Source organism: Conger conger, chromosome 3 (assembly GCF_963514075.1).
Source record: "Conger conger chromosome 3, fConCon1.1, whole genome shotgun sequence".
NCBI classification, from domain to species: Eukaryota; Metazoa; Chordata; class Actinopteri; order Anguilliformes; family Congridae; genus Conger; species Conger conger.
In genome coordinates this window covers 17,365,907-17,436,035 of record NC_083762.1, presented here as the reverse complement: position 1 = coordinate 17,436,035, position 70,129 = coordinate 17,365,907, and the positions used below count along the sequence as shown (strand labels likewise).

The 70,129-nt window shown below is 41.5% G+C and overlaps 7 protein-coding genes across 11 annotated transcripts in view; 5 read left to right on the top strand and 2 right to left on the bottom strand.

Annotated features, from left to right (window-relative positions):
• Positions 1–2,750, bottom strand: part of fibpa (fibroblast growth factor (acidic) intracellular binding protein a) — a 9,340-nt gene extending 6,590 nt beyond the window's left edge. Inside the window, exons 1-4 of one of the 2 annotated variants that reach the window (XM_061235467.1) lie at positions 2,685–2,750; positions 1,814–1,898; positions 1,457–1,655; positions 214–340 (exon numbers count right to left, since the gene is read on the bottom strand). In XM_061235467.1, coding sequence (XP_061091451.1) covers positions 214–340; positions 1,457–1,655; positions 1,814–1,898; positions 2,685–2,687 — 414 coding nt within the window. In that variant the 5' untranslated portion in view covers positions 2,688–2,750. The other variant, XM_061235468.1, reaches the window with a different exon arrangement.
• Positions 2,751–4,547: 1,797 nt separating this feature from the next.
• On the top strand, positions 4,548–6,852 carry ccdc85b (coiled-coil domain containing 85B). Its single transcript, XM_061236275.1, has one exon. The coding sequence runs from the start codon at positions 5,850–5,852 to the stop codon at positions 6,450–6,452; it is 603 nt and encodes a 200-aa protein (XP_061092259.1). The 5' UTR covers positions 4,548–5,849; the 3' UTR covers positions 6,453–6,852.
• A 3,508-nt stretch (positions 6,853–10,360) lies between these two features.
• On the bottom strand, positions 10,361–15,056 carry fosl1a (FOS like 1, AP-1 transcription factor subunit a). Of its 2 annotated transcripts, none has more exons than XM_061233366.1 (4): positions 14,599–15,056; positions 13,807–14,070; positions 12,270–12,377; positions 10,361–11,951 (listed from the first exon to the last, which is right to left on the bottom strand). In XM_061233366.1, the coding sequence occupies exons 1-4, from the start codon at positions 14,719–14,721 to the stop codon at positions 11,394–11,396; spliced, it is 1,053 nt and encodes a 350-aa protein (XP_061089350.1). In that variant the 5' UTR covers positions 14,722–15,056; the 3' UTR covers positions 10,361–11,393. The 2 variants fall into 2 exon arrangements, with proteins under 2 accessions (XP_061089350.1, XP_061089351.1); XM_061233367.1 differs by having other exon boundaries at positions 13,807–14,067.
• Positions 15,057–19,107: 4,051 nt separating this feature from the next.
• On the top strand, positions 19,108–25,396 carry yif1a (Yip1 interacting factor homolog A (S. cerevisiae)). Of its 2 annotated transcripts, none has more exons than XM_061236729.1 (9): positions 19,108–19,192; positions 19,482–19,518; positions 21,409–21,647; positions 21,891–21,995; positions 22,188–22,266; positions 22,379–22,436; positions 23,032–23,187; positions 23,577–23,670; positions 24,415–25,396. In XM_061236729.1, the coding sequence occupies exons 2-9, from the start codon at positions 19,491–19,493 to the stop codon at positions 24,571–24,573; spliced, it is 918 nt and encodes a 305-aa protein (XP_061092713.1). In that variant the 5' UTR covers positions 19,108–19,192; positions 19,482–19,490; the 3' UTR covers positions 24,574–25,396. The 2 variants fall into 2 exon arrangements, with proteins under 2 accessions (XP_061092713.1, XP_061092714.1); XM_061236730.1 differs by having other exon boundaries at positions 19,140–19,192; positions 21,412–21,647.
• Positions 25,397–26,636: 1,240 nt separating this feature from the next.
• On the top strand, positions 26,637–33,324 carry si:ch211-145o7.3 (forkhead box protein N2). Its single transcript, XM_061234830.1, has 5 exons — positions 26,637–26,768; positions 27,374–28,064; positions 28,486–28,607; positions 29,794–29,849; positions 32,311–33,324. The coding sequence occupies exons 2-5, from the start codon at positions 27,420–27,422 to the stop codon at positions 32,664–32,666; spliced, it is 1,179 nt and encodes a 392-aa protein (XP_061090814.1). The 5' UTR covers positions 26,637–26,768; positions 27,374–27,419; the 3' UTR covers positions 32,667–33,324.
• A 1,315-nt stretch (positions 33,325–34,639) lies between these two features.
• On the top strand, positions 34,640–49,218 carry atl3 (atlastin 3). Of its 2 annotated transcripts, none has more exons than XM_061234829.1 (14): positions 34,640–34,777; positions 36,869–37,096; positions 37,391–37,525; positions 38,196–38,300; positions 40,914–40,964; positions 41,414–41,470; positions 42,190–42,282; positions 43,029–43,167; positions 43,496–43,623; positions 44,963–45,019; positions 45,969–46,040; positions 46,272–46,463; positions 46,848–47,087; positions 47,576–49,218. In XM_061234829.1, exons 2-14 carry the CDS (start codon positions 36,890–36,892, stop codon positions 47,636–47,638), a joined length of 1,539 nt encoding a protein of 512 aa, XP_061090813.1. In that variant the 5' UTR covers positions 34,640–34,777; positions 36,869–36,889; the 3' UTR covers positions 47,639–49,218. The 2 variants fall into 2 exon arrangements, with proteins under 2 accessions (XP_061090813.1, XP_061090812.1); XM_061234828.1 differs by having other exon boundaries at positions 34,676–34,777; positions 36,834–37,096.
• A 1,893-nt stretch (positions 49,219–51,111) lies between these two features.
• On the top strand, positions 51,112–58,442 carry cfl1 (cofilin 1). The gene is made up of 4 exons (XM_061235961.1): positions 51,112–51,256; positions 56,117–56,427; positions 57,161–57,237; positions 57,524–58,442. Exons 1-4 carry the CDS (start codon positions 51,254–51,256, stop codon positions 57,631–57,633), a joined length of 501 nt encoding a protein of 166 aa, XP_061091945.1. The 5' UTR covers positions 51,112–51,253; the 3' UTR covers positions 57,634–58,442.
• The last annotated feature ends 11,687 nt before the right edge of the window (positions 58,443–70,129 follow it).

The window sequence follows — 70,129 nt, the reverse complement described above, 5'->3', positions numbered from 1 at the left end:
TTCATTCATTTCCTATTGAAACTCCGCCAAACTTTCCCCCTCGGGGGTAAGCCTGGAGAGATTATGGCGATTTTGTTGGCGTGTCCGCTGTTGCCAACTGGATCCATTACCAGTAGTGATTGTTACATCAGCAGTAGAATGTGCAGCTAAGACCATTCGGAGGGCATATTTGTAATCTCACACCCGCTGTCCTTGGATGGCCTCTCCTCTCACCTGGCGTCTGCAGCTCTTCAGTGCGATGCCTGTCTTTGCGCTGACATCATCCAGGTCTTTCTTTGTTCCCTTTGACAGTTTCTTCCCCAGGACTTCTCGCACGAAGGCGCTATCAAAAGCGTAGTACCTACGCAGAGAAATACAGATGTTTTGGTATTTATGGACCCATCATGTAAAAACCCAGTGATCATGTCGGTATCTTCAGTACCTGAGGATTTCAGATAACAGTAGGTGGGCTAATCACTGAAGTCTATTTAGACAGCGAGGTGACGGTCTCTGTTAAGGATCGATGTAAACACGTAGCTTGGCCCAGGTTCACACATTTTTGTGGTACACGTCCAGATACACAGCGGCTGAAGGCAGATATTTGGCTGAGGAGTCCAGCTGCTGTTGAAGGGTTTGTCCTGAGCCTGATAATGTTATATTCTCCATATCTCCTCCAACAACAGACCATTGGAGGAGCATTGGAGGCCCCGGTCCAGTCCCACCCTTTATATTCAGTACTACGCCTGCAGAAGCTGCAGAGTTACACACTCAAAATGGGAAGACAAACACAGGCTCAGGTGTAGGCTGCCAATGTGCCTAGGCCTGCTTCTGGACCACTCAGCAGGTGGCCAGAGAAGTATTGGTCCTGGTGATGGTGGAGGTCAGCACAATGACACATGCATCCCAAGGACAGACTGATAGACAGACACACAAGCACTGGGCCAGGGCGATCTTCCCTCCACTCAAATTAAACCCCATGCCAAGCGCTGTGATGGGGACACTGTGCTGTAGGAGATGTGGTCTTTCAGATGAGATGTTAAGGCTCACAGTGGTCATTAAAGATACATAGGTAGGGGGTTACCAGTGTGCTGTCTAAATTTCCAGCCTGGCTCCTTCAACCTGCCACCTAATTGTCCCGATTTAATGGACTAAATAATTACTCTCTCCCTCTCCACCTCGGCTGTTGTTCTTCACCCGGGTGGGTGCTACACATTGCAGGTGGTTGAGGCTAGTTTCCCCCTCATCACTGTGAAGTGCTTTGAGACTGAGAAAAGCACTATATAAATGCAATGTTCCACTTATCTATGCCTCATTAGCACTGCCTGTTCCTGTGCATGCACAAAGACATCACAGATGTAAATGATGATTTTGTGTAATGCCAGATGGAGCGCAACAGAGGCAGGACAATTGTGTGCGCACCAAAGCCCACGCATTCTGTCAGACGGATGAACAGACAGCAGGAGGTCTGAACACCCACCTCTCAATGAGCATGGCCTGTCTGTGTGGAGGGATCTGGAACAGAAGCTGATTGGCCAGCTTGGCTGGGCTGTGAAGAAGACGCTCGCACATCTGGAAGGTACGGAACTGATCCATGGTGTCACTGTGGAGCACCTCCGAACTGGCTTCCCACTCCTCCAGCACCCCTCCCTCCATCCGTACCCGCACCGCCTCGTTCACTGAGGAAGGGAGGACAGCAAAGAGACACAGGAGAACCCAGAGGGAATAGGATATTTGTAACTGTAAATTTGTATTTTACGTGTGTTTGGCAACTCGTCTTGAATAAACATGTAGCGGGTACACAATTAAATGATACCAATAAAAAAATGTGCCATACCTGTATAACCGTCCAGCCATAACTGATAGACCTCCTCATCCATGATGGTGGTGTTTCCCACAAACACATCGAGTTCCACAGACATCTTTGAGAAAATATATTTTAAAGTGATATGCCAGCGCAACCAAACTGGCTTTCCTTAGGAGAGGAGTGCTTGTCAAAAATCCAGATAACATGTGGATCCCACTTAGTGAGGACAGCAACACAAAAGAATGTACTGCAACGCTATTTCTTCAAATATGCTAAGTTGTTACAAACTGACGCTTTGTCAAAAGTTTATACCGTTTCAGTTTCAGTACACTCATTCCTTTTGCTTTTTCAGGAAAATCACTGGCTGACAAGGACTTGTAAATTACATAGGCTAACGTTAGTTATGAAGCATTAGCTACCTCTATAGAAGTAGTAACAGATAATGCAAATAACAGACTTCACTTACCTTATACTTCTTAGAGATCGTTAATCTGTATTAACAAAAGTAGCACGCTACTGCCCACCTAGCCTAGCCCAGCCCAGTTCGGTAACTAACGGCTAATTAGGCCATAGAAACAGTCTATAACACGGAATTCACGGCATATTCCATAAAGTCATCAGTGAAGGCTAGCTAGCTAACACGTTAACAAGCTTATAGCGAATTATTCCTATCTAGCCGGCCAGCTAATGCTGTTAGCTGCCTAGCATACTGACTGGACAGCTAACAAAACATTTGCTAACCGTTAACTGATGAGAGGAAAAACTGTTTTGTACTAATACTAAAATTATAGCATTGTGTGTCTAATGTTAGCTATAAACCACAAACTGCTACTTAGACAAGTATCGCTGTCAAAAACATGCACGGCCCATCTGTTTGGGTTTTTTTCCTGAGAATCCTTACCATTCTATCCCTTCCGGTGTTCTGGCAAGTTTTTTTTAGCGATACATTAGAGCAGTTGCAGCTGACGTCACAAACGACAAAGGGTCTGTTTCCTGTATGTGCGCTTGAGTCCTTGTATGTGAGTTTCAATATGTAAATATGACATTACCTTGGATTATTTAGTTTATTCTGATGATATACTGTAATCATGGGTATAATTACATGTATGTGTTATGGACCCAAGTATATGCATGTATATGGAATTAATGAAGCATACAAATTGTACGTCTACCTTCCTAAAAAATCACACATTTGACATTAATACTAGCAATCACTTTGGTAATTGCTCAGCTTGTCGCAGATACCTTGTCAGCCATATATCAAACATATCAAACTTGAACAGACAAAATCGTCTGTTCAAGTTTGATATGTGCCACAATTGTCTGTGGGTATTGAGGTGCCACATCTTTTATCTGCCTTACACGTGGGTCTCATAACATGAGTAGGTAATCGGCATTAAATACCAAAACTTGAATATATACAGTACTTAGCACTGTGCTGTCTGCCGCAGGTGACTATTGCCATTTCTGGAGTTCTGCTCACTAAATTTCAATGTATCTCTAAAATTATCAGTAGGAAATGGTTGCACCAATACATTTTCTCAGATTTAATGGGGCTAGCCTTATGGGGTAGGGGGTAGCGTCAGGACGACGTGGCAGAAGGAAGTGTGTCATGTCTTCCACTTTTTGCATTGTCCCACTTCCTCTCCCCTGTCGCTGTTTGCTGTATAGTTACTCGCCATTTCCCTGTCGCCAGATTCTGTCCTGATCCTGACAAATGATTTTCCCAATCATTTTTTATACACTGTGATCTAATTATGAATACGACTGAATTACTATTTATGTTTTATCAAATTGCTGTAGCCTGTTGTATTGTATGGATTTGTCTGTAACTGTATAAACATGTACTGTATAATATATTATATACACACTTTCCCCCGTTCCCTATCTTGAATAGATTAAGCCGCATAAACCCTCCCAAATCCCTCTCTTCACCCAACCCCCTTCACATTCACTGTCTCATTCTGTCTTTCAAATACAAAAGGGGAAAATGGCATCGTCAACTTTCTTTTTGTTCAGCACCTCTTTCTCCCTCTCTAATTCCCTCTGTCCTACCCTGATGTTTCCCCTCCCCCTTTATCTAATTCCACAGTGCCCTATTTAGACCATCAAAAATCCAAACAGCTCAAAGCTCAATTTTTCCTCAATCTCCTTTCCCTGTGCATGCCCTACAACTATCAGTGTTACATACATACCTCTCTCTCCCTCCTCTCTCTCTCTCTCTCTCTCTGTGGTTAACACCCTTCATTGTTATGGGCTTACTATGACAATACAGTTGGAATCATGGGCGGAAGGATGTGGTCAAACTCCATGGCTTAAACAGGGGAATAGCCTATTGTCACACTTTCCGTTTGTGTGTGTGTGTGTGTGTGCGCGCGTGCGCGCGTGACTGCTAATATGAAGTTTATCACACAAAAAATAAATCCTCCAAAAGGTCATGTAGGGATGTATGACACAACTACATAATATTGTTTATGGCAAAAATATATGTTGTGTAGAAACGTTTGCATATATACCAGAACAGCAAATATTATTGTTGAATGTATCTATGGCTATATTTTATATCGTTTACCATTTTACATAAATTGTATTATCATTTCCGGCATAATTGTGATCTCTCTGAATTCGATCTGACCCGAACACATAGTAAACGCGATTGTGACTATGACAATATGATGTCATTTTTTCCCCCATGTGGTACAATACGGATTCTTGCCGTAAAGGAAGACCACAACGGGGAAGAGAGAGGGAGGGGGAGGGAGAGTGAGCCAGAGAAAGAGGACGACATTACTGATGCCGCCTCTACCACTAACAACACGGGCGGAAATTCTGCAATACTCTCCAAATAATCATATTTTCACTACATGTTCAAGTAGTAAATAGCGACCATTTTTGAAGGACGCGCAAGGCTTGCTGGATATAATTGTTTTTCCTCCAGGATCCCCCGCATTTCAGAGAAAAGGAGAGGGGGCATACCGATTCTGCCTGTCCTACATTTTTCTATTTATTTATTTAATTAATTTATGTACAGTAGCGGCGACTATTTCTCTACTTCATGTTTTAATTTGATCTGGAAAGATCGTTTTTATATATCATCAAATGTAACAAACGGATATTTTTTCTGAAATTATGGAATGAGGAGTGGGACCAAGGCGCAGAGGGAGACGCATCCGCCAGAAGTGAGTGCGAAGCGGACATTGTTATCGTTGAGGAAAGGGAAATTGCTTTATGCTTTGGAATGATTCTGTGCTTTTCTTAGACCAACATATTTCTTGTTTTATTGGACTGTGTGGATGCATAGGCTACTCGACCTCGTAGTGCATCTCTACCACAGAGGGGCATCCCGTTCTTAAGCACATTTTTTCACCCGTTGTTAATACACCATCACTCGGGAAGGAAGGAACACATGCCTCGGATTTGCTTCGTGTCACCCTTTGTGATAACAAGACATTGATGTCATATCATCATCATCATCATCATCATCATCACTGTGCTCAAGGTTTTCCAAGACAGACAAACAACACGGAGGAAAGTATCAACTGTCGCTTGATAAACCAACATAACTGTGCCGCCCCTACCCGCGCCGGAGACAGAAGATAGTAGGCTAGAGTTTTTGTAGCCTACTTTGCCACAGGCCTTGGAAAACAATGCCCAGCGAGAATATTGAAAATATACTCTTTGAAACAGTGTGGGGCAGTGACTTGTCATAGGAGTTGTTTTGCCTAGTATCAATTCATCGCATGCATGTCAGATAGCAGCGCTGAGTGAGTTTTCACACCAGGTAAATCCAATACCGAAGAATAATCATATAAAACCTAATGTGTTTTAAATTATCACGTTCCGTGCTGGATTAACGTATGCTTGAACCCATTTACAAAAAGGAAAGATTTAGTTGTAGTCCTAAGTAGACAACAACTGTGACACACGGAAAACCCAGGCCTATCTTCTGCCGCACAGCTGGTAACGTGCATTGCCACAGTGAAGGCAACTGCTGAACAGTTGTTGGCAGTCCAAAAGGACTCATCAGACCTCCTGATTAATAGCCTAAATAACCTACCGTAACAAAATGGGAAGTGACAGTGAGATTTACAACCGGGAGCTGTCCAAGATGTCAGACGAGGACTTGCTTGCCTGCACAAAGGAGGAGCTGGTGGGAAGACTTCGTAAAGAGGAGTCCGACAAGATATCGGCCCTAATTCAGCGAGGCCGTCTAATCAAAGAAGTCAACAAACAATTACAAGGACACCTGCTTGAAATCAGGGAGCTAAAAGTCATAAATCAACGACTTCAGGAGGAAAACCAAGAACTGCGCGACTTGTGTTGTTTTCTGGACGATGACCGACTGAAAGTTAAAAAGTTGTCTCGGGAATGGCAGCTCTTTGGCCACCACGCTGCGAAAGTGATGCGCGAAGACCTGGGCGGTTACCTGAAGAAGTTGGCTGACTTGGAGAGGCTACAGGACGGGTTGGTGAAGGAGAATTTGGACTTGAAGGAGCTTTGCTTGGTGCTAGAAGAGGAATGTGTCAGCAGAAGCGACTCCAGCCCCGGCGGTTCGACGGAGCTCAGCTTGCCCTGTATGGTGGTTCGCGACTTAGGTGATGGCAGTTCTAGCACTGGGAGTGTCGGTAGTCCGGATCAACTCCACTTGGTTTGCTCACCTGATGATTGAAGCCGGGCGCACTGCCATCCCATACTCCGGTTCAGAAACCGAAGCAGAGGCTGAGAAAGATGGAGTAATAGCCTACCAACATTCTCAGAGGGGAAATAGTTTACAATGATAACTTTAGAACACGACTTGGAATGAATGTCCCCTATGGAAAGTGGGACACGTGTTTAGTTAGCACGTTTGGACTTATGCAAAAGAATAAAAGCCGAAATGTTTGCAATTAATAGCCATTACGTCTCCTCAGATATAAGCCTATAGTACAAAGTGAATGGATTATGTCATGACTGGGGAAACAGTTACGAGTAGTGGGGTTTTAGGGTTTGGGGCCTCCATTTTACGACAATTATAATGTGAATAATTAGTTAAGGCTGTTTTATTTAAAGATGTATTTTATATTCGTCTTTTCTGGGGTTTTTTTTTGGGGGGGGGGTCTTTTAAATGGAGTTGCATAATGAAGTGTGCAAAAATTGGTGTGTGTATGTGTGTGTGTGTGTGTGTGTATGCGCGTGTGTATTCAGGGGAGGGGGGTCAAATTGATTTACAGTATGGGGACAGAAATGACTTTATTAGAGGAGTGAATAACCCAAATGAAATTGAACTGGAATAGGTTTGATTTGTGCACTGGACTGATCACTTTATGCTGACATGTAGTGGACCAGGCTAAACTGTGTTCAGCTGAATCAATTCTTTCTAAGCCTGACAGAATCAAAATGGTCCCAAGAGCCTGACCAAATATGAGCAAAAACATTTCTCATATATGGCATTGGTGTGTGTATTGGAAAGTCATGACAGCTCACACCAATATGCATGGTGAAAAATAAGATTTTATTTGTGAATGGCTCATTTGGTAAATCAAGGTCTGCACACCATTGATCGGTTAATGGAATAGTTCCTATGATGTCCAAAATGGTTTTGCCAAAAGCGAAATATTGAAAATAATTTTTTTCTGAAACACCATCTGATTATTCTCTGAATTTGTAGACGGATCAAGAATGTACCATAGTAATCCAGACTGCACCGTGGTAGACTGTCTTTTGCACTGGACTGGGTGACATGTAACAGTGACGCACTGGTCTGTGTTGTACTGTGTATACTCACATTGCACTGAATCGGGACAGTTCACAGATCTGTACACCTAGACCTTTCTGAATTATCATATATTGTGCTGTAGAGAGAGCTATATGGCACATAGCTGCACTATATCAAGCTTTGTTCTCCTGAACTGGAATTGAAAGACTAGCTTGTACAGTACACTGGATTTATATACTGGGGGGCCCATCCACGGTGTTTAATTTAATAAGTGCTTATTTGGTATTACAAAGAAATGTTTTAATTACAGTATTTACATGTTACTATTATAATTATATTATTAATGATATTTACTTCATTGTAGTTATTTCTATATCATCATTTTACTTATTTGCCATTTAAAATACGTTTGCTTTGTGTTTATTTTGTTTGACTGTTGGGCTATTATTACCATCATCATCATCACCATCATCAGTATTGCTTTAAATGATTATGATTTGTGTTTTCAATATATAAATTGTGCTCCCTGATTGGCTGCTGTTGGCTGTGTTGCTGGCTGTGATTGGTGGGCTATGCTGTTAGTGAATGGGAGAGCTTTAAATACACTGAGACACACAACTTTGTCTTGGACTCCTTTGTTGTCATTGAATACACACAAAACAGTCGTTCTTATTTTGATGATCAAGCAGTGTTATTTATCCCCAGAGCAAGAAGTGTACAGTCCCCTTGTACCCAATAAACTTTTAAAACTAAAACTTATGGACAGAATTATCCCACCCCTCTCTGGCCAGTGAAAGTACCATTAGGACTGTTTGATAGATTGACAAACTATCCTATTCGACAGTAATACTCATCTACTCAGATTCACAGTCATGTTTTGATAAAGGCGCACACTTACATTTTGTTCCCGTGTCTTACACTAATATTTCTCACATGCACTCCATGTTAATGCAAGTCTTGTGCAATGAAGTCACTCTTTAATTGAGAGGGAGGGAGAGAGCAACAGAGACCCCTGTGTGTGAGGGTCACAGAGTGGATAAACCCGTACACCTCCTCCCTACACTCTCTCCTTCTTGCCCCTGAACCCTCTGTGTATCCGCGTCTAGCCCCAGCCCCCCGTTGACACGTTTTACCTTCCCTACATCTTCTCCCTGTCTTTAGATCTCGTTCTAACTGAGGTCCCTTTCCACATTCTTCATATTTGGGCAGAGGCATACTCACTAACATGGCTTATATTATGCAATATTACCCTTTCATGTATTTGGATATGTATCATGGCAAGAAGATGAAATTATGGCACGTTGCTGTAGCACAAACCCGAGATGAACATCCAGAGCCGCGTGTCGATCAAAAGCCCTTTTTCCTCCCTGCTAATCTATGCAGCTGATCAGGCATGGAGTCTGTTCCCCATTGCCAATCTCGCCTCCTGTCCATCCCTTTAGCCCCAGCCCACACGAAGCCAGCGGGCAGTGTGTTCTGCAGCAACATGGAGGAGGATTTCCTCTGTCCAACAGATGGGCAAGGATTGGATAAAGACGAACCGCACTGACTATGTGATTTGTGCTACTTTAGGAGCTGAGAAAGAGAAAGGCTGTTATACCATTCACTCTGTGTGTTTGTGTGTGCGTGTGTGGGTGTGTGTCCTTGTGTGTGTTTGTGTCTGTGTTAGTCTGTTAGTGGTGTGTTGCTATGTGTCTGTACTCAGGACATCCTAACAGGAAATGGCAGGCTGACTCCTCCCTTCCCCCTCCCCCTCCCCCTGCCTTTCCTAATGGTCTCCAGGGCTAACAGCATCACTCCACAGGATATAGAGTATTTGAAAGAGACCAGGAATAGGACAGATTCAACAGACCATTGGGATGGCATCCAATGAAGAACCTGAATACAGCCTGTTTTCTTTTAAAATCGCTTCCTCCACCACTGTAGTGGTGGGCATGCCCCTGTCTCCACACTCTAAAAGTAATTTGTGTGAACATTGAAGAAAATTGACCTCATTATTTGATCAATAGCCATAGACCTGTGATATATAACTGAAGCTTTTTAAAATATAATTTAAATAAAACTATTCATATTGCTCATAATAATGATAAGTCTTACTTCGGCAAAGTATATTACATGTAATTTAGCTGACGCTTTCTATCCAAAGTGACTTACAGTTGATTAGACTTAACGTAGGGCGGCTTGTAGCGTAGTGGTTAAGGTAAATGACTGGGAGACGCAAGGTCGGTGGTTCTAATCCCGGTGTAGCCACAATAAGATCTGCACAGCTGTTGGGCCCTTGGGCAAGTCCCGCATTGCTCCAGGGGAGGATTGTCTCCTGCTTAGTCTAATCAACTGTCGCTCTGGATAAGACCGTCTGCCAAATGCCAATAATGTAATGTAATGTAATGTAATATCCCCTGGAGCAATGTGGGGTCAAGGGCCCGATAGCTGAGCAGGTCCTCTCGTGGCTACAGCTGGGCTCAAACTAGTGGCTGGGCTCAAACTGGGGTCCTAGTCATGCACCTTAACCACTATGCTACAGGCTGTCTCCAACTACAACTACAGTATATAAGATTTTTTACTTTTTGATCCATGAATGCATGCATGGTGAAATGATACAGGATGCTTTTCAGCTACTTTTTATTAAAATAATATTTTTTTAATGGATTTAAAATGTATTTAAAGAGCAATTACTCACCTATCATACAAAACCTACCTAGCCAAGGCAATAGCAGTCACACTCAGACTGTATCTTTAACTTGTATTTCATAGCAAACAGTTGAAATACAACTAACTTGTATTTAATGCAGACCTGCTAGTTAGGCAAATCTCAGATCTGGCGAGTGTTGTAAGCACGCACTAACACTTCCTCATAAAGCATATGCAATTTGTATACAAAGTCAGTTTCAGTCCTTTATTTTTTCCCCATTCAGACAAGAAACAGTTTGCTAATACATTTGTGTGAAAAATAAATAAAACTTTCTCTCATCAATAAATATGTAGTTCTCTATGGCCATGCCTAAATTTTTAAATCATTTTATATTTAACTTATATATTAGGCTACTCTTATGATTTGATTACTCTAATTTGATTATATATATTACATATTATGTAATATTTGTATACTACTGATATACATTGTATATAGTTCTCATATAATCTTATAAGATAATGCATAGCATATAAACATGAAATACAAAGATTGCAGTACTGAATACCAAACAGTATAGCATTGCCTTTAAATTATGTAACATTATGTTTGTATCTATTTTGTAACCTACCTATTCCAATAAATGAGTACCAGGCACTCTAATCACTGTAATGAATCCCATGGATGAACTGTTTCAACTTTCATCTACCAACCTTTCTCTAGAAAAGGCCTAAAATAATGTCATGTTAAATATAAAGGCTATGTAGAGCTTTTACAGCCCAGGGGTGATCCCAGTTTTTCAGGGGAAAGCTTTGGGTTGTTTCTGGATCAACATGGAGCTGGATCAGTGGGGAATACCAGGGGTTTACCAGTGATGGCAACAGTGAAAATGAGTGCTTTAGGTTTCTTTCTTTTTCCAACTCAATATTATACTTGTATTTCAAGATTTCCAGTGCAGTGTTTCAAAGCTTCTATGACTATTGTGCCAAAATGCAGGGCGACATTTCATGATTGTACTTTGTTTATAATATGTATTTATAAAATATCTCTTTATATAATGCATATTTGTTAACACTCACAGTTAACAGTTTATATATGTCACTAGCAAACCGTTTTTTTGTCATCACATTAGAATGATCTCTTTCAGAGTCTATGGAATATGTCTTGTCAAAAACTGCTTGATTGATAAACATTCTAGATGTGTCCATCATCTTCATCATCATCATGGACTTGGCATTGCATCTGTACCATTTGCCGTTGCATCTTCTCTCCTCAGACAGGTGTCACAGGGTGAGAATAGTGGGGGAGTTGAGGGAGTGGTCCGATGACAGGTCCCCGCTGCTGCTGCTACGGCGATGGGCTACACCACAGGGCTGGGGGTGCAGGGCCTGCTCGGCTGTACCAAGTGTAGGGTTAGATGAGGTGGAGGGGGAGCTGAAAGGGGCAGAGGGATAGGTGAAGACCAGACTGGTGGTGAAGGGGGTCAGAGAGGGGGTGGAGATGAAGATTGGAGTGTGGAGGGATTCGCACTCGGGTGACTGGACGGATGGAGCAGACGAGGTGGACGTTGCAGGGGGGAGGGTAATCTTTGGTGTGGGCTTCCTGGTCCTGGGATGAAACTTTGATGAAGGGCCAGGCTGGTTAGGATTCTTGGTGTGTTTGGAAGCTCTTAGGGTAGGCAGCCCCAGTCCTGGGTCAGACTCAGAGTCTGAATCGGAGTCGGGGATTTTGCAAATGGGACGGTGGGCCTCCAGGACCAGCTCCAGCTTCTCCTTCTCCTTCTGCAGCTCAGCGATCTCCTTCTGCAGGCGCGATTTGTCACCCTCCAGCTCGTCCGTCTCCTGGGAAAAGCCAAAAAAGAGGAACAGGTGTCACTCATAGGCATCGGCATTGTCTATGCTGGGGGAGGGGGGTATAGCATGTCCTTCTCACTTTTCGCTGACTCACTCATCCCATGTCAGTTCCCCCTAACTGAGACATGAACTGTGTGCTGCTAACTGGTAGTTCCTAATGAATTCATTACTTTTTTTGTAATTGTACAGATAATGATAGTTATATTGTAATTAGTTTCAATTGTCTTTATTTCAAACGTAGGATTGTCTGTGGGTGACATGGGTGCCGCCTGTGTTATATACAAGAGTAATTGTTAATTAACTTACTTTCTGCAGTGTGTCTGTCAACTCACGCCGGCGGTTCCGACACTTGGCAGCGGCCATTTTGTTTCGCTCTCTTCGAATCCTCCGCTTTTCAAGATCATCTTGGGACAACTTGAGGGAAAAACGGATAGAGGAATAGGGAATACAGAAGAGTAAACATTATGTTGTTGTCAAAATTATCATAAAAGTTATTTTACCTATAATTCTGCTAAATGTAAATAAAGATAAAGGAAAAAGTATTGGTTTATTTTGCTCTTATTATAGGCAAGGACAGGAGAGAATACTTGAGTGTGCGACTTTCATGCTTTTTAAAGGCCTGGACATGCCCAAACAAATACCCTATCGACTGAAGGGACGAGTATGACAGCATCATTAATGCAACACTGCCACCTTGAGGAAGCCTTTGTTATTTCATCATTAAATATTTGGTGTACGTGACCTGTTTCCTTATTCTCTATACGTGTTTCTTCATCTGTTGAAATCTGTCCTTAATTTAATATGATACGTGATCCCCATCTCCTTCTCTATTCGTCCCTATAGCTCTTGTCTGCTGTGATGACTCATGCCCAGACCCCCTTCGGTGACTCAGATATGAGTCATATGACCAACCCTATGAGTCACATGACAACCAACTTCCTGTCCCATCATTTTCACACCTTCAACACACACCTTTCTGGCTGAACTTGGATTATTACACACTTTAAATGTCATTTCAACTTTTTCCTCAGGCTCATTAGAAGGTATTGTTGGCATTTTGCTACTTTTTCTCTTTAAACTTGTTACACTTGTTATGCTGGTAATCTTCTTCTTTTTTACATATATAGTAATTAGAAATTGTACAGCACTTTGGTTGATGGTAGACATTTTAAATGTGCTTTATAAATAAATATGACTTGACTTGACTAATGATATTGAATGTTAAAATACCAGACAGACACTCTCAGTATCTTCTTGTGCTGATGGAGAAAGTTAAAAAATAACTTTTTAAATTATATTAAGTATTATTATTATTAAAATAATATCACCACAAGCCAATTCTGTAAATGTGAAAGATTTGTAGAAAATCCCCAGCCATAGGTCAGTTCACTCAAAGCACCAGAAAAGAGTTTTCCCCTCCCATTAACTCCAACAAACATCATCATTTCTCATAAAGGCCCCTCCCTGTCTGGGACCCCCCCCATCACCACATTGTCAACACTGGTATACATACATACATACATGTCCCCCTGAACCCAGTCACACTCCAGGATGTAACACTGACTCACAGTCTCCTCCAAGGCTGTTACCTCCATTTTATAAAAAAATAATTCAAAGTAGCACTATTTGCTCTAGCTGTATTTGAATTGCAGTTGAACAAGCCATAGCAGTGACAGTTTCATTGCCATTTCTACAGGTCTTTCCTGAATATCCCTTGCTGACCTTTGGTAAACAATCTCTATGTGTTTATTTTTAGTCTCTCACTTTATCGATTTTCTGTGTCAGTTTAACTGACACAGCACATTCTGTTACATGGCTATTTGCACAGATCAACAGAACTTACAAATTCATCATTCCTTCTCCTGGATGGCAGCCTTGTCTCTCCCACTGCCCTTATGACCCCTGGCTGGACCAGGTGTGCATGGGATGGATGGGGGGGCAGGAGGCGGGGTCCGGCTGTTTGTGGGAAGGGAGGTCGGGGTGGTCTGCCAGCTGAACCAGGTGTGGACAAGAGAGAGGGCTGGACCAGCCATTGTAAGTCCTGGCTGGAGGTGATGGCATCAAGGCTTGGAACAAACTGGCCTGTTCTTGCCCCAGTGAACTTCTGCTTAGAAACAAGAGGTCAGAGAGAGGACATGATGAAGATAATCAGACAGAAGAACAGTGCTGTTTCTTTGAGAAACCGTTTGAAAAAATGTCTTTCAAGTGCTGCCATTTCTGAATTAAAATGAGGAATTTGCATTTCAGAGAATTTGTAAAAACTGTTTTAAGACAAGACAACAACAATTATTATTACTAGTTGTAACTGTGTTAACCTTTGTGTTTATCCCATGTGTGTCTAGGTGGATATTATAACGTATACAGTGAAGGATATTATATATTATGTAGTGAAGGTGCTCAATAGCAGGCTATGCAAGAACAAACTGACAGATGGACACTAAATGTTTCTTTTTAAGCAGAGTCCACGCCAAAAGTACCTAACAAACCGACAGGCCTATCTCTCAGTGGTAAAGCAAAATAAGACATGACAGAAACAGATATTGAGTTCCAGTGCCAGTCTTCCAGGGCTAATCACTAATGTCATAATCATTGCGAATTAACAGTCAATTATTATATAGGCTACATGTTTACTTACCGGTGGCTGCTGTACAGAGCTACTCGAGTTCAGTGTTGCGGAGACCGTCACGGCGTGTGGGGAACCAGCACCGGAGAAGGGTTGCTGTCTATCTCCGCTCAAGTTCCCGTAGTTTCGAAACATGTTTCCACAAAATCAGTGGAAAAGTACCAAAAAGGTCCAGTAAATATCAATAATCCAGTTACGTTTTACGGAATAATCTTCTCTTGTGTCACTTGTGGCGTTCAGTCGAAAATGAGTTTGAAACTTGGAGAAACCCGCTTTGTCGAGGGAGTGATCCAACTAGCACGGGGGATAACGAAACAATACTCTAAAAATATCTTTCTTGATCCAGCAAAGTAATCCAAAAATCACGGAAAAGTACGATTGTATGTCATATAACGTAACTCCAGTCTTTAGTCTGGACTGAATTCATGGAATGAACATGGGATATAAACTCTCCTAACCGATACCAGACTACTGACACGCCCCTCTAAAATTCCGGGAAATGGTGCCGCCGGACATTTGTCAATAGAAATATCACGTGCAAGTGACGTAGATGACCAAATATGGAGAGTTTCCTCCCTGACGTTTTCCCGGGATTCCTGTAAGAACGCACGTTGAGTTGCTATTTCCATGGCTACCTTTGACATGTCCTCTCGTGGTCGACCTGCCATCTTAACATATTGCTTATTAACTTTAAACGTTACATGCTAAATGTCCAAAATTACAATTCCACCTGTTTGGCAACACAATACGCATATAATATTTTTTGTTCATCTTTTTATGTGTCCACTAGTCGCTCACTAGTTTTCTGGATTGTGCGTTTGGAATTAAATACCCCGCTTGCCAAACAGTATTCGGATCAGCTTCGCTATGCCATATAGCGTCGATTCGTATTGATTTTCTTTGAATGTGTTATGTCCTACTTTAATAATCTACACATTTCATGATGCTGCACAAGGGTAGGCTGTGAGCTTCAGAGAGAGAGATGCATCCATATAGATGGAATGGGCCTATGTATCATTGGCGTAAACAACAAATACAAATTGAAATAGGGCACAGTGTAGAATTTTTTCGTTTTATTTTATATATATATATATATATATATATATATATATATATATATATATATATATATATATATATTATTATTATTATTATTATTATTATTATTATTATTATTATTTATTTATTTTTTATTTTTTTGCTTTATAAACAAAAAGTGATTTCAGGTCAAAAAGGAAACGACAACATATGTAGTAAATGGCTTCATCGGTCATTGTTTCTGAGCCGACGCAATAATATGCTTAGAGGTTACATGTTAATGAGTAGGCTACTGTATAAAGAGAACGAAGATCTCCCTCATTGCTTCACAGGAATGACCGTCCAAACTACCACGCCCATTTCGTACCTTCAGGGAGAACCAAGAACAGAACGATACAGCCCTCCAGCGCGTTTGACGTCATTTCATAAACGAGCTCTGTGATGTTTGTAAATAATATGTGGCCTTATCATTATGTGAGATACATATAATCACATAGCTTTCGTAAGCATGTTCGCATATTTCGGTGCCATTCAGTGTAAGAGGTAGTAGGTGACGATGAAGGGCAGAAAACCTTTAGAAGACTATCGTTTGCATTGTAATGCAGTGATATATTTCACTAATTTTTTGTGTTAGCTAAAGAGTTGTGGTCCAATGAAATGCCAAGGTGTGTATGTGCATGTATGCATCCGTAATTCGTCATTTATCAAAGTAATTTTCACTACCTGTACCTCTTACTATACTTACTGCTTAAAACACTGCACTCTATTCTCTATGGTGGTAGGCTGCCTTTCGTAAGTATAGGGAAGTAGGCAATCATGACGTAAACCTATTGGAATGCAGTTCTGATGACACACCCTCTCTCACTTTCTCTCACTGACAAGCTCTGGCATGATGTCACATTGTCCATTCCCTTCAAGCTGTATACTGAGGTATCGTACTGATGCAGCGCTTCTGCATTTCTACCTCGGTGTTCTGAGCCGTTGCCCAGTTTTCATGCCCACAGCAACGCTTGAAATTGCAGACGCAGCAAAATGATTAGAGTAGACATGAATAATAGACTTGTGGGTTCTCCTGTCACATTTATCTTTAGCATTGTTTATACTATATATACAGTGAGCTCCATATGACTTGGAAAAAAGATTTGGCTCTGTACTCCACAACTTTAGATTTGTAATCAAATGATTAATGTGTAGTTAAAACATTCACAACTTGTATTACATGGTACTTTTAGACACTTTGGTTTCACCATGTAGAAATGTAAAACTTATTAAGGGAACTATAGTGCTTAAGACATATTAATGTTATATACATGAAAGTAGTCATTGACTGACTACTTTAAGTCTGTGATCCATTGACATAACCAGGTGCTGAGTATCTTCTCTGGTGACACTCTGCCAGGCCTGTCATTACAGTTATTGGCACTGACGCTTTTATCCAAAGCGACTTAGTTGATTTGACTAAGCAGCCAATCCCCCCTGAAGCAATGTGGGGTTAAGGCCCTTGCTCAAGGGCCCAACAGCTGCACTGATCTTATTGTGGTTACACTGGATTTTGAACTACCAACCTTTGGGTTCCCAGTGAAGCAGCTAAGCTACTAGGCTATAGTGGCACTGCAGGCTTCAGCCCCTGTTTATTTCAGGGGTTAGTTGCCTTAAGTTTTCTCGTGATCGTATGAAACACATGTTCAATTGGATTCAGATCGATCGGCTTGGCCAGTCAAAGAAATCTAAAGTTTTGTCTTGCTCTGCAAGAGCAACACCTTTGTTGCTCTTGCAGAATGTTTGAGATCATTGTCTTGCTGTCAGGTAAAGCACCATCTAATGAGTTTGGAGGCATATGCTTGAACCTGAGCAGATGAAATGCTTCTATACACTTCAGAATCCATTTTTCTGCATTCAGCATTACATTACATTTTAGGCATTTGGCAGATGCACTTATCCAGAGCAACGTACAACAAAGTGCATAGCCATAAGATGGGGGGGTTACACTTTTGGCCGTTCCTTTTGGTCTCCACATGTGACTCTTTTCCAGAACTCTGCAGATTCTTTTATGTACTACCTCTCATCAAGCTGTAACTTGGCCATCCTGCTTTTTGTGGCTAACTAGTGGTTTGCATCCTGCAGGCTAGCCTCTGTTGTTCTGTTCCTGAAGTCTGTGGCCAGTAGTCACTGACACAACCACACTTCACCTCCTGAAGAGTGTTTCTGATATCTTGACAGGTGTTCTTTTTTCTTTTTTCATTATGGTGGGGATCCTTCAGTCATCATCTGCAGAGGTCTTCCTTCCTACCAGGCCCTTTTTGATTACTGAGCTCAGCAGTGCTCTTAATCATGTTCCAAACAGTTGATTTGAGTAAGTCCAAGGTTTGGCTTCTTTGACTTGCATTGTCATAACTGCTGTCCCTCATGATGAAAAAGGCCAATAACAGACTCAAAATCAAAACAGACAGACAATCAAAAGACTAGATACTGGAAGCTTTATGCCTACATTAATGAAGCAATTAAGTTGAAGTATTAAGAAACTATGCAAAACCATTTGTCCCAAACATTATGGCACATGTGCATTACAATAATAAAATGATGGAGTACAGAATTAAATCGAGATAAAATATGTCTTTGTCCAAGCATTATGGAGCGTACTGTAGATATACAACAAAATATAATTGTGTCACTGCCCCAATACTAATATTTTCAGTGCTGACTGATTTGGAGTTCTTCAGTCCCAATCCAGTAGGTGTGTGTCTCTACCTCAATGCAGCAGCTCATTAAACTTATAAATGCATGACAATATTGTTACATCACTCACCAAACAAATAATGAGTACTGAAGTATACATTAATTTACATTAATGGCATTTGGCAGACGCTCTTATCCAGAGCGACTTACAGTTCATTAGACTAAGCAGGAGACAATCCTCCCCTGGAGCAATGCAGGGTTTAAGGGCCTTGCTCTGTATACTGAAATGGGACTTAAAAATATGTTGTGCAAATTTGATTGCATTGTGGATTTCGATTGTTTTTTTGCATAAAACATGTAATGGGAAACCCCGAAGTCTAAGTTTGTTTTAAATTAGATCTGTTTGCATCTGGAAGTCAGTCTGGAATTTACAATCACCATCAGGCCTTTATTGGGAAGTCCTCTTGCGTTGGAGAGCTGTTTCAAGAGATTTGACAAGTTTTTAGCTGCAAGAGAAGCGTGTAATCTTTCCAACGAGGAGCTCACGTCAAGCGCGACTCAGTCAGTCAGCCTGCGGTGAGTATACTGTGCGTGAATGGGAAAGAAACGTACAAACATATGTATCCATTGCAATCTATGTGATCCATCGATTAGTCAAATTCGATCATGAGAAAGTACAACCAGTCGAGTGCGCACAGTATTTGCCATAACCCCACAGAAATGGAGTGACTCGTTTTACAGCCAATCATTATGCACTGTAAAATTACGAAAGTCCTCTTGGACCAATACTATTTCCAAGATGAGCCACGCTGCCACGCAGGCACAAAACACTCAACGAATCCCTAAATAGCGGGGCGGGTGATCATTGCATATACCGACGCATACGTTTTTCGTGAGTTTCAACTAGTCAGCTTGCTAGTTAACTTTAGCAAAAAATAAATAGAGGTCAATGTTTATATTGCCAGTGTTACTCGTATTTAATTGTTTTACCATTTAGGAAAAGTATCATTTGGTTGTTATGAATACAATGTGATTAACTGCAAGTACCGATCACCTTCTTTAGCTAGTTAGCTAGCCTAGCTAGAGGAATGAGCAACTAGCGAACATTTAGCTCGCCATACCGTTATAGCTTCGCCGATAGCTAACGCTAAGTGGTAACGTTATTGATTTGTTTTCAACAGCAATAAACAATGGACGTCCCTCATGGCTACAGAGCTGGTAAGTATTTGGTATTTAGTATACTGATAACGTCAGCTTTTCGGATAGGTTTAGCTAGCTAGCTTGCTAACGTTAGTTGAGTTCAGAGCCACTAGCTAACTAACGCGAACAATTCAAACGTTACGTTAACCAAAACCTACCCACTTTTGTCTACATAGCCAGCTAGATTAGCCATACTTTTTGTGCTAGTTTCAGTCAAAATGCACATAGCCAGCAGCTCACAAGGTAAGTTAACTGTCATGCATAGTAATGTTGGCTACGTGGCTGCTTTCTGTCTCGCATTAGCGCCAGTCCTTTTTAACTTGCCACGTTGACAATTCATCTGAGTGTTTATTTAGCTAAACTATGTATTTTGATAACCTTTGTTTTAATTAAAGTTCTCCTGCCACGATAGTCATATGCGAGCAAATCGCTGTTTCGCATCTTTTGGCACATGCTAGCTAGCGGCTAAGCAGTGGCCCGCTTCATGGAATTGTCCAGTTCTGTTTCTACCCCTGTTCCATTCTGATGATCCATTGATGTTGGTTCCCAAATACTGTATGATGCTGTAAAATGTAGCGGTAAGCACGGCATACCCTTTTGTTTTCCAACATCCCCAAACATACATACCCAATTGCATACGCAACTCTATTTGAATTCCACTGCTTAAATGCGTTTATTTTCCCAAAACATAATGTTGCAATAATTTCCACAAATTCAATTTGAAGTGAATTGTTTGCGCCAGGTTCATATGTCGGTGCACTACAGCACTACAGAATTAAGTGTGCTTTAGTCGGTATAGCTTTATCATGGAGAATTTTGAGGTATCCACTATTTAAATCACCAATTTATTCAGACGGGTGCTACTGTCCAGTGTGACTTTTTACCTTTTACCTTTACCTTTATTTATGGAAAAAGCTTTTGCATAAGAACGTCGGTTTTGTCTGTAATGACAATAAAACCTCATTTTGCTAAATAGCCTACATTTAGTTTGGCAAAATGGAAGGTAATGATATTTATTGCCTTCATGGTGTTATGTGGTACATAAATCTGTTCATACTCAGGCCTGTCAGCTGGAGTGAATCCAATTTTTCCACATTCAATTTGATGGCTATCAGTCCACACACATTTTTCAATTTGCCTCCTATGTGGATGAGGGCAAAGAACGGTGTGCAGTCAGCATCTTGAAGAAAACTGCCAGGAATTGATATGCAAGAGATTACTGGGCTTTATAATATATATATACATTCACTGAAATGTAACAGACAGTTATCTTCAGCGGTAAAGGTTTACCAATCGGGAGATTGTCAACATGCACCTTGAAGTGTTTCACTGAATTGCTGTAGTACCCCCTTTCTAATGATGCTTGCACCCAGCTATTCTCTGACAATAAGACGAGACATTCCTTTTTCAGTTGCCGACAGCACACTGTTGCCAGGCACAGCACAATGGGATTATATGAGGCGGTGATATATGTGACACCGCAGAATTTGTTTGTATGAGATAGAGCATTCTGACTCGAGTCACGTGATGCTTACATTTACTGTCAGGGTGAAAATATTTTTTTCAGAATTGGCCTGTTCACACGGACCCACACCTGATCAAACAATTGCTATTAACATGTCCCAAGAAAGAAACATGTCCCATTTGAAACTGCATTCTAAGTTTCACCAAAGTATTCAGCTAAATTTATTGTGACCATGTCGGATTTGGTTAAGCACATCCAGGAGTTTCACCCACAAGTTTCCTGTTGTTGTCCACCTTCAGAACAAGGTGTCTGAATTGATCTAACTTAGTGAGCGTGACAAGTTTACAGCGGTCTGACTGAACCTACATTGAGCAGATTTTCCTGCTTGAATTCTCCTCTGTCCATACAACCTCTCACTTCTTCTCCTCTCCTTCATGCCCTAGCAGCGAAGCCTCGGGCCCGTGCAGCACCATCCACAGGTGACACTCTGTTGTTTGACGACACCAGTGCCTCAGCTCCCCCTGTGGCTCCTCAAGGCTACTACAACGTGGGGTACAACATGGGGGAGGGCGGGGCAGCCGGCGGAGGGCCAAATAACCTGTTTACTGACCCCATGGCCAGTGCGGCGGTAATGTACGGCTCATCCCTCGCAACGCAGGGGAAGGACATGGTCAACAAAGAGGTGAGAGAACTGGGGACTGGGAAGTAGAGGTGGCCTGTAGTGTAGTGGTTAAGGTACATGACTGGGACCCGAAGGTCAGTGGTTCAATCCCCAGTCTAGCCACGATAACATCTGCAGGGGGGATTTTCCCCTGCTTAGTCTAATGAACTGTAAGTCGCTTTGGATGAAAAGCATCAGCTGAATAACTAATGTTAAGTAGGTCTTTTTAGAAGTGAAGTGACTGTCTGACTCTCTACCTTTCAGATTAGCCGTTTTATGTCGGTGAACAAGCTGAAGCATTTCTTCGCCGTCGACACGAAATACGTCATGAAGAAACTGTTGCTTCTCATGTTCCCTTACACACATCAGGTATTTGAATCCACTACACCATGAAACCATCTATACTGATCTGTCTTTAAAATAAGCGTGTGTGGGTGTGTGGACTGAAAGCACAGAACACACTATGATGTGAAAATTGCCTGGTAAGGGAATTACTGCATGCACTGTGCTGTTATGTTATCTATGTTTGTACATGTGTGTGTTACATTGCGATGTCATCAGGACTGGGAGGTGCGATACCACAGAGACACTCCGCTCACACCCCGATATGATGTCAATGCACCTGACCTCTACATACCCAGTGAGTCGAGTTCAGCTTCAGGCTGAAATGTGTTATTTATTAGAAGTAGCGCCGTGCCTGTGTATACACATGGTATGCACTTATCTCTCTTTCCTTCTCCTTCCTCTTTCAGCAATGGCCTTCATCACCTACATCCTGCTGGCGGGCATGGCTCTCGGAATTCAGAAACGGTCAGAGTCTGCACTCACTCTTCATCGTCTCTGTATTCACTCTCTATTGCAGGGTTCATCGAGTCTTTTCGCCTGGGTGATTAACTGAACAATTAGTGCTACCGATAGGCCAGGCTGTCTTCACACCTGATTCCCTGGTGAAGGGAAGGGTCCCGTTCAGCCCTGACAACCTATCAAAATATGAATTTAAACAGTAACGGCAGCGCGTCGAACATCCTGTTGCAAACCGTGAGCGCACTGACTGACGTAGTACAGCTTGCTCCCATGGCATCTGAAGGCGTTCTCCAGGCTTTAAAGCAGAGGCCTACGTCATTATTGATTCAGGTTACACCCCGATACACCCACCAAACGGGAGCAAGCATATCTCAAAGCATCTTCCAAAATGTTGCACACCGCTGGGAGGGAACGTCTTTCAACACGGAAAATGTTGCAAAACGTTTCTCAATAGAACGTGCCCCACGTCTCCACACTCCGCACTGTGATTTGATGATGTAATGATTGAATCATCCACTCCAGAATTGTGCAGCTTGATTCTTAGAGCAGTCATTCTGTTTTTCTGAAGGGCCATGTTTTGCTCTCTTTCTCGCTGTGGCAGATTTAGCCCAGAAGTGCTGGGCTTGTGTGCCAGCACAGCCCTTGTCTGGATGATCATTGAGGTTCTGGCTCTGTTGCTGAGCCTGTACCTCCTCACTGTCCACTCAGACCTCTCAACGTTTGACCTCCTCGCCTACAGCGGATACAAATATGTGGGGTGAGTGTCCAGGAATTTACGCTTGTGTGTGTGTCCCTTGGGTAATTATTCCCATTTCACTCAGTAAGCTGAACACGCCCACTTTCAGAATTACATGGTCCCTGTTGATGCCCCATGTATATGCTTGAAACTGTGAGTAAATTGCTGTCATTTTCCCAGTAAAAGCTGGTTTATACTCTGTCCCTAGACTGAAATCACAGAATGTTCATGAACGTTGTAGCGTGGCTCTATTGACTGCGGTCCCTCTTTGATGTAAAATATATTTAATTTATGAAGTATAAACTGAATGTCACAATGTCACAGCGATGTTGCCCGACGGAGTATAAACCAGCCTTAAAACAGTGATTCTGGAGTTTCCTCTGTGCTTACCCATTATTTGTCTGTGGCAGGATGATCTTCACTGTGCTGTCTGGGCTACTGTTTGGCAGCGATGGGTATTATGTGGCTCTGGCCTGGTCCTCCTGTGCCCTCATGTTCTTCATTGTAAGTAATGGACTGCAAGTTTAAATGTGCCGCTTTTCCTTTTGAGGAATGGCACTAGAGTTCAGTGTGTTGTACAAAAATGCTGGTTTTGATGTTAACCAGATTTTCAGTTTAATTTATATACATACTCATCGAGCTATTTATTAACACCAGCTTGTTAATGCAAATATTTCTAAATGGATAAAACCGTGCAGGTTCAGCTGTTGTTCAGACAAAATGTCAGAATGGGGAAGAAAATGTGATCCAAGTGACTTTGACAGTGGAATGCCAGAGAGGGTGGTTTGAGTATCTCAGAAACGGCTGATCTCCTTTCATTTTCACGCACAACAATCTCTCAGAGTTTTCAGAGAATGGTGTGGAAAACAAAAAACCATCTCAGAATGAGAATCAGTTCTGTGGGCAAAAACGTCACATTAAATGACAGAGGTCAGAGGAGAATAGCTAGACTGGTCGAAGGTGATAGGAAGGTGTCAGTAATGCAAATAACCACGCATTACAACAGTGGTATGCAGGAGACCATCTCTGAACACACAGCATGCCAAATATGCTGTAGCCAAAGTGGATAGGCAGCAGCAGCAGAAGACTAATACGCCAAAAAAAAATATGTCTAATAAATACCTAAAAGTACGCACTGGGTCAATATGAAAATATGTAAACCTTTAAAGTTCTCTCTCTTAACTTCATTACTCCAATCAATCTTTTTTTATGACCTTTAACTGAGTTCTTCTGGCATCTCTCATTCAGGTCCGCTCTCTACGGATGAAGATTCTCTCTTCTCTCTCCACGGACTCCATGGGTCCTGGAGCCAGTGCCAAACCCCGTTTCCGGCTTTATATTACCGTGGCCACTGCTGCCTTCCAGCCAATCATAATCTACTGGCTTACCTCGCACCTGGTCAGGTGACCTGGTCGAGGTCTAGGCCTTGGATTCCTCAAACCCCTTGGCTGGGATTCATCAATGACTTGTCAAAGACTTGTTAATAATTGTGTCTGTTCCATGGCTGATAAAGGGAGCTAGTGAGCTGAGATCTTGGCTTGGACTGACCTACATATGGACTTTGTGACATACACAAGCATTTGCGTTGACAAATTGACCGAACGTAAGGAATCACTGACTTGGGTGTGATGTTTTCTGTACTATGACTCCCCCCGTTTGGAGCTCAAACCACAGAACTGTGTGCAAGCTTGTATAAGTATTGTATTGTGTTCTTTGGCTTTCCACCCACAGATGATGGTGGCATTTATTGAAGTGTCAATACATAATGGAACGAATCAGAATATTTGTTCAAATTATTTTTTTTATTATTCAAGGCAATATCATTGTAGAATTTCTAGATGGCTATGCCTTGCATTTATATTGATTCAAGAGCTTTCTGTGTGTTCCCTTTGATTATGCTATTATTCAAGGCTAACTAGCCCATAGGAAAGTTTTACAGTTTGCAGAAAAACATTACACCCATTTCTAGTCCTAATGAAAAATGGCTAAATGCATGGATGCATGCGTACAGACAGACAGACACACACACAGACACACAGATGGACACACAGCTTTTCAGAGACTTAAGTGAGCTTAAGTGTGCAATACTATGTTTTTGTCATTGTCCATTCCCCCTTTACATATTCCTCTTATTTCTATTTATCTGTGCTAACTTGGACCGCAGTTATATTGTTGGGCTTTTGTTTGTTTTTGAAGTAAAAATAAACAATGTCTTTGAATTTTACCTGAATTTATGGCATCAGCGTTTTTTTTATTTATTCCGAACTGTTTCTATACCATACCATGAGTAAGAGGAAACCCTGGAGTAAGTACTGCTTTTGGCTGTGGTTCACTGAGTTCTGTTTGTTGTTCTGGTTGAGGGTGTGGAACCTTCCTCAATTAAAAAAGGTCAATTTTCAAATGATAAAAATAGAAACATGTCTTACAATGTTGATCATGTTCAAATGGTAATTTTTAGGATAACTATAATGTGATATAATTAGAGGGTACACTGTGTTGTTTACGTAATACAGAAGAGTAACCATACACTGAATGTAGTTGAGGGTATTGACAGTTATGTCATGTAGTATTAGTAGGTTATGGTAGGTGTGGCATATAGGACTGCTCCAGTAATGTTACTGCAAAGGGTCATCTTGGAGCCCACCCAGATAATAGCTGGCATTTAAAATGCATTCTATACAGCTATATTGTGCGGTTTATGATTTGTTTCCCCTGGGAACCATGCTGTTTCAGATGCAGCAACGCAAGCAACTTTTAAGGGTGTGTGCATACCATGCGCATGTGAGTGAATAGCTCTATACAGCAAGAAGGGATTAGTTCAGCAACCTCATCCAGCACTGTGATCGAGACATGCATTGTGGCCACTTAATTGCCAATGCACTGAAGTCTACGGGCATATGTAATGTTAGAATGTGGCATTTGTTATAGTATTGTATGTTTGATTAAGTTGTGGATGAATAATTACACTGTAGGAAACAGTTTGCTACATATATCATGTGTATATGTGTATACACACCCAACATGTTGGCTCTGACCAGATTAATTATATTTCTACTCCAGTAAGCACAGTGCTATTGTTACAGGTCATAGTAGGTTAATGATCTACTATATGTGTGGGGCTGTGACATAAAAGAATATTTGAAGGAATTCAGTCCTGCTTTAAAAACTATATTCCATTTAGCTTCCTCTGAACTCTCCCTTTAATAAAAAATAGTGTTGCGACCATAGACCCCCAAAAAGTAGGCCCTAATTATTTGTTGATTTAGTTAAGCCAATTTTGACTTGCGTCGGCAGCGGTCGAACGTTATTTTAGGTAGGAAACAAATGTCTGTAAAATAAATCTAAACAAGGTTGTTGTCGATGTACCTGTCATCTGGGTTAGCGATGTTCTGTTCCTTTAAGACGGGGCCGCGCGAGAGGCGAGCAGGTTTCAAAGCGTCCTTTTGGTTTCCAAGGAAACGTGGCAAAGGACGGAACGCGGACAGACGAGCATATTCGACTGAAACTGTCCTCTGGCAGAAAGACAAATCCGCCTTATCATACTGTGCAACTTTTGTCTATTTCTATTCCCCTTCTAGCAACTCTTGTTTTCCGTAGTCAAGGTAAGCAATGCATGCCTTTTCATTTTTTTTTATCTCCTCTTTTCCTGCAAAACGAGGGAGAAGAGGTACAGACAAAAGACTGCTTGGCTAATTGTGCAAAGTGTAACTCAATATTCTAGCGCCATTTTCACGAAAATGAGCATGCTGCTTCATTTTAGTTTAGTTTTTGTTACGACAAGTAGAGTAGGTTCTTCACTTATCTCTTTGAAGCTAGCCAGGTAGACTAGGTGTCTGCACCTGTCTGCCCACACGTCTGTTGATCTGTTGATTAAATCATTTACAGATAAATGGTAGAGTGGAAATAAGAGGCAAGGACTTTGACTTATTTGCTTACTTTTGTCTTAATCTTTCACTCATTCTCTCAGGTGGGGGTGAGGGGCTGGACTGGGAACATTTTAACAAATCTTTAAGCAGAATTTATTCAAAATGGAATGTAGCCTATGCTTTGTGTTGTAACATTTAATTAGAACAAATATGTTTAAATTGTGGTTGTCAAAGTGTATTTGTGCCGGCATGTAATTGTGATTGGTGAACAGTGAAGAGTGCACATTTTGCTTTGTTTAATTTCCCCATTGGAATGAACTGATTACTCAATTCCCTAACAGGTGAACACGTGGATGAGAGTACTGAGAGCCTGCAGCCTGGAGAGAGATGGAAACTGACTCACTGCCACTCCTTCCCCCGTCCCTTGATTCTCCCCTCACTCTCTGCCAGGCTGTCTCCTCACTGCCATTCACACACCAGCCATCCCCTCCTCTCGCTACCTCGTTCCCCCTCTCCCCCCTGTCACCATCTCACTCGGTCCCCCCCTCCCCCAGCGCCTTCCCCTTTTCAGCCCCAGATTCTGCCTCTCAGTCAAACCCTCTCTCCCCTCCTCACCCCCCCAGGTCACCTGCCCCCCTCTCTCAGGTGTACGACTCTCACTGCCTCAGCCTTATTGCCCCCTCAGACCAAGATGACCTGACCTGCCTCAGCTGGTTACACCAAAGGGGCGACTTGCTCCCACTGCAGCCTCTGCCCAAAACGGCACCGTTGCCCCAGCTCATGCAGCAGGAGTCCTTGCCTGCCCAGCATCTTCCTCCCTCTCCCTCCAAGCCCCCCTACTCCTTCAGCAGCCTAATCTTCATGGCCATCGAGGATTCCATGGACAAGAGGCTGCCCGTGAAGGGAATCTACGAGTGGATAGTCAAGAGCTTCCCCTACTACAGAGCGGCCCCTGGTGGCTGGAGGAACTCGGTGCGACACAACCTGTCCCTGAATAAGAGCTTCCGCCGAATACACAGGGAAAAGGGTCAGGTGAGAACAGTGCGTACACACAAACACACACTATAGTGAATATTACTGTGTTTAACATGCACAGGACAGGAACAATATCAGGACAGCACATGAAGTTTATATTTTTTCACATGTCACATTATGTTACATTATGTTACATTCATTAAGCAGACACTTTTGTGTGTCGCTCTGGATCTAGAACGTATTATTAATTAGATGTTTTAGACAATTTACTGAACAAACATTTCCACTGCTACGCATCTTAACATTTAGCATAAGTTCTGATTTTGGTTAAATTATATTGATAGTGTGACGCCACCTTTCATAGCCTACCTCACATTGATTTGTTTTGCAATACAGGCAACACATAGGTGTTATATTCATATTGTAGTATATTGTTGTTGTATGAAATTTGCTGCTGTATTGTGTGATTGTTTTTCAGTCTGTGGGCAAGGGATCACTGTGGTATGTGTGCCCAGAGTACAGACCTGCTCTTTTGGAGGTGCTGAGAAAAAGCCACTATTGCCACAAGACTAACAACAACTTGTACAACAAACCTTTGTTGTGAGTATGAACACATTTAAAAATATATATAAAAGCAAGCCGTTTCTAATGAACCAACAGACTGCTACAGCAGAGTGTTTTGACTGCCATCTATTGACATGCACTGAAACACTTTTTTGTTAAATACATATTTGTTCCCTCCAAAAAAAAAGAAAATTTGCAGTCAAATGAAATAGATGACCAGCGATAGTTGGTGAGCTGAACATGGATGGGTCGGAAAACGTTTCTTAAATTGGTCTCGACCTGCTTTCATACATTTTTGTTGATTAACAAACATGTTAATAATTGGAATAATTACTTGACAAGTAACACACAGTTTTGTCACATTGTCTGGGAGATTAAATGATAAATTGCATTTGGAAAGATCTGTTTTAATCACCAAGTATACGTTTAATCACAAAGCGATACACCACCCTATTAACTGCAAAGTTAGCTTTCAGCATAACCAGTACCAAACCTGCCCAGTACCAAAGATTGTTTAACATCCGCACATTGTAGATCTCTCCCATGAATATTCTACAAGTCTAGATAAAGTGACGTGTATGCACAAATAATGTTAATAATTATTTTGCAGTCCAAATAAAAAGAATGACTTGCTAAATGGCCTAATTTAAATATTCGCGAAATTGCCTAATTGAAATTAGGTGCAGCTATCGGATGGTATTGAGTATTTTGTGAATTAGTCGCTGTATTGATATTTATGGAAGACAACACCAAGGGAGACCAATAATCAGTTTAATGGGAAGTTTTCTTGTCCAACATCCCTGTAGATGATTGCAGTGCAAAAGGGATTCATGCCTTTCCGAGGACAGAAAAAGAATGCTACAATGTTTTTGACCATTCAAAGAATTTTGCCATGTAGCGGAACTAATTGTGATTTTTGTAGTTTTGACAAATAATGTATTTATTTTACATGAACTATATAGTCCAGCATTGTTACATTAGACAGAAAACCATTTAAACTGTACAAAAAAATAGGCCGGTTATTATATGTACTACTTAATTGTTTGGATGTAATCTTTCAGTTACAGATGTTCCTTTCCTGTGAATATTTGTGATGAGATGGTGTTCTTGTAGTTTGAGGAACGCAATCCAGAACTACATTTCCCATCACCATCAAGCTGATCAGGGCATGCACTCCCTCTTTTGATTGTTTGTATTTATGTTGGGCATGTCTGTTGAACAGGCTGGAGGGAGGAGATCTGGGAGCAGCCATGGCGTGTGATACTATGGAAATCTCAGGTCAGTTGATTTCACCCACAGTGGAGATGAACATATTGGTATGAGCTATGTCTGTTCATGTGGTCAGTTTTAATTGCACAAAAACCTATTACTGAGCTAGCTGACCCTATTCTATTTTTCTCTTGATTCACTTTAAAGTCAGAGACTTTGTTTCCTGATTCCAGTACATCTACTCGTTTCCTTTCCCACTTTCCCCTTCTCCCTCTCCCCCAGCTGCCAAAGCACTCTTTCTGTTGCATGTCTTGTGTGTTTGTGTGGCGTTGCCTTGGCAACAACCAGCTGTTACCCTGGTAACTTAGCGCCACAGCAACAAGATGGCAGACTTCTGTGCCTCTCACTCTTCTAGTGCAGTTCTAATATGCAGTGGTTCCGTTCGTGCCAGTGAGTGTATACATTCTACATTAACCCCTTTCTATAACGTCGTGTTTCAGTGTCACTGCTCTGTCTAGTTCAGTCAGTGGGTTTATGGTGTACACTGCAATATGTTCATTATCAGTGTTAATTTTCTATATGCAGTGCTTTGTGTAAGTATTCGGACAATGACAGCACATTGGCTTTGAACTAAAACAATGAATGTGAGGTAACGTTGCATCTACACTACCATTCAAAAGTTTGGAATCACTGAGAAAGGAAAGAAAAACATTTTTTTTTCAATTACAATCATATTATATAGATCAGAAATACAGTCTAAACATTGTTAATGTTGTAAATGACAATTATAGCTGGAAAAGGCTATCTACATAGGCGTACAAAGGCCCATTCTCGTTAACAGTCGCTCCTGTGTTCCAATGGCACATTGCCTTAGCTAATCCAAAGTTACCATGTTAAAAGGCTTATTCATCATGAGAAAACCCTTGTGCAATTATGTTAACACGGCTGAAAGCTATTGTGCTGTTTTATGAAGCAATAAAACTACTACTGGAGTATCTGCAGCATCAGCATTTGTGATTATGGTCACTCTATAGTTTTGAGAAATGAAAGCTATCCCATGCGAGAAATTACCAAGAAACTGAAGATATTTTTGGCGTGAACTACTCCCCTCACAGAACAGTGTAAACTGGTTCTAACCAGGATGGAAAGAGAAGTGTGAGGCTGAGAGAACTGTGCAGGAGGTCCACAGGTCCTCAGCAGGCAGCTTTATTGGACAGTATCTGCACAACACCAGTCTCATCTTCAGCAGTGAAGAGGGGACTCTGGGATGCTGGCCTTCAAGGGCAGAGTTTTGAAGAAGAAGAAGAAGCCATATCTGAGAGTGGCCAATACAAGGAAAAGTTTAAAATGGGCTAAAGAACACAGACATTGGACAGAGGATGATTTGGAAAATTTTTTATGGACAGACAAATCTAAGTTTGAGGTGTCTGGACCACAGACAAGCACAAAAGAGAAGATGCTGGAGGAGTGCTTGGCGTATCTGTCAGGTGTGGTGGCGGAGGTGTGATGGTCTGGGGGTGCTTTAGAGCTGGTAAAGTGGGACATTTGTACAGGGTACAGGGAATCTTACACAAGGAAGATTCACTCCATTTTGCAACTCCATGCCATACCCTGTGGACAGCGCTTGATTGGAGCTAATTTCATCCTACAACAGGACGATGACCCAAAGCACTGCTCCAAATTATGCAAGACCTATTTAGGGAAGAATCAGTCAGCTGGTATTCTGTAGTCTGTAATCGACTGGCTAGCGCAGTCACCGGATGTCAACCCTGACATGCCTGCAGATGCCTACCTCAACAAATCAACAGCTAGAATGCCCTAAGGTCTGCAGGGCTGTAATTGCTGCAAATAGAGGATTCCTTGATGAGAGTTTGAAGCACACAATTGAGGAAATCATTATTTCTTTTCTTTTTTTTTAAGCCTTTTTCAGCTTTATTGGACAGTATATAGAGACAGGAAGAATGGGGGCGAGAGAGGGAAAGACATGCGACAAATTGTCAGACGGTCGGATTCGAACCGTTGACATCGCGGCTCACAATGAGCATGCGGTCAGTGCTCTGCAGGCTGCGCCACCGAGACACCCAGGAAATCATTATTTCTAACCTTGTCAATGTCTTGACTATAATTTCTATTCATTTTGCAACTTATTTGAAGGCTAAAAGTAGGAGTTTTCACGTGAGTTTTCTGAGTGATTCCAAACTTTTGAATGGGAATCGGAATGGTTTGAATACATTGGGAGAGGCATTTAGTGATTGCCGTTCCTACACCACCGAATATGGATGTAAATACCCTGAAACGGTCTGAACTTCAACCTCATATTCGTTGTTTTATTTCAAATTAAATGTGCAGGAGTACATAGCCAAAACAACAAAATTTGTGTCACTATCCAAATACTTACTCAAAGCACTGTATATTCTAATACCCCCTCTTCCCTATCACTGTCCATGTGCTGATGTATCAACTGTTTGTCAATGTATCCTGTTTGTAATTTTGTATATGCACTGTGATAACCAACCTCTCTCTCACACAGACTCCCTTTCCCAAACCCTCCTCCTCTCCTCACCCTCCCCCCCAATCCCAACCTTGGCTTGCGAGCACCCCAACCTGTCTTCTGACCCCCCGTGCCCCCTGACCCCTGACCACGAGGAGCTGGTTGCCATGGAGGCGGTAGAGCTCCAGGAAGAGATAGCCGAGGAGGTGGAGAAGGACCCGTTAGCCGACAGCGGCTACATCGAGTTCCACTGCTACCAGTACCACCAGTACCAGTACCTGGTTCTGCCGGGCGAGACGGAGCTGGACCTGGAGACTGTGGAGATCCTTCAGCTGGATGCGGAGGCTCAGGAAGCAGCCGGGTCTCTGTTGGACCTGGCAGGGGGTGGGCATTAACCTCCCCGGCAGGGACTGTGAGAGTTACAGCAGACTGACATACGCGAAGAAAGACTGACAACATGTCACCAGACTGATACCAAAACTGCCTGAAACAGTCAGATTTCACATGCTGACAGAGTGATATAGTGAAAGTACTTAACACCACACAGCCAGACGCACTTTTTAAACATGAGACCACACAAGCACTGACAAATCATGCGCGCCGAACAGCTGTTTTTGAGAAATCACATTTTTCTAGTGCAAATATGAGAAACGCAAATATGAAACAGAAAACTGACTTTGCAAAGTAATGAGACTTATGCGCAAGTGAACATTGTTTCATGTGACAGTGACTGTATTAAGTAAATGATTGAGAAATCAACTGCCAGTAAAATCTACACTGTGATTCAGGGGACAGAAACTTTTAAAGTTTAATGTTCAAATCCTTAGTGTGTGATTAACATAAATGTGAAATATTTTAATTTTGTAGTAGTTCATTCTTTCAAAATAAGTAAGTTGATTTTTTTCTTTTTTTCTAGATTTCTGTTATTGCTCACAATATATCTGCCAGAAATGATTTTGTATGTTGGCTATCTTGATGGAAAAAGAAAAGTTTTAATCTTTTTTTCTGCTTTCTTTCCCCGTAGACAATAAAGAGTCCTTGTTATTCTTGCAATATTGGGTAAAATAAGTTTTTGTGTGTGTGTGTGTGTGTGTGTGTGTGTGTGTGTATTTGAAACTGTTTCAGAGGGATCACTATTGAGTGATGAAGCGTTGAGTACCCTGCTGTCCGAAACACTCCTTCCCTGAACATAGCCATGACCAATTATGTGTTGCCCTGTAGTTCTACCCACCACAGGTAACAGCCCTGGCATTGTTTGAGAAATTAAATATCTGCCTGTCCAGACTTTGATGTTTCATAGAGAATGGAATGAAGGTTGGAGAGCCTTGTCAATTTTATAAAATTTAGAGGCACTTTTGTAACCCATGTACAATTATGATGATCAATAATAATAATAATGTATTATTTAGCTGACGCTTTTATCCAATGCAATTTAAAGTTGATTAAGCAGGCAATAACCCCCCCTGAAACAATGCAGGGCTAAGGGCCTTGCTCAAGGGCCCAACAGCTGTGCAGATCTTATCGTGCCTATACTGGGGCTACATGTATGTTTGTCTCATTCTATTTCATTGTAAAATGTTTTTTGTTTTTTTTGGATAATGCATGAGAACGCCATACAGTACATTGGTTCATTTGGACCAGCACCGTGACGGCCCTGCCCTCTAGTGGCAAAACGTGGTTACTACGGGACGCCTAATTACAGCTAGAGTATTACATTTCTTTGCCACAGCTTGCTGCTTCCTCCTGGCTCTGCCCAATGTACCGAAGCCACATGTTGTCGATGAAAGCATCGTACACTGGACAAAATCATAATGCCAGTCATTACGTACTGAGAATCGCGATCGAGGGCGGTGTCTGCCTCGCCCCAGAAGTCAGGGCACACCCTAGTAAAAAACAAAAAGCAAAGCTTTTTGCTGTAAATTGTATATCAGAAGAAGAAAAAAACGTAAATATGGCTCTAGATAAATACACGAATGCCTGTTTCCACAGGTAAGATAGCTAGATAGTTTGTGGTTTCAATGATTATTTTAGCAAGCTTTGTAACAAAATCACACATGCAAACATGGCGTCTAAGTCTAAGTCTAAGTCTACCAGTCATAATTTTTCAAATCAAATCAGATCTCTGCTTTCTTTGCCAAAGTGTGTCGTTGAGGCACGGAAAGAATGACGAACTCGGTCCCACCCGTAGAGTTCTGTGGTTCCACCTATGCACAATTTCCGCATTCGCAGCGATTGAAAGGGACTACACCTCCCATAATAAAGTTAGGGGCGCAATCCCTCTGACGCCAAGTGACCTGGGATCTGTAGTTCAACCGATATTATAGAGTTCTGGAATCAACGATGAATTTCAAAATACGAACTACATCCCCTATAGGGCAATTGATGCGGGAAGTGTCAATGGAATCGTAGTAGGTAGCCAAAAGTTTTGGATGGTGGTTTTGTTTTTTTTGCTCAAAGACCAAAAAAAGAAGCTCTCTCTATTGCTTCACTCCATCGGTTGATCAAGGTATGCACAACTTAAATCGCACCTTTCCTCATAATATTGTGCTGTATCGTAAATGCATGAATAGCGAACCATACAAATCCTACCGTGGTGTTAGTAATTCTGTGTGTTTTAACGAAGGGCTGACTGCGTGCTTGTGAAGAGCAGTAGCTAGCTAGCTTGTTCGCCTGCTTCACTCAATAACTAATGTGGTGATTGGTTGGTTATTGATGATGAATTCAGTTGATATTCCTATTTTGTCCGTATTCCAATTCTTTTTAGAAGGACGGTCTAAAACAAGCAAGTTGAAGCCCAGTTGCTTAAACCAACTACTTGTTGAAACTTGAAGTTTTCAAATGCATAGTTGTAATTTATTTTACCATCAATCATTTTTATAATTACAGTAACTTCCTAGGTTTTCTTCCTAGGTACTGTTTTTAGCAGGAACGTATCTGTAATGGACGAAACTGACTTCCAAATGTAGCTGTGCTCAATGTATTAGATATAATGTTGCGAAACGGACTGTTTCAGGATATGATTTATTTCAGTAACCACTGTTATGTTTGTCGATATTTTGCTTAAGCAGATATCGATGAAACGCCAGAATATGTCTTGTCAACTAATTATAAAGACATTATTAGGATTATCATTACAATCCCTCAATGTCACTTGACATTCTTCAAGTTCAAGAGTTTTGTTCCTAGTTGAAACGGCAATGGTTTGAGAGAACATGGATTCTCTTGAGGTTTTGGGTGGAACTGAATATTTCAAATTCTATTCCTCACGCTGAGGTGGTGTCCCACGTGGTGGTACATTCTCTTCCCTTTTATCGGCCATATATTTCAAGTCAGTCAGTGTTACTCGCACACCGCCTTGCCGGCTGTCAGACTCTTTTGTTCTTTGCCCAACTCTGGCATGTCACTTCTTGGGAGCACATGTGCCACGCCTCACAAATTAATTCCTGTCACACCTACTACCTTTGTCTTGTACTGGGGAAAGTTAAAGAACAAAATCTAGTTTAATTGCTTGTTTAACTCATCCTCGTAAATTCAGTCGAGGATCGTTCTCATGTTACACAAGGCCCTAGTGTTGCCATTTCAGGCTGCTAAGGGGACTGCCCCACCTTACATACAATCCCTGATCACTCCCTACTCCCCAGCTAGACCACTCCGGTCTGCCAGCTCTGGTCGCCTTATGGTTCCCTCTCTACGTGCACCTGGCGGTCGAGCTGCACGTTCACGCCTGTTTTCCGTTCTGGTTCCTCAGTGGTGGAATGACTTGCCTACCGCTGTCAGGACAGCAGAATCCCTCCCCCTATTTCGATGCAGACTCAAAACACACCTTTTCAAACTCTACCTTAGTCCTCCCTCCTGATTTCCCCCGCCCGCCCTTTCTGATACCCCTATCCTTGTCTAACCCCCCCAAAAAAATGCACTTATGATGATGACTATATGTTTAGAACAGCATTCCATGTGTATTTTCCTAGTTCTGGATGTGATGCTTTGACTTGTGGTAGAACCTATGCACTTGTAAGTCGCTTTGGATTAAAAGTGTCTGCCAAATGACTAAAATGTAAATGTAAATGTACACCATGGCGATGGAGATGGCTGCGAAAAGTGTTAACTATTTATCCATTAATAGTGAATATTGTTTTCTGGCTAGCTTTTCATTTGATCGCCTTGTGTTTTTGCCCGTGGGTGAGACTGGCTAGTGCTGCAGCAACAAAGAGCCTCATTCACAAAGCATTTGTGCCAGTGTGTGGTCGAGAAGCATATATGGGCCTCAGCTGGGTCACAGCATCACACATACGCACTTCAGCTGAGAAACGGTGCTGCTGTGAATAACCACCATGATCTGGCAGCTTAAGTGATTAGCTGTGTTTTCTACAGTGTGCTCAGATTAACAGGAAAAAACAGGGCTCTTCAGGCAGCTAAAGTATCTGAATTGTATGTGCATTTATAATGAACTTGTTCCCCATAAAAAATAAACCACATTTTATGTTTGAATGTACAAAATGTATGTGCTATTAAGTTAATAATCAGGTAAGGGGTTAACCTTTTCTCGTGGATGATTGTAATAGGTCATCAGCCCCAGTCAAAGCTTTGTCACTCACAGGCAGTCACAACCAGTGTGTGAATGATGGGTAAGGAGCCTGGTCCAGTCCAGATCGTGACTGTGAGCAAGGATGACCACTCCTACTCGCTTGACGTGGAGGCACTGGAACAGGTCCTGCTCGCTCCGGAGTTGCGGGAAAAGCATGTTGTGGTGCTGTCTGTCGCCGGAGCCTTCCGGAAGGGCAAAAGCTTCATCCTGGACTTCATGATCCGATACATGTATGGAAAGGTCAGTGCTTCACGGATTCTCTGTGCCCACATACTTTTGATTCCGTAGGTCAGAGCTCTCTACCTGTGGTTTTAACAGCATTAAACAGCGGCCTATAGGAAAAGGGGGGGCTTCATGTACCACCTCTTGGAATGGAGCTTTGTTAACCAATTATCCCTCAAAAGAAATGCCTGGTTCTCCACCCCATATTGATTGGTTCAGATCAGTTGAGTGGTGATTGGTGGTGCAAGAAAGGATACTGTGGCCATTGGTCACTGATGATAACAGACCCTGTCTCTTCTATTGGTCTGTCAGTCTAAGGAGGAGTGGCTGGGTGCGGAGGATGAGCCACTGACGGGCTTCTCCTGGAGGGGGGGCTCGGAGCCCGAGACCACGGGCATCCAGCTGTGGAGTGAGGTCTTCCTGGTGGAGAAGAGCGATGGCACTCAGGTACTGAGCCCTGCGCCTCCCCGTCTTTAATGTGTGTGATATTCCAGCTTCTCTCAGTGCGTTTAATGTTGATGGTGAAGGAGGGTGCTTTGACTGGGGTTTGGGCAAGGAAAGGAGTAGAGGCAGTGATCTGCGGGGTGTACATTTCCTGGCTTAATGCACGTTTGTAGGTAACTAGTGAGACGAGATGGGCCAAATGTCCTGTTTCCATCGTTATGTATTCTGATACTGTAATAGCACGGTTTTATTTTTTTATATAACAAGTCATTTTGTAACAAAGGCATTCATAACACTGATATTTAACTTTGTGTTACCTGAATATTACTGCTTTCTGTAAATTAATTTTGTAGTTGAAATAACTAAATGCATGACTTAAATAATTACTGTATGTATCTACAGCAATTACACACGGTATATACTGCAGTGTGCCCAGGACACAGGCCTCTTTGACTTGCCTAACATTAATCATAGGAGCCCTAATTAGATGACATTTTGGCTCTGTAAGGAAAACCTCTGTTTTTCATTCATACAGATGGCACTGATGGGGAAACATAATTATGACACCGGCTCACAGTGACAGTCTGATTGTGATAAGTGGATGACATTATCATTGACAGCATGATGGTGTGCTGTGTGCTGCATTAAGAGGCTCGGTATTGTGCTTTTGCAGGTGGCAGTGTTGCTGATGGACACCCAGGGTGCTTTTGATACGCAGTCCACCGTCAAAGACTGCGCCACTATCTTTGCCCTGAGCACCATGACCAGCTCCATACAGGTACTTTGTGTGGGGCTGTCTTTTGTCTTACCTGCGTCTCTGTGTCTTCTTGAAGTGGTTGCATCTCCCCTTTGCATGGCTGTGCTGTGTTGTGCAAGTCTGTGAATTTGCATTTAGTACAACGCATTGGTTTGTATGTCTTTGGATATGCTTGCCCGGGGATGGAAATAATGGTGTCGCATGAAAGCTCCCAAGTCAAATTGTGATGCAAACCATGCAATTAAACATTTCCCTTGTTGTATGTGCATCATTGTGCTATTCCTGTTTGTTGCAGTTCCACAAGCAAATATATCAGGAAAGCATAATCAAAGTAAATCTGAAGCCATTCTTTCACTCCAACAGCCATGTTCCCTGCACATTACTTGGGGAGTGGTGGCCTCCCAGATTCTTTGTAAAGGGCTGTAATAACAGGTTCAAGCGCATTAAATATGGGCATTGGTTCAGGTGAATTTGATACGAGTCAGACAGGTACAATGATGAACAGCATAGTGCTGTATCAGCCGAGCAAACTGGTGGTTAGCTAGCTGTAGCTGACTATATGTACAGCCACAAGTCATTTTAGCAAGCTAATGCTGTTATTAGGGGTTTACTCTTGTCATGCTCCAACTGTATAATGTTGGGTAAGATAACATGTTCCAGCTGCTCAGTTGCTCTTTAAAACTAAAAAGAGAGATAAATGCACTGTCAGTCTACCTTGAATATGGACTGAATGCTTGAATGATTCCCCAAAAAAATATTGGAATTAATATGAAGCATAAGGAATTGTCAAAAAGTACAGTGCTGTGAAAATGTATTTGCTCCCTTCCTAATTTCCTCTATTATTTTGGATTTTTCACACAGAATGGTTTATATTTTATAAAACATTAAACAGTAATGACTTTTTAATTTATTTAATGAAAAAAGTTATCAAACACCCAAATCAGCCCTGTGAGTACGTAACTGCTTAGCAGCAAGAACTGCAATCAAACACTTCCGATAATTTGATCTTAAACTTTCACATTGCTGTGGAGGTATTTTAGCCCTCTTTTATAAGCAGAACTGCCTGCATTCAGACAAATTAATAGGTTTGATATGCCATGATCAAAGGAAACTTCAGAAGTGTTGAGGAAAGAAGAGTTGAAATATATCTGGCAGGAAAGGGTTACAAAGCCCTTTCTAAGGCTGTGAGAGTCCACTGAACCACAGTGAGAGTCATTATCTCCAAATGGAGAACAATTGGAACAGTGGCGAATATTCCCAGGAGGGGCTAGCCTGCCAAGTCACCCAATCCCTCCAAAGGCACAGTGACAACTAATCCAGGAGGTCCAAAAGAACAGCCAAAGACCTGCAGGCCTCTCTAGCCTCAGCTATATCAGTGATCATGACTCTACAATAAGGAGGAGACTGGGCAAAGAAGGGATTCATAAGAGTAGCAAGGTGGAAACCACTGCTAACCATGATAAATATTAATCCTTATCTCACAATTGCAAAAAAGCAAGTGAATGATCCCCAAACCTTTCGGGATAATGTTCTATGGTCATATGAGTCAAAAGTGGAACCTTTTTATGTCTGGTGTAAAGCAAATACAGCATTTCACAGTAAGAACATCATACCAATAGTCAGACATGGTGATGTTAGTGTGATGGTGTCTGGATGTTTTGCTCAGGATCTGGAACCATGAATTCTGCTCTGTGCCAGAACATTCTTCAGGAGAATGTCCATGAGCTGAAGCTGAAGCATAATTGGGTTATGTTACAAGGCAATAATCCAATACACACACCGCTACCAAGTCCACATCTAATTGACTGAAAATAATCAAAACTATTGTTTTGGAGTGGTTTCGTCCAAGTCCTGACTTGACTTGAATAGAGAGGCTGTGACAGAACCTGAAAAGAGTTGTTAATGCTCAAAACCTACCAGTTTGTCTGTATTAAAGCAGAAGAGTGGGTTAAAATTCCTCCACAGCGATGTGAAAGATATCAAATTAACGGAAGTGTTTGCTTATTAACAGAATTATTGCTGCTAAAGATGGTGAAACCAGTTATTCAATTTGAGGGGGCAATTACTTTTTGAAACAATGAAACAATTTTTAAAAAATGTGTTTAGTATTTACTCAGGTTCCCTTTGTATACATAACATCTTGTTTAAAGATCTGAAACCATTCAGTGTGAAAAATATGCAATAATGGAGGAAATCAGGAAGGGACAAATACTTTTTCAGAGCACTGTAAATATGACAAATATGCATCATATCTGTATAAAAAATCTGATCTGTTATGAAGATACATTGTAAATAACTAACTTAAAAATATTAACTGTCTATTACATTTTTAAATTGGAAATTGATTTTACACTTCTGATGGAAACCATACATGCAGTACTTGGAAATATGTTTTCACAAAATAACAAATGGAAGGAGATAACAATTAAGTGTGATTTCAGGTCATTATCCTGCCTTATATAACACGATAATGTTGATCATTTTTATGATGTGTTGCATAAGGAAAAAAAGTGTTTATGGCTAATCTATTTTACTCTGCGCTGGAATGGAATGTGAGTGTTTAATGATGTTGATTTGTGTTGATTGTTTTCATTTGATGATGGCTGTTGTTTATTGTGATTTGCATCCATGCAGATCTATAACCTGTCTCAGAACATCCAAGAGGACGACCTGCAGCAGCTCCAGGTTAGTCTTCTGCCAGTCATGTCCTCTGCCCTTCCCCCTCTAACACATTACCGTATAGCCAAGGCAAACTTTATATATAGCACATTTTATGCACAGGCAACCCGATGTGCTTCACAGAATGATAAAAATACAGGAAAAAAAAAACAAATACACCACTATACCCACTAATTGCGCACTCCACAATACACTCACTGTTCCCTGTCTCACTATGTAGTGCAGCTGCACTGCTCCTGCCAAAATACTCTCCTGCCTACTCCCTCAGCTATAAACACACTCACTGCATATGGCACTGCACCTACCATTTATAGTGCCCCTTCTCATAGGTATACTGTGCCCACCCATCACTCCTCCGCAGCCTCACACCGATATAGACACTCATACACCTGCCAATCACACTGCAAACGAGTGCAACCAATCGTGGTAACCGTTCCGCTGCCTGTCTTCTTCAGCTGTTCACAGAGTATGGGCGACTCGCAATGGACGAGATCTTCCTGAAGCCCTTTCAGGTGGGAACCCGCATACCCGCATCAGCCTCTTCTAACTCTCACTGTGGTTGCTTTTTATGCCATCTGAAGCAATGCGAGGGCCACCCCAGGTTATTTTATAATATTTTATATGTACGTTTCCTGGAATTAACTATATTATTTGAAGATGGACTCCTGATGCACACTCCTATGTTAGCCTCTGCAAATGGGCACATCATTGTATCATCTCTCTCTCATATTACTCAGAATGCAGATTCGGTTCCATTGTGTCTTATCTACATTAATAGATTCCTCTATTAAAGAGCCAGCCAGGGCTTGGCACACATAAATATGCCTGGCAAGGCACAAAAAGTGCCTGCTTGGGTGTGCCAAGAATTCATAACATGGTCATAAAGGGCTGTTTATTTGGTGTGCACTAGATGGAGTAACACTTGTTTCCCTATGATTAATTTAAATTAGTGACCATCTCTAAAAACATTGTGTGTGTGTGTGTGTGTGTGTGTGTGTGTGTGTGTGTGTGTGTCGTACAAAAGCCACACTAGAGAGCATCTTAGGATATTACTGCATATTAGTAGTCTTCAGAAGTTGTGTTCTCCCTCTCTATACAGATTATACAGATTGCTATTAATCTAAAATGGCATTTGTTGTTTGTGGTCAGTAGGGTCATTGTTCTATTTCACTCATGTGTTCTTCAGATTTTAAAAGAATGAATTCTCTCTTTCTCCCCGTCTCTCCCTCAGTCACTGATGTTCCTCATTAGAGATTGGAGCTTTCCCTATGAGTATGGTTACGGGTTCAAAGGCGGCAGTGAATTCCTAGACAAACGCTTGCAGGTAATTACTGTGTCATGCCTTGTGCGATAGTGGTGAAATTCCATAAAATGACATTGTCAAGATGCAAATCATATCTCGCCCAGGGAACTGGTTATATTCTATGCTGTATATTTAATTAGCTTGTTTCTAAACAAAAAAAATCTAGTTTATTGCTCCTCATTTCAGTTTAGTTGTCATTCAGGAGTCGTAATACTACATAAGTGATGTGTACTGCGTATCAAAAAGAAATTATGTTTTAGAATTCATGTTTTTAGAGATTTACAGATTCATACATTCAATGTTTTCATTTATATTTATTGATAATTTATAACAGGCTGCAGTATGGTTAAGTTTGAGTTGAAAACCACTGAACATCACAGCCTTATGAGAGTGGTGTCTAGGACCAGCTGATCAAATAATTTATTCTGTTGAATCTGAAGCTTTGGGAAAAACACTGAAATTAATGGATATTTCCTAGTCATGAAGGGAACGGCCTTGTAACCTTAGGATGCTGGAGGCTTCTATAGACTAGGTAGTTGCTATTTGAAGTCAGTGGTTTATAACCTGCCAGGATCTTGCAGCCAAACAATCTGTCAAAGGGAGGCCAGTCAATAACAGACCGTGCGTAACCGCAATGGAACCAATCCCTTTTTAGTGATTCATGGTTCCGGTTGCTTGTCGCTCTGTCAAACTTTGATCATACAGTAGCATCACAGACTTGTTTGGCAGTGTGGAAGGGTGCTGTTCAACGGTTCTGTGATGTGCAGGTCAAGGAGGCTCAACATGAAGAGCTACAGACTGTGCGGGAGCACATCGATTCCTGCTTCAACTCCATTACCTGTTTCCTGCTGCCACACCCAGGGCTAAAGGTCGCCACCAGCCCAGCCTTCAACGGCCAGCTCAAGGGTATGGCCTGCTCTGTCCACCTGTGGTTGTGGCTCTGTCCTCCTGTGACTGTGGCTCTGTCCACCTGTGACTGTGGCCCTGTTGTTGGTTTTTTTTGTGCAGAAATGTTTGTGTGTCATGTATACTGTATGTATGCTGATTTTATTGGCCTGTTGTGTTTGTTTTTTGTTTTTTTGTGCCTGAATAATTCAAGATTTTGAAGTCTCTCAGAAAGGCTACTGCTGCAAATGTTTTTTGGTGTGTGATTGATCTGATTGGATTATTGACTAGCTGAATTATTGATTGACGGATCTGTTCCCTGATTGATGAATTTCTCCCTGCCTGCCAGATGTGGCTCAAGAGTTCAAGGACCAGCTCCGCGAGCTGATTCCCAATCTCCTAGACCCCGACAACATGGCAGAGAAGGAGATCAACGGCAACAAGGTCACCTGCCGCGGCCTGGTGGAGTATTTCAAGGTGAAGCTGCTCTGTCTGTCCCCTCCCTGCTCATCCTCCTGTCTCTCTCAGTACCCCTGTTTCTGTTTCTCTGTACCCCTGTTTCTGTCTCTCTGTGTGCCCCTGTTTCTGCCTCTCTCTGTACCCTGGTTTCTGCCTCTCTGTTCCCCTGTTTCTGTCTCTTTTTACCCCTGTTTCTGCCCCTCTGTTCCCCTGTTTCTGTCTCTCTGTTCCCCTGTTTCTGTCTCTCTCTACCCCCATTTCTACCTCTCTACTCTTTTCTGAGTTTGCCTGCATGTCTCTCTTTCTCTCTCTGTAACCCTGTTTCTGTGTCTCTATCTGGCCCGCTGGTTCTATGCCTCCAGTAGAGGACACTATAGTTGAGCTGCATTCCACCCATGCAGGCTTCAGTTTCCCAGCGAAGCCACTCCCATTTATCTGTACATCAGTGTTTGAAGTTTCTCTTCTTCTCTTCTTAGATTAGGGTATCTACCAAACAAAGATGCACAGTGAGGTCAGACATCAGGAGGGTTTTTTTCCCCTAATGCACCGATGGTTCTGCCCCTTGACATTTTGAAGGCCCGGCCCTTTTATATATTAATTTACGAAAAGAGCAGACACACATATTTGCTCATTGTTCTTACACATATAAAACAAATGTAGCCACATATTGAATTATCTGCTCAATGTTCCAAGCCTGCCATTTTATAATCCCACTTACTAGCCCTCACTGGTAGCAGTCCTCTTCAGACCTACAGTATTGTGCAGAAGTCTTAGGCACCCTAGACTTTATTTTATATATATATATATATATATATATATATTATGCTTATTTATTTGTGTGTGTTCGTATAAAAGAACACATTTGAGATTTCCAAATATTCATTTTCCAAAAGATTTCATTTTACAGAGACATTTTTGGATTTAATTTAAAAAGTAACATATTACTGAAAGCAATTGACTACTATTTAAATAAAAACTTGATCAAGGCTGTCTGACGTCAGAAGCAAGGAGCCAACCAAAGTCTGCAAAAGAACTGTGGCAAGTTCTCCTACATGCTTGGAATAATTTCCCTGCTGATTGTCTTATAGAACTGCAGGACAGTTTTTAACTATTCTGCCAAATTACTAAAATGTAATGTAAAATGTACAGTACGTTTATTGAAGATCTTTCATTGAATTATTTTTGAAAGAATCTTATCTGTACTGAATGTTATACAGGTGCCTGAGACTTTTGCACAGTACTGTATTTAGCAGGGAGGTGAGGGAATGATAGTGAGGTGTTCTGCAGTACTCATACTCCAGCACCTTTGGTTTCTGTTCTCGTAGTTATATCTTTGTGTTCATCGTTGTTGTTTCAGGCTTACATCAAGATCTACCAGGGAGAGGACCTACCCCATCCCAAGTCAATGCTACAGGTGCCTTCCCTTCAACAGCCTACGCAACACAATCAAGCTTTAGCGATGTCACACAAACCATTTTCACCGCTTCTACCATATCTCTGCCCAACCCTTTCATGCTCGTAGAACGCAAGATTCTAGACGTTAAATGCATGCTGTTTGGTCCTGACTCCAATTTCTCCAATGTGTAAAATTCGCTAGCTGTGATTGGTTCTGTATAAACGTTTGAATGTCCAGCGGCCATGTTTCATGTGTCCTTATGCTGCGCTCCATTCAAAGTGGGAGGTTGGAATTTCCCAGTTAAAATTTCCAACTTCGGACCGCCAAGCGTTCCAGGTGCACGATGCCAAATGTAAACAAACTACACACCGGTTTTTCCACAGTCATCCATGTTTTTCATGTGGCAAGTGTAAAAGCACTTGAATTGTCAGCATCCTTCACTAACCCAAGGACAGAAATATACCAGTAACTTTGTTTGTGAACTGTGCTCCCCCCTGCTACATTGTTAGCTAATTGGAAAAAGTCAAATTAGTAAATGTGCTATATTTCACAATGAGAAAAAAAAAAAAAAGGGAAATGTCTCATAACTACAGATAAGTTCACTTTCAGAGATTGTTTACCCATACCAGCTAACTATTAAGATTGGTGACATAATTGACACATAGTATGTTTTGTTTTAATGTCACGCAGGAAATAATACTTTACGTTGCCTTTTAGTTTATGGTTTGCCATTCACAATGTGTGCCTCCATGGTTACTGCCATTGTTGTGTGAGGCAACTGCTTCTCTGTGAAATTTAGGTAGATGGGTTTGCCCCGAGTTTACAAGTAGGAACTCTGACTGAGTTCCATTGTACTTTTGAATGCAGCATAAGTCTCAAAGCTGCATGCTGGGTAGGGTAGTTTCATGCACATCTAGCATCGTTTCCAACCAATCATTGACATGAAAATTGTCTGTCTCTTTCTCAGGCCACAGCAGAGGCCAACAACCTGGCAGCAGTGGCTGCAGCCAAAGACCAGTACTACAAGAATATGGAGAAGGTACGTACGCTGTTCTGGGATCAGTGAGTGAGCATCCACAGATCAAAGAAGGATAATTGAAATATGACTATGGTATACCTTCGGCTTAAACTACACATCAAAACTGAAGGGATGCCATAGTTTGCCTAGGAAATCAAATAAATATAACTTGTATTTTTCAGCATCTAAATATATGACTACAAAATATCCCTGGAATGTTATATGTTATTATGATATGTCACTTTCTTGCAGGTTTGTGGAGGAGACTTGCCTTATGTTGCCCCAGATTCCCTTGAAGAAAAACAGAACTTCATCCGTAGCGAGTCCCTTCGTCTCTTCGACTCCACCAAAAAAATGGGGGGACAGGAGTTCTGCGACCGCTACCACGCGGAGCTGGAAGAAGAGCTGAATGTAATGTGGCAGTCTTTCAGCAAGCACAACGAGGTGAGAAACGGACGCAGTGTCACTTCCTTTCTGCTGAAAGCGTTCGGCTGTGCGATAATCTCAGCTTCTCAAGAACAATGTGAGTGGAGGCACTGTGTGTGAAAATAAATTATTTCATATTCTTAACACTTCTTAAATGTTTTTCCACCACTTTTAAGTGCACCTTTTCAATGGCTTTGAATTGTAGTCAGTATAGTAAACAGCCTATGGGTGAGGATACAGGTAAGAAATATGCGTTGCCCATCTCTATGTAAAAGTGAGTTTTTCAAATCTATGTGTATGTTTTTTTTTTCTTTCTATTAAACCATCCTTATTCATTCATCCTTTGTAGAAATCACATTTTAACTGTCACCATTTCGATTGCTCCCTTTATCACATTCCCAGTCCAAGAACATCTTCAGTGCATTCCGGACGCCCGCAGTGCTTTTTGTCCTTGTCTGCTTCCTGTACGTGCTGTCGGGGGTGCTGCTCTTCATCGGCCTCGTCACGGTTTCCACGGCGTGCGACATCGTGCTGCTCCTGGCCATGATCGCCATGCTCACCTGGGCCTTCATCCGCTACTCGGGCAAATACCGGGGGGTGGGCACTGCAATAGACCAGGCAGCCGGCGTGGTTCTGGAGCAGGTAAAGAGAAGGGGGTGTGATAGTGAATGCATCCGTACCGCTGTGACCGTTTTTCTGTGTTTATAATAGATTCCAGTAATTTTTCTAAAGCCATATTGTATAACGGTGTGTGTTGAACATTTCAGGCCAAACCCAGTTCCTCCTTTTGACATTTCATCTCCAGAAACTGATCCCTTTTCATATGGTTTTGCTATTTTTGCGATATTTATTTTGTGTCATTCCCATTTATCAAACAACAGAATTGTATTTATTTAATTTAATTGCAAATTTTAGTCTGATCGTTCAGAATTCTAAAAGTTTCAGTATGGAGACCTATTAATGGTGACTGTTTTCTTTGGCTGTTATGAATGGCTGGAGTTATTTAAATCATCTCCATGGAAACCTGTCTTAGATCAGGGTGTAGTTGGTACTGCTTGGTTTGTGCCTTTCTGCGTTTCTTTCTTCTTCCTTCATTGGAAGATGATTATGGTTTGATGGTTATCTTTCAGGCCACAGTGGTGCTAAACAAGTCAAGAGGAACAGCAGTTGTCCCAAACAAGAAGTTCAGCTAGCTTCTCAACCTCCGGGAACGCAAGATGAGAAATCCTACAATGCAAAGTAGAGATGCAGTGCGACACTGGTCCAACATTCCAGCGTAACCATTCTCACAAGAAAACCCAATGCAACTTCAAGAAATTCACCAGCACACCACTTTCAAAAACACAAGCACTATATTACACAATGTTGCAGTGACACAGCATTATCGAGAAGAGCTCAACTGCATGGCACCATGGAGTGCAAACCAGCTTTAATCTTCAAGGTTGGGTGTGGCCTCTATCCCCCCCCAACCCCCCATCCCTCACCCCCTTACTTGCTTGTGCTTGTTCTACTGCCCCTCGTTCACATTGTGTCTCTAGATCTCCCACCCATGTAATGAGTTAAATTTAAAGCTTTGATCAACTGACCAAGCAAGGTCCCTCTACCGAGTCTGTCCTACATAACCAAACACGTCCCCTGGATTTTTATTTATATATATATATTTGTTTTTGAGGTTTTTTCCCCCCAAAGAACTGAGAAGTCAAGCTCATATTTGAAAACAGTGATCATTTTTTTCTCATATCACAGGGCAACCCTAATAATTGGCATAGTTTAGGTCCTCTGTATATGTCAACACCCTTTATTCTCTGCTGTGCCTTATATTAATCTACATGACGTGGTTATCATAAATGCCCCCAGGGGTGCTCTAGGGTGCAGTGGGCTTTTGCTATGTATCGCCATACCATTTAACAATGGCATATTATAATGTATCATTTCTTGAGCTCTGACATTCCTCCCCTCTATGTCCTATCCCCCTCATCTTCCTGTCTTGTGTGAACAATGTAGTTTATTATTATTAATTTGCTGAACACTTCTGCCAAGCATTAAACACCCTCGACTCATTGACTTGTCTCAATTAGTTGAAATCCATCCCATCCTGGTAAGTATTTTCATAACTGCTTCCTGATTGATGCTTGCTCCCATCTGACTATTTTCCCAAAGGAATATCCTGTATTGTGTTTAGAGATTTCCATCTATCCAATAATATTCCATGTCCTGTAAAACTAATTCCAGTTTCAGTTCTGCGTGGAGTGTCCTGAAACGACTTATTCAGGCAAATGTATTGTTTGGTCTGTGAAATATCTTCATTGTAAAAACTACTCCATTCTATTTTCAGTCACAGACAGATGACGGTTCAAAGATCATTTTCACCTGTCCTGTGATGTCTAAAATGAGTATATTGGTTATAATGTTTTTCTGGATGTTCTTTAATGGTGGCAAGTCCAGTTCTTCTCTTTGCCATACTGCCTCACATTCCATGTTCAATTGTATGCCATTGTATTGTGTGTAGAAGTGCCTGCTTAAATCATAATGTGTAAGACATAGATGTGGAATTTAGGTTCTGTGCATTTATTGCGCTCATTTCTCCCTACTGTTGCACTGCAAGCACACACTTCATTCCAGCAATAAAATATATATTGTATGCTTTAATTGTATGTCCTCATTGTTTACTTTTATTATTCTGTTGTATGCCTTTGTGTACTGGACATATATTACTGAAACAAGTAAAAAGCTTTTAAACCAAATAAAATTTAAATGTTTGAAATAAACAGTACTTTACCGTGGTTGGACTCTCTGTAAACTCCCTTTTGTTATCTGTTCTGTTGTTATGTGTATCTTGCCTAATACAGCTGAGTAGCATTTATTTTGGACTCCTAAGTTGCTTGTGTTGTCGTTTCCAATGTCGGATGTTTGGTGCAGTGTCTCCATCCGCCCACTGGATGACAGCACTCACCCATAAATACGGTCCTTCAAATGTATCAGTTTTATACCTTTTTTGTTGCTATGCCAAATATATTGCACGTTAGTAGCCAGTGATTTCTGTTTACCTCCGTTTCCTTGAAGATTATTCTAGTTTATTAATCCATGTTTGTATAAAATTGTAATTTCCAAGCCTATATTTTACAGATATCTTGATTGCGCATACAAATGATCTGAGCTAAAAAGTGTATACACAAGCAGCGCAATATAACGTGTTTAAAAATCCCCCAGCCTGAAATAAAGATTATTTGTCCACTCATTTTCTACAGCAACAGACTGTCCATGCTCCTCCCTCTTTATACTTTGTCTGCCTCTTTCACTGTTCCTCCTCCCCTTTCTCCTCTGTCTGAATTCTGTCTCGTTTCTCTTTTTTTCCGCTGTTCAATGCACCCTCTCGCGTTGAATGAATTTCGCTGTAGAAATGAAATACCCTTATTGCCTTATATGGCGATCGGCGCCGCCGAGCCTCCTGGTGTGCGCGGGGTTGTGTGAGGCGCGCGCATCGCCACCACCATTCGCTTCCTTATTTGGAAGTGAGTTCAGCTAACCTTAGAGAGGCAGCGAGAGAGAGATAGCCTACGATGACACAGTACAATGACGAACAGACGCCCAATCTGTGGCAACGTGTTGCCGTCTTTCTGAATAGAACATATTGTAGCAACACGAGGGAACGCTGCACCACCGCCGACACTGCGCAGAGGTGTGCAGTGCAAGACCCACAGAGGGTGATGATGCATCAGGACTTGCACAGTGCGTCCATTATTGATGCTCGTCTATTTGTGTCAGTTATTTCATGATAAAATATCGGAAATGTAGCTGTCCTTAGTTCTTGCATCACAAATACAATCAATGGCCAATGTCTGTATTTGTGGCAGCTCATACATTTATCAATAACAAGCTAATTAAGAATTGGCGCAACATCAGTGGCTGACAAGATGTTAAACCTTAAAGCAAAGTAAACCTAATTGTCTTGTTTTTTTGTAATCAGACTGTGATTTTAATTTTGCTACAAAGATCACAAATTCATATTAAACTAATTAACATATAATAAGGCTCAGCTCACTTTGACCAGCTAGTGCAAAGTCAGGAAACAAATAATGAACAGAAAAATTGGTTCAAGTCTACTCAGTTTCCTGGCAAATACATTTTCTCTCAGCCTTTCTTAGTAGCTGTCACATTTCCTAACATTTCCTTCCCCCTGCCTCTGCCATGGACACATTTCCTGAAACTTAAATTGTCTCAGTTGCTGTCTTCTGCAATATTTTAACGTGGTTAGGGCTTGCCATAATTGTATAGAATCTGTAGACTTTTGGTTTTTGTAGTCTTATGGTTCCTTAGAGCTGTGATCAGTACACTTAAAATGACTAAATCTTAGTGTCTGAGGTAAGTTTTTCCCAAAACTGATAAGTTGTTAGACAAATGAATGAGGAAACATAAAATCACTTTTCTTTCTTGAACAATATAATTGTTCTGTAGATCAATCTAAATATTAGGGCATAAAATTAAAAATGAATATACTCTTGTGTATGCCTAGTGCCCCAATTCAGACAGGTTTTAAAATTCCTAAAATTGCATTTGCACGGAATTTCAATATGTGTTGTAGAGCCCCAAATGTTGTCCTGTATGGACTACATAGTCTCAACAACCTCAGTTCCCGTTATCCCCTTGGTTAAGCGCGTGATCCTGTTCCCCGGATGCCCGCTCCACCCCATTATAATCGCGCGCAATGGGGCGCGTTCGTGTAGTGTATCTTGTGTGTGCACGAGGAAGACCTCATCACTGCTCATTCAATTCCGATCCAGACGCACGAACCCCACAGAGATACGACCATGGTATGTCTACTTACATTTTAGCCAATATTTGGTTCCAGTTTGGCTGCTAACAATATCACTGTATAAGGAATGAGTTGGGATAGAAGGAGGTATGTTTTATGTGCAGTCATTGATTAGTAGTTTACTTCGTGAAATGCAAAACGCTAGCTAGGATTCACAATAGCTGTTCAACTGACGTTAGATGCTTGGTGCGCTGCTTAGCAAGCAACTATCGAAAGGAAATCGGCACCATCGTGTCATTTAATTTGGGTCCTTGTCCAACGTTTAATTTGTCACTGTTTTCAGATGTCGTTGTGCTCGGTCGCTTGTACCTATCAAACATTGCATTTTAGGTGCATCATTAACGTCCCCGTTAGTTTTTAGATATGATTTCAATGATGTAAATTCGGATGAGGAATCGACAAAACGACCCAAAAAACAACTGGCGCCATTTCCTCCTTTGCCCATAATTTGTGAACTTCGGCCTAATGTCAGTAACTCAGTACTTTGCCATTTAGCTTGCCAGGTGATTATGCTAACTAATTGGCTAATCGTGCAAAGTTATCGTGGCCAATATCTCGTCTTTCCGCGGCGGTTCATTGTTTCTGGTAAGTTAGTTTGCTGCGTGTTTTGCACGTAAGACTGAGCACAGTTGTTAACTTGCATCCAAATTCCCCTTTACCCTTTAAACTTATTTTTCTTCCGTATGTGACCCCTGGACCCTTTGTCTTCAGTTAACATTGCTAGCAAGCTGGTTTGCCAATCATGGATGGGTGGCATTGGCGATTGATTTTGTGTGATTGATACCTCGATTGTTAGCAGCTAACTAGCTAACATTCGCTTGGCATTGCAACTGCCGCATGTAGCTACATCGCTAACTATAGTTGGCTACCTAACATGCCATTTGGGATCGATTAATCAAACGTGGATACATTTTCTTTCGTTGTATCAGTGGATGTTACAGTAGCTTCTTAATTCTAAATTTTCGCAGACATTTTAACATGGTACTGTTACTATAAGTTACACTGCATTCTTGCCCCACCCTAGTTTTTTGGTTTAAGATTTCAGATATTCTTAATGCGTGTATCTTTGACTATATTTGACTCATTCCGCATGTTGCACCGGATAACATTTGGTAAATGTTACAAGCTGACTAACGTTATCCAAATACCGTTAGCTCGGAAGAATTTCGGGACCGCCTAAGGGTGGCTTGCCTGTGGACTGCTTGCCGACGTTCCTTCCTGGTTCTAGTACGCAGCAACACTCAATCCGAACCAATGGCGCGTAGTTATTGCGGTACACTAGCCAACTACCACACATCGTAAATATCAATTGAACGTTGAATTGTGGCGATTTATCTATAATATGTTGGGTATTTCTGTTTAGTTTGATGTAATGTAGTTCTGCGCCGGAACCTTATCCTGTACAGGCCTTTTTGCATTCGAACGCAGTTACATTTGCCTTCGCCTGTGCGGCGCAGACATTTTAGATAAATGTATTAAATAAATGACGGCCAAGATCGTTTGATTTGGACACATTTAGTCATTTTAATGGCTGAAAATGCTGCGTTTTGCGTAGTGAAAATGGGAAGGTTGGTGCGAGGCCATGTTCCATTCCTTTACCCCTCCCTCTTCCTTTGTCTGAAGAAGTAACGTTATTGTATATAAAAAAAAAACCACTTCTTCTTTTGTATAACTAGTTGTGGGCTGTTTATCTCGAAAAATAGGTGAGAAACCTTGCAGTTTATTAAAATTATTAACTCCGAATTCATCACGTGGTTTATGTTCCGGCCTATTTGCCCATCTAACGTTAGACATGTGTTTCAGTGTCTAAAACTAGAAACAGTTGCCGGTTCCGGTGTGGGTTTTGAGTAACGTTGGACTCGGATTTTCCACCCATTCGCAGCTGTTTTCTGCGATGTGCTGTGCGTTCGAGTTTAGATTGAGGGTCTAATTTACATAATTGTATTAAGAATAAAATAGAATGGTGCTTTTCATCCAGTTCTCCATTGTTTCCAGAATTGCATAAATGTGATTAGCTAGTCATCTAAAACCATTCATTTGAATCCTCATTTCAAATAAATTCGTTTGGCCATGTTGGTCTTGTGCGCTAACTGACATTAAGAGGAAGTGAAACAGAGGGTGAATGAAGCGAACATTGTGGCCTTTCATTTTGTTTCGTTTTTTACTGAAATTGTATTTATATGGTCGACCCACGATTTCCGTAGTTCTCTAGTACATTTCTGCCCTGCGTGATTTTTGTATTTATGGATTAGGATTTGACGAACCTTAAAACGTTGGGCTTCTGTTCTGCTGCAATGAGCCATCTATAGGCTAGTGATATTGACGGCATTTGCTAAAACAGAAGTGTACAAATGAGCATTTACCACTCGAGAATGTTGCTATAATAAGTTGGTCAAACTTCTCTATTAGTCGTTGTCTGTCGCATTTACATTTTACCGTGTACATTTTTATAGACCGAATGTCGACGTTAGACTAGTTCTCCGTATCCGTGTTCTGGTGGTCTCCCCCTGGTCATTGATCTTGATTTTGAGGCATTAGCCTCTTGGTAGGAATTATACTATTCCTTGGCAAGCATTTGGTACTGTAGTATTTGAAAGGAATGGAGTTGAAACGAGATTTTTAGAGCCGGTATCATCAAACCGCCTGCTGTGGCACAACCCAGCAACTGAAACGTGTTAAGCTAATTCTGTCCCTGTGTGGGTTTTTGTACTTATGTAATGGGGTAAATTAAGGGTAGGCTTTTTTTTCTTTTTCTTTTTTCTTTTTTCTTTTTTCTCTTAGTGCGCAAGGAATTTCTCACCTCCTTCCTCATTGTGACGGTATACCTGTATGTGAATTAGACTATGCTGTTCTGTGAACCTTGACTTCTGGAGGCATTCCATGGCATTTTATGACAGGAAGAAAGAGTTGTCTGTTCCTGAAAGAAGAAAGGTCTTTCACATGGAGACCAGCTAGGGTGTAACGTTAACTGGCTCACAGGCAAGTCCTGATACCGGCTTCCTGATTTGGGTCTTTACTCATTGTGAAACTCGATGGCGTTAAACTCAGTTTTGACCTTTTTGATGCATGTACATTTTTATAGAATATAGAGTCGGTTGTGGCTTCATTAAGACTCTTAAGGCTCCTTCGCTGACTGATTCCGTTGCTAATGCTTCGGCAATCAGTTGCGGCAAAGGCAGCTTTTCTAAAAACGGAAGGAAAGAAACCCTGCCCTTGCACATTTTGGCTACTTTGGGGGGGCTCGCATGGCTGGTCATGCAGATCTTGTCTTGACGTAATGTGTCACTTGCCACTACCAGGCAGTAATGATTGTGTTAAGGGTGTCCATTACGCAAGGCAAATCACACCCAGGATAAATGGGCACATGCCCTTCGAGTGCATTCCTTCATAGTGTTGATCAATTGGTTTCCTTTCCTTTTTGCCCCATTTTAAGGGATATCAATGTGTATAATAAACATTTGTTAATTTTCACTTAACAATTAAGACCAAAGAAGCCGAGTGGGTGTTAACATCTGGCGTACACATTTGTCAAATGAGCATCTCATGCCGACAGGTTGCAGACAGACTAAACGCACAGCCAAAAATGGGATTACCCACACCACCCCAACCTCCCAACCCATCCCGCGCTTATCTCCTGTTACGTAGCTGCGCTAATGAAAATCAGAAGATGTCTGTTTACTGGGTGAATACAAGTCAGTAATGTTGCTCTCCCCCCACCCCCCCCCCCCCTTCCTCTCTCTCACAGGAGTGTCATTGTCTCAGCAGCGTTTATATGCCTGAGCAGTTCAGTCATCAGTGTGCTAGTCCTCTGCTCCTCTCAGCAGCTCGTTTTGTTGGTGTTCGAATCTTCGTTCTGCTGTATTTGTTTCAAAATGGCTTCCTCTTAAGCCGTTGCTGCTCAGAGACGTTCGCTCGGTACACTTCCACGTGTTAGTCAAACTGGCCGGTCTGGCACCTGTGTTCAGTGTTTCCATGGGGAAGGCATTTGGCGGCTGTGCCGTTGGCCTTCACGCGGTGAGGCGTGGTCACACTTACTGCCGCAACGCTGCCCTTCCTCTTCCTTTCCGGTAGCCCTATTTCCGCGTACGCGAGCGCTATCAGCGTGTTCTTGGCTCTATCTTGCGTTGACACGGCCTCTTTGTGGCGGTTGGTGGAACCACTCAGTGCAGTGCCTCACTGCCCGTCAGTGCCCTGAATTCACTGCGTTTCTCTGGTTTCTGCAGCGGAGGGCACACTCTAACGCTGGTCCAGAAGGCTGAGTTCGGTGGATTTACTTTAGCATGTTGCTGCTGGATGACAAAATGCTGAATGCTGATCAGATTGATGTTTTCTTCAGAGGGCCTTTGACTCCAGGCTGTCTGCTGTCAGCACCATTACAGAATAATGCAGGGTGATTTGCTTCTATTCAGCTTTGTGGTAACGATTGAGACGTCAGCTCTTCTGACCGGTGGACTCCAGTTGTGCAGTGCAGCTTATTTTTCCGCTTGCTGTCTGCAGCTCATCCAGCGTGTAGCTGAGACTCCTGCCCGTATTCTGGTCACTCAGCCTTTATCAGGTGTTCCCCAGTGCTGCGTTCCTGTTCCAGTAACTCTTCCTGGCTCCCCTAGCAATTAGGTTTAATATTGTATATGAATGTTTTGTTTAATTTGAGAATTTATTTATTTTTAATGTTTTATTATTTTTTTATTTTTTTATTTTTTTATTTTTATTTTTTATTTTTTATTTTTATGTATTTAACAACTGCAGGGTTTAACTGCAGTTTGATTGTTCCTGGTGTTGGCTGCTTAGTCACTGCTGTGCATTTTGTGGCACGTCTAACGTTGGGTTCGACCCTCCTCACGCCCTTTTCTCTCCGCAGGCATCTGGAGTTACAGTGACGGAGGAGGTGTTGACCGTCTTCAACGACATGAAGGTGCGCAAGGCGCAGGCCAACGAGGACGAGAAGAAGAAGAGGAAGAAGGGGGTCCTCTTCTGCCTCAGCCCCGACATGAAGCACATCGTTCTGGAGGAGGGTCGTGAGATCCTGGTGGGAGATGTGGGCAACACCATTGTTGACCCCTTACAGCACTTCGTCAAGATGCTGCCGCCTGACGACTGCCGCTACGGTCTGTACGACGCCTCATACGAGACCAAGGAGAGCAAGAAGGAGGACCTGATCTTCATTCTCTGGTAGGTGGACAGCTGTCAACAGAATAAGGGAGAAGCACCCCTTTCGTTTGACGCTCTAGATATCAGCTATTTGCCGGGCCAGGTGGTTACTTTGCACCCGCTCCTGTAGTGTCAGTGTACAGTTGCTCTCCACATTTGCTCATGTTCGTTTATTGCGACAGTTGCAACAGTTGGCATCTAACCCAATAGGACATTTTGCAATACTAGTCTGCAATACTAGTCTGCAATACTAGTCTGCAATACTAGTCTGCAATAGTCGAATAACGTGTTATCACAAAGGTGCTTATCAATTTGCTAAGTGAATAGGGGCCTTGTTGATCAACTTCTGTGTGCGTTCCCATACAGTAAGTGCAGGTCTCTGCAAAAATGATTACGAGTGTGTAGCTGGGATTTCGGGCACGATGTCTCCTGCCAAAGCAGGGTTTCACCTCAACCCCACAAAGGGAATTCTGCTAGTACACTGATTGGGAAATGTTGTATTTGATGCAGCATGTTGGCGGTGGTGTGTAAAATGCAAGCGCGCTAGAAGCGGGGATAAATTGCAAGAAGGTAGCTCGATGTGACCACTCGTTTTTCCCCAGACAAGGTAGCACGTTGGTGCAGTATATTACTCTTGATTAAAATTGTACTAGTGGTTTTACCCTGCAGACACAAACGTTTTTGCTCGGTTGTAAATTAACAATAAACGATAAGTAAATGGTTTGTTAAATGTACAGCATGTTTGTGGTCACAGGGCACCTGAAAACGCCTCCCTGAAGAGCAAGATGATCTATGCCAGCTCCAAGGATGCGATCAAGAAGAAATTCACAGGTTAGTTGTGATTTAAGGAATAGGACAAAGTGAAAACATGGCAGGTGAAAGTTTTATAAAGGTAATGTCATTATACTATGTTATGTCATTATACTTATGTGTATAAGTTTGGAAGTTAGAAGAGGGTGACTGCAGAAATTACGAATCTGTGCTTTGCCGGTCCCTTGCAACATTGGCCCTGGCTCTGACTTTTATGAGAAATTAATGTTTGGGTTATGGTTTGTGGTCTGTTGGATCTACTACCATTCTCTTGCATGATATTGAGCCATTTTTGTCTGAATTTAAGGCATCAAGCACGAGTGGCAAGTGAACGGTCTGGAAGACTTACTGGACCGACGTACCCTTGCAGATAAACTCGGCTCATCAGTCATCGCTATCGAAGGATGCCCTCTATAAATCTAGCACCAGCTTCAACTCTTGCCAGCCAGTAAACGCATTTCTGTGAGGTTTGGCTGTTCATTCCAATATGGCTTGGGTGGGGTTGTGGGAAGGGGGGGGGTGGTGTATGTCAGTCTGATTGCAGGCCATCATTCCACTTCTGACAATGAAGAACAAAACAAGTGAAATTGTCGAAGATAAAATTTAATGAAGGATGATAATGCATATGATGAATGAAGTTTGAAGGCAGGTTTTTGTTCTTTCTGTGTTCCACTTGAGTGGTGCTGTGAAGGAGGGGATGGTGCAGGGTGCATTGGGCATGTAAACCGTTAATTCAAACTTGAATGTTGCATAATACTGTTAAACATAATTATACAATATTTTTTGCCAAACTTAGTTCTATATTATCATTTATGTGTAGCGGAGGCCATCTGTGACGACACTTAAAAGATTTCTGACTGACAATGCATCAGATCTCTTCCTGGATCACTTTTTCATTGCATTCTTTTGACCTTTCTCCCCGACATTGAAATTCCAAAACCTTTTATGATTCCAGTTTTATTACTTTTTTTGTTTTTGCATTTTGACTGAACCAAACTGTTAGTGTGAAGAACAAACGCATTCCTTTTAGGACTACAAGAGTCGGTTAAAATGAAGTGACTGAATTGATTGCAGATTGAAGGAAGGCGGGAGGGTTGCAGAGGGTGGGCGACGTTGTGGAACAGCCTGTGTACAGTGAAGGAGTGCTGGATGGAGGGTGGATGTTTTGTATCGTATCCTTATCTCAAAAAAAAAAAAAAAAAATTAAAATAAAAAAAAGCACTTAACTACTGTCTCCGATTGTCTTCATTTTACCCATAGGTGAAGTCCTTGCATCATAAAATCAACCAAATCCTTGCATTTCAGTTCAATATCCAACATGCAAGTTTATCAGCTGTTTATTCTGGAAAGGTTGTGTGAACCTGGGATGTTAACTAGACTAATGTATATTCACTCCTACTTGAGCGCAGTAATATCTTTAGGGCACACTTAGTCTGCGATTGTAGCTGGTGCTTCTAAAATGTCTATCGGGTGAAGTCATCCCTCCTCCAACAAGAATCAAATCCGTTTGGCAATTTTAGCGACTCCATTTTGACATCAGCAATGCACAGTGGAATAGCTGGTGATGCAAGCCGAGCCCTCAACGGTTCAGTGGGTGAGCAGGCAAAGTGACTGGACGTACATGGCGGGGTGATCAGATTGAAGTTCCAATTGTCCCCCATTTCATATTTTCCTGTGCCCACAAGCAACCGATTTGTGGAAGGTAAGCATGATGCCGGGTGATCTTGTTGGTGGGTGTGTGGCTTTAACCCCGGATCCTGACGCCGATTGGCCCTTATGCGACCCTGATCCTTAAGATTCAGGATCACACGATACTTGGGAACCGTTGGCTAGTGTTATGCTGCAGTAATTATATATTCGCATGGGTCTCCTGAAACGGACATGAGGACATTACATCGGAATGGCCCTGTGTCAGAATGGGTAACTCCTAGCATCCAAGGGTACTACAGTGAGATGACTGGACATTGGGCTAGCAGCATCCAAACCTACACATACGTGCTTTAAGGCATACTGCTATATGGATCGCGGGACCACCGCTATAGTCGAATACATTGGTTAGACTTTCAATGCTAGCATTGGTGGCTAACCGTAATGTGAAGTGAAATGATTCAATTTCTACTTGGGATGTAATTTTCCAAACCATTTCTTTGGAATGACCCAAATCAGTAGAGGTAGCGTTGACAGGAATTGAGTTTTTGTCAAACATATAGCGTTAAAAACATTTCAACATTACCTTCATTCAGTCAAATGAAAAGGGGATTACAGCACCAGAGCGCGTCAACACCGAATAACGAAGCTTTCCTGTTATGGTTATTTTTAATTTTTCAGAGCCTTTGTTTATTTGTTTGAGCAGGTAAAAGATTTGACGGTACTTAAGTGCCATTTTGGTACACCAAGGTTATTATTGGAGACCTGCCATCTTATCACCATTCTCTTAAGTGATGTGGAAAATCAATATCTTTGCTCAACCTTATCTTTTCTTGGGCTAAGGCCTGTATCTGAAGACTTCTGTTTAACCACCTTTCAAACTACAAGATTAGCTGGTACGGAATGTTAACCGTTGAGATGCTTGCCAGAGAAATTGCTATATTCCTGAAAATTGCACTTGTTCCTTAATTGAAATAACTGCATGAGGTGCCATGCATGATTTCTTTTTTCACATGTGTAATTATGTGTTATGCACTTGAGCTTTTGATTTCTGCATGTGTGGGTGGGGTGTTGGGGTTGTGTAAATTTGTGAAAGGTTTCTTGGTTTCCTCTTCCAGTCTCATCTGAAAGAGGAAACTTGGGAGTGTGAGAGAAGTGATCATTGGGGCGCAGACTACAGCATGGTATGCTGCCCTTTTGGTGTGTTTGATGAACATTGCTTTTTGGGGGAGGTTTTGACTGTGACGTTTTTCCCCTTTGAGTGAAGAGCCATTTCTTGTGCTGTGACATCCATTACATTACATTCCAAGGCATTTAGCAGACGCTCTTACGTGACGCACAATGAAGTGCTGATCAAACACAGGAACAAGTGTGAAAAGGACCCGAGAGGACAGTATGGTTCCGAGTCCTAGCATGACCACGGATACAATCGGAACCCTTGAAGAATACATCAACTTACAAACTAGCATACCATGGTTGGCAGCTAGAATACCTCAAGTACAACAATACAACAGCTAATACACGCAGCACAATCACAAATAATTTCAGCTAAGACCTTCAGTTGTTTGTCAGAGGGAGTGCTCAAAGCACGGAGAGCTGTTGTTCTTCTGGTTTTGTGTCCCACTCACTTTTCGTCCATATATTTCTGAGTAATGACACTGTCCTGCCACTTAAACACATAGCAGCAACTAGAAGAGTCTCATGAAAAATGGGGCCCTGTTTCACAAAGCAGGATTACTGAGTTAGCTGCACTGAGTAAAACCTGGAAACCTCCCAAATCTGGAACATGGATTTAATTAAATAATAAAGCTGTTGCAGGTGTTATTCAGTGCATTTATCCAGCTAACTCAGTAATCCTGCTCTGTGAAATACCCCCCAGGTAATTTACATAATATTCAGCACATGAAAAGGGGTCACCAGTAAATACTGACACAAAAGTAAATGATCAGTCCGTTCACTTTAAGCCTATTCAACATAATACAATCTGAATAAAAACATTGAATGATACTGGGGAGAATGATATATGATATTTCACCTTGGGCAGTGTTCTAAAATAAGTGTATCGGATGAAAAATATTATAAGACGTGTCCTTGGAAAGTCAGGGAAAAACCTTCCCACGTCTGTCATATGCACAGTCCAGCTTTCTTTAACTCGTCAGCTTGGTATAAATCAGGCCTAGCACTATCAATTTTTTTTTTTCATAGATCTTGCGAACATTGCTCAGCACTAAGCCTGCTACCAAAATAGTAGAAGACTAGAAAAGAAGAAACTCACAAGAAAAGGAAGTAACTCATGACCCAGACCCAGTAATGAAGTGGGAAAGACCCATGAAACAAACACTACCCCCAAGGCACAGCACTGCAACCAACGAATAATGAAGAAGTTCAAAGTCCAGAAACATGACTGCTGATTGCTACACTAACACTACCCTTATACTAACATTTGATTAAATTCCATTCTCACAATTAGAAGGAGACCCCCAGCCCAGCAGTCAGACGTCCACAGGCAGGGTCTCCAGGGCTCGTAATGCTGGTGCAGGTTTATGAATAAGGGATTGTGAGCCTGTTACTGGGCTGGAGTTTGATGTCCTTCCTTCTTCAGTTTGGGTTCCTGGCCCCATTCCCACTACACTGGTTTTTAAAGTATTATCTCAACATAGTTTTAATAGCTTTCAAATTTACCTTCTGTTACTGATGTACAATTAACAGCTGAAACTGTTATTGTTTAAATGCCATTCATGAGTAAGCTTACGTGTAAAGAAACAGGCAAATGGGCAGAGATATGCATAGGACAAGCCATCTTAGTAGCCTGCCTGGAGTGTGTAAAATGGCAACAAGTGAAAGCAGTTAGCTAGCATGATCATATCAAACTATGTTTGTTTTCAAATACTGACTGCATGCTATTGGGTAAGAGTTACAGGCATTGCACACTTCTGTTAATCTATAACAGAGCTGCCCAACCCTTTTCCTGTAGATATACCGTGTTCCTTGAGCTGCTAATTTGTACTGCCAAATTAGGTATGCCAAATTACAGTTGAAATGAAAACGTATAGGAGAGTAGATCTCCTGGAACACGGTTGGGCAGCCCTGATTTGCAAAACTAGGGATATTTAATTTAGGGCTGTAATGTCTACCAAATCAGACTGGTTTCTCTTAAGTCGACAAAATGACAATCAATTCTATTAATTTTGCAGCTAATAGTACATTCATTCACCAACTCTGAAATATTAAGTCTTTTCAAGTGTGCTTGCAATTGTATTTAGTGATTTATCTCTCTTTATCAATGTAAAAATGTGCAAACCCACTGACCTGCATTCACTTCCATCAGCGGATGATGATCTGTGCTTAATTCCTACACACTATGGCAGACTTGCCAAGACTTATTTTCAATTGAACAGAGAAATTATAATACTGTGGACATTATGGGCAATAACAGGCTCAGTAATCTTTTAAGAGGTCACCAGTGGTTGGCTTTGTAAGCCAGCTAAATCTTTAGCAATTCTTAAATAATGACATTTACTATGCTCCTTGATGTGACTTTTATCAACTTGGCCATATTTGGTTTGCCACATTGGACAATGCTATCAGAGTCTGATCAATTCAGATGCCACTGATTTACACAAGTGATTACAAAGTTATAGAGTGATGGTATCATGAAATGATGTTGATGTCAAAATGTTCACAATATAATGACATTGCACAATGTCACTACAGAATCTCTGAAGAAAATGATAATGAAGAAAATTATATAGAGCACAAGAGTAATATAAACAATCCAAAGTGCACCAGGATTTCAAGATGGAGGCGATGCAAAATACAGGATATTATGCCTAAAACTACGCAGGAGTTTAAGTGCATTATCAGTATTTTGCTGACACCTAGTGGACCACAATTAAAGTGCATAAATTTACCTAAAGTACCAGATATAGTCAGTGAGAAAAGTATTAGGTAGACCTGTACACCAGCTTGTTAGTGCAAATATTTAATCAGCTAATCATGTGGCAGCAACTAAATGCATGAAAGCATGCAGACATGGTCATGATGTAATCTAAGTGACTTTGACCGTGGAATGATTGTTGGTGCCAGACAGGGTGGTTTGCGTATCTCAGAAATTGCTAATCTCTTGTGATTTTCACACACAGCAGTCTCTAGAGTTTGCAGAGAATGGGGCTAAAAGCAAAAAAAACATCCAGTAAGCAGCAGTTGTGCGGCCTTGTTATTGAGAAAGATTGGAGGAGAAGGGCCAGACTGGTCAAAACTGACAGGAAGGTGACAGTAATGCAAATAACTACACATAATAATTACACATTACAACAGTGGTATGCAGAGGAGCATCTCCAAACACACAATGCAAATAAACCTCTTAAGTAGATAGGCTACAGCAGCAGAAGACCTAAAAAATAAGTTTCATAAATACCTAATAAAGTGCTCACTGAGTGTACAGTACTGTAGTATATAGCCACTATCCTAAACTTTGACTCTTTTATTTGACATTATGTTAATTTGTCTCAAACATTTAAATGGGAGACTACATATGAAAAGTGCTGTAATTACTACAAGGTAAATCAAAATAAATATAAAAATACCTTTTAATAAAAGCCCTGAGTCGGCGCTTTGACCACGTGTGAATTGTTTGATTACAAAAAGAGAAAAGAAAAAAAGAAAAGAAAAAAATGCAGAAAAAGGCAATTCCAAACTTTTGAACAGAGGCATATCAATATAAAAGTATAAATAGAATACATAGATTCATATCATTATATTTTAGTTGAACAACAGAATTAATTTTTTCCTTACAGGCCCAGGCTTGGTTATGGTTATATTCTGCCCTCTGTGACTCATTTGCACATACTTTTCACACCAAAGCCATTCTGTTTAATCAATACTGTAAACCTATACAAGAAAAGAGGATTACATGAATTATTATATTTGTTAAATGGTATAGTCTGTGCAAAGACAAGAAGATCACTGTAGATAGCATTGGGTAGAATTCAAGAGAATAAACTGTAACTGAAGCTAGGCACCCATATGTGTTCTCATTGTTAAAAATAACTTAATTCAACACATGTGGATTTAATATCAAGTCTTCAAGAATATGAAGATTTTTAGACATGTACCACCACGGGTGGCCTGTAGCGTAGTGGATAAGGTAAATGACTGGGACACCCAAGGTCGGTGGTTCTAACCCCGGTGTAGCCACAATAAGATCCGCACAGCCATTGGGCCCTTGAGCAATGTCTAATCAACTGTACGTTGCTCTGGATAAGAGCATTTGCCAAATGCCAATAATGTAATGTAATGCACATTTCATGAACGGAACTTTGGTGCCCCTGTGTTTCACTGTGCAATCTGCACACTCAAGTATAGTTCCCTTATTCTAACATTTTACAAAGTAAACAAACCTTGTTGTTGGAATATACAGAATATTTATGTGTTTAATTCCATTTTATTTTATTTGTATAACGCTTTTTACAACACAAATCATCACAAAGCAGCTTTACTAAGAACCCAGGCCTGACACCCCCTCAGAGCAAGCTTAGGGGGAAAGCGGTAAGGACAAATTAATTGACTAAAAGGAAGAAACCTGAAGCAGAACCAGACTCAGAGGTGGAGCCCATCTGCTTCTGGCCGGCACTGGCACTGAGTTTATATTATATTATATAATATATATGTAATATATATTAAATATGTATTATGTAATATATATAAAACTTTTTTTTTTAATTATAAATGAAATCAATAGTTACACAAATACTAATTATGCAGATCACAAATATAGACGATTATCGGGGAAGGACCGGTTCTTGGCAGAAGTGGCAGGTTAGCTGAAGCCAGGGTCTGGTTGTGGTGCTTGACGCTGAGCCCTGTGCAGGGAGAGGAAAGCAGAAACAAAACAATGATTAGTGGATGGTAAAAGTGTTAATGGTGTATAGTGGTTTATTTCTCTGTATACACAAGAAATGGCACAATAAAGGACATTATTTATACAGTGGGGGCAGAATTATTGGCAGTTGGCACCCTTGATGAATATGCAAATATGCAAAATATGGTAAACTAAAAAATAATACTGTAAATTTTGTATTTGTTATTATGTGTAAAGTAGTGTGCTTTATCAATGATTCAATAGAATCAACCAAAGTCTGGTTTGGGGAACTCAATTATTGGCACCCCTGGTTAAATACTTTGGGCAAGCACCCCCGGCAAAGATGACAGCCATTTATATTTTCCTATCATTGGTGAGAACGTTAGAAGAACATTGACCATTTTTTGACCATTCCTCCATGCAGAACTTTTCAGAATTATTGATGTCATTGGGGTTTGTGCTTCCAGTCATATCGCAAACAGTTCTACACACTATGGATAGTAGTACACACTTAGTCCTACTTTATGTGAGCGCGCTGAGTATGGAATATAGGGAGTCCATTGTAGATTATATATTCCATAGGAACATACTCCTGAAATGACCAGAATATTATTTATTTTTCTCCGTATATAGCCTGTAACTCCTATAAAAATATTTTTTCTTGTTACTTCTCCTTACTGAACTGAGTTTACTTAATGTTCTCATTGTCTTCTCCTATCATTCTTTGTAAATTAAATAAATCAATCAATTATATGTATAATAACAGAACCCATTGTTAAGGTACCTTTTCACTTATTTATCTCTACCTTTCTATTTTTTATATTTTCTTAACCATGCCTAGTCCTCCCTCCCCCCAGCTCTAAAATCCTAACGGTATTTGTGAAACGGAGATCCTGCCTGCTTCAACACGCCTGGAATAACAGTCAGCCAGCAGGGAACTGGGGCAGGTATGCAGTGCTGTCATACGGCCACTAGATGTCACACCAGTCTCCTGACTGACTCAAGTTTGCTCTCAGTAAAACTTGCCTGCCTTAAACCTCACATTAAAACTACAGGAAGCATAAGCAGACTGTACTTAAATGTCCAAATCCAATATCAAATCTCACCTCCAAGACAAGAAAACATCCCCAATATTGCCCTAGCTAAAAGTTTCACAAAGGCCATTTCTGTGTGTCACATGACCATCAATAAATGAATAAACCACTGCACCCAGACTCTGGATAAAATAAACATCCAATCGATTCAAACAAACAAACAAACAAACAATTAAACAAACAAACAAACAAACAAACAAACAAACTCCAAGGACAGAAGAAAGACAACCAGGGAGCAGAGCCACTGAACAACACCAACAGGGGAATAACTGCACTCGTTCCCTGGGAAGGGGGAAAGCCTCACAAAGGAGAGCGTTAACCAGATATTATCACACTCATATCTGCCCATTGCTTTCATAGTGGAAAACTAACAGGTTTTCCCTCAGGGAGTGGCTCACACTTGTGTCTGTTTATTTAAAAAAAACAATAGTTAAAAATACAGCAGCTAAGTCACTTCCAAACTAAAAACCTCCCTTCACCAAGCATCCATCCATACATGCATCCATCCATCCATACACTACATCTAAATCTTTTATTATAACAATATCTTACTTGGTTCAGATTATAGACTGCTACAAAAATGTTACAAATTTGTAATTTCCAATACATTTATTGATAGTAATGCCATAATTGCTGTAATGCAGTAATTGCACAAACGACGTTTCAGTTGAGCCTGAAGCAGAGTCATTAAGCCTGAAACAAAGAGTAACATATTCCATTACATGGAACTGGTTTCATAGGAGAGCAAAAGTAAAACTGAACTCCATAAAATAGCATAAGTTAAATCTTTGAAACCCTTTGTGTCAGGTGATTATTAATATAACAAGACTAACAGGAATGGGGAACAGCCATGACCATGTGTTCTGCTATTTGCTTAAAGAAGAAAACAAAAGGAGGATACATTGCTCAAATTCCCTCGGATCAGAGAAAGAGAATGGGGCAGAAAAACAACAGTTTTTTTTTTTTAAAGAGAAGACGAGCTAACACCCTTCGATTCAGAATAGAAAAAACTGAAACAGATTCTGTGGAGCCCACTCAAAGTTGGAACTCTTTAGTCTTTGTAAATATTCCACCCAAAGAAAATAATAAAAATGTTGTCATGAGTATCAGAAATTTTGAGTATCAGTAGCTTTAGGAATAAGGCATAAAGTATACTATGTTTTTTTTTTTTTTTTGAATGGTATAATTATAACAAACAAATTATGTTGTCAATGCACAGCAATAGCAATGGCTCTGTTGACGTGCATGGATGGGAGGAATGCATTGTGGTCCATCTTCATAGCAGAGAAACAAAAAAGACACCAGTCAGGTTCATCTCGCATTGCGCCACCCCCTTCAAGTACTCTGTCCTAGTTTATCTTCTTCGCAACATGACTGTCTTTCTGTGCCTGTCTTTTTTCTCCTCAAAGAGCAACCACTGAACCTTCCTTCTTTCTCTAGATCCTGGGTACCTTAGAGGGTCAGATGAGGCAGGCACCAGTAGACATTTTTGATGTGTGTATTGTGATTTTTTTTGATTGTGTGAACAGCTGCAATGTGTTGGCGTGTGTTTGTCAGTCAACATAGGTTTATGGTGTGTATGGGTGTGTCGAGTAAGTGTATAATGTTGCTGAAATATGTTGCTGTTTGCATGACTACAGTATATCAGTATGTGCACCATTTAGTAGGTGGAATATAAATCAGTGATCTGTGCTGACTGTGCATTAGTTTATATATGAGTGAAAGTGTATACCTATTTTCAATAAATTTCTACAAATATACTACATCCATCCATTAACTAACCCACTTATTACCGGTCAGAGTGACGGGAGGACTGGAACCTACCCCAGCATGCACTGGGTGAGAGTCTGGAGAATACCCTGGACAGCTCACCAATCCATCACAGAGCACACAAACCATTCACTCACGTGCTCATACCTATGGGCAATTTAGGCCCTCCAATTAACCTGCATGTTTTTGGACTGTGGGAGGAAACAGGAGTACCTGGAAACTCCACACAGACTCAGGCCAGGATTTGAACCTAGAACTTCTTTCTGGGTTCAAACCTTCTTTTTGCGAGGCAGCACTGTTATCTATTGCACCACTGTGCTACCCCATACAGGTATGCTGTATGCACACTGTCAGACACCATTTTGTTTCACTCCACAGTCCACTGGTCAAGCTGTGCAGTGTTTGTGCCCAGGTCACCTGATAATAATAATAACAATTTGTTATTTAGCTGACGCGTTTATCCAACACAACTTACAATTTATTAGACTAATGATGATGATGAAGTTCTCCATAAGTTGGCAGACAGAATGTTTTTGTAGACTTCTGAATTCATCCTGCTGCTACCATCATGAGTTACATCATCAATAAAGATCAGTGAGCCCACTCCAGAAGCAGCAATGCAAGCCCAAGCCATGAAACTTCCTCCACCGTGCTTCACAGATGAGCTTGTATGTTTTGGATCATGAGCAGATCACTTCTTTCTCCACACTTTGGCCTTTCCATCACTTTGGTAGAGGTTAATCTTGGTCTCATGAGTCCATAAAGCTTTGGTCCAGACCTTTTGTGGCTCATCTCTGTACCCATCCATCCATCCATTATCTTTACCCGCTTATCCTGAACAGGGTCGCAGGGGGGCTGGAGCCTATCCCAGCATACATTGGGCGAAAGGCAGGAATACACCCTGGACAGGTCGCCAGTCCATCGCAGGGCACACACACCATTCACTCACACGCTCATACGCTCATACCTACGGGAAATTTAGACTCTCCAATCAGCCTAACCTGCATGTCTTTGGACTATGGGAGGAAACCGGAGTACCCGGAGGAAACCCACGCAAACACGGGGAGAACATGCAAACTCCGCACAGAGAGGCCCCGGCCGACAGGGATTCAAACCCAGGACCTCCTTGCTGTGAGGTGGCAGTGCTACCCACTGCACCATCCGTGCCGCCTCATCTCTGTACGTCTTTGCAAATTGTAATCTCGCCTTCCAATTCTTACGACTGATGAGTGGTTTGCATCTTGTGGTATAGCCTCTATATTGCTGCTCTCTAAGTCTTCTTCGAATGGTTAATTGAGACACCTTCACCCCTGCCCTGTGAGGATGGTTTGCGATGTCACTGACTGATGTTTTGGGGGTTTTCTTCACAGCTTTCACATTGTTTCTGTCATCAACTGCTGTTGTTTTCCTTGGTCGACCTGTTTGATATCTGTTGCTCAGTACGACAGCGCTTTCTTTCTTTTTCAGGACATTCCAAGTTGTTGTACAAGCCATCCCCAGCACTTGTGCAATGGATTTCCCCTTTTTTCTTGGTTTCAAAATGGCAGGCTTTTCCCTCTGGTTTTCATGTTGGTTTATCTTTTATCGCACAAATGCAGTCTTCACAGGCAAAACCAAAGACCGAGAGTAGACATTCAGAACTATTTATTGCTTAACCAACCAATCTAACAGGGCACATCTCTGCAACAAGAAACACCTGTCATGTTCAAATACTTTTGCTCGCCTAAAAATGTGGTGGTCTGATACAAAAGGTGATGTTCTAAGTTGTTTAAGTTGTTTAACAAATCTAGATAAAAATACCAGGCAAGAAAAGCTGAAATTCGGATCTGTCGTCGCATGTACATCTTTTCACCTCAAACCCAATCGTTTTCAGTGTAAGGCAAAAACAAAGAAATTGATCTTGCTGTTCCAATACTTTTGGAGGGGACTGTACACAGTGTGAACTGAAACAAAACAAACACTAACGTCTCTGGCATTAGATTTAAAACAACTCAGAGCAAAGACTGCGAGAGATAGTGAAGGGAGAAGAGAGAGAGGGGAATATGCTGGCACCAGCCACACGATAAAGAGGAAAGCGAGCACGAAGAGGAAGGGGGATAGTTGTTCTGCTCCAACCGCCCGGACAGCCCGAGCAGCATACCGCTCATTCTACTGTACATAGCAACACACCCACTTTCCTCTCATCTGCTCACCATCCCTCACCCTTCTACAAACCGCCTGTTATACACACTACCTGTGCCTCTAACTCAATAGTCTTCTCATTTTCTGTCACCAACTGTTAACCAAATTACCTTATGCTTTTTTTTTTTATTGCTGTCTTCCTCCCAGTCTCTCTGACACACTATCTCTCTCAGACACACACATACACTCTCTCTCTCTCTTTCACACACACACACACACACACACACACACACGTTCTCTCTCTCTCTCTCTCATACACACACACACACACACACACATGCTCTCTCTCTCCCTCTCCCCATTGAATGTTCTGAACACATATGAGGTAGAGAGAAGCATTTTATATCTAAGATTACTATAC

Excerpts from the sequence above, each read along its gene's own strand:
- atl3 (XM_061234829.1), top strand. The coding sequence starts at position 36,890 with ATGATGGGTAAGGAGCCTGGTCCAGTCCAGATCGTGACTGTGAGCAAG. Across the intron at positions 38,301-40,913 it reads CCATGACCAGCTCCATACAG|ATCTATAACCTGTCTCAGAA; the intron begins GTACTTTGTGTG and ends GCATCCATGCAG. Across the intron at positions 43,624-44,962 it reads GCCTGGTGGAGTATTTCAAG|GCTTACATCAAGATCTACCA; the intron begins GTGAAGCTGCTC and ends TTGTTGTTTCAG.
- cfl1 (XM_061235961.1), top strand. Across the intron at positions 56,428-57,160 it reads GACCTGATCTTCATTCTCTG|GGCACCTGAAAACGCCTCCC; the intron begins GTAGGTGGACAG and ends TTGTGGTCACAG. Across the intron at positions 57,238-57,523 it reads GATCAAGAAGAAATTCACAG|GCATCAAGCACGAGTGGCAA; the intron begins GTTAGTTGTGAT and ends TCTGAATTTAAG.
- ccdc85b (XM_061236275.1), top strand. The coding sequence starts at position 5,850 with ATGGGAAGTGACAGTGAGATTTACAACCGGGAGCTGTCCAAGATGTCA.
- si:ch211-145o7.3 (XM_061234830.1), top strand. The coding sequence starts at position 27,420 with ATGGAAACTGACTCACTGCCACTCCTTCCCCCGTCCCTTGATTCTCCC. Across the intron at positions 28,065-28,485 it reads TACACAGGGAAAAGGGTCAG|TCTGTGGGCAAGGGATCACT; the intron begins GTGAGAACAGTG and ends ATTGTTTTTCAG. Across the intron at positions 28,608-29,793 it reads TTGTACAACAAACCTTTGTT|GCTGGAGGGAGGAGATCTGG; the intron begins GTGAGTATGAAC and ends TCTGTTGAACAG.
- fosl1a (XM_061233366.1), bottom strand. The coding sequence starts at position 14,721 with ATGTTTCGAAACTACGGGAACTTGAGCGGAGATAGACAGCAACCCTTC. Across the intron at positions 14,071-14,598 it reads GCTCTGTACAGCAGCCACCG|CAGAAGTTCACTGGGGCAAG; the intron begins GTAAGTAAACAT and ends CTTGTTTCTAAG. Across the intron at positions 12,378-13,806 it reads GGAGAAGGAATGATGAATTT|TTGTCCCAAGATGATCTTGA; the intron begins GTAAGTTCTGTT and ends TTTTCCCTCAAG.
- yif1a (XM_061236729.1), top strand. The coding sequence starts at position 19,491 with ATGGACGTCCCTCATGGCTACAGAGCTG. Across the intron at positions 21,648-21,890 it reads AGGACATGGTCAACAAAGAG|ATTAGCCGTTTTATGTCGGT; the intron begins GTGAGAGAACTG and ends TCTACCTTTCAG. Across the intron at positions 23,188-23,576 it reads AGCGGATACAAATATGTGGG|GATGATCTTCACTGTGCTGT; the intron begins GTGAGTGTCCAG and ends TGTCTGTGGCAG.